Raw genomic sequence first — 66,727 nt, forward strand, 5'->3', positions numbered from 1 at the left:
ATTGTTTTTAAAGATATCTTGTTTTAATTTTCTAATTCATGCTTTTATGTTTACTTATCTGATTTAAAATTTTTTCTTAATCATTGGTAAAACATTGAAGCTTTATAAGATGGTTGGTAAGTCCACAATAGGATGTTCCACGCATAGGCTCGGTTGTTCCTGATAGGATAAAAATTTTAAATAGGATATTAAACATGGCTGCATTTCTTAGACAATTAAAATTAGGATCTAGTTCAAAACAAACTAATATAGTACAAAGTCATGAATATCATATGCCCGTAAATAATTCAGACTGGACTATTCCAGGAGAAAAGATAGAACATATTTATAGAATAGGCCCTTTAGATTTCAAAACAACTTTATCTATTAAAACTCATGAAGAGACTACTTCTATTCAAGAATAATATCAAACTATTCCATTATTGAATCATAATACAATTCAAAAGTATCTTAGTAAAGGATATAGATATATTCATATAGGTTTAATTCAAGTTGCGATTAAACCCTTATTTCATTTAGGAGTAGATGCACCTATATATCTAGCTTTAAGAGATACTAGACTCAAAAGATATAAAACTTCACTTTTATCTATGATTCAAACAAATGTATGTAATGGACCAATTTATTTTAACTGTGCTCCAAATTTTTCCGTAGATTTAACAGATCCATATGTTTTGAATTCAGTAATATTGGATATTCATTGACAAGGTGACGAATTTGAAAAACATACAAAGAATTTTGCTATAATTTATAGAATGTATTATAGACCTTTGTCTTCCCAATTAAATCCAAAATTTATAATAACTCCCACTTTAAAAGAAGAAATAACATTATTACAAGTTGATGCTGATAGACCTACTACTTATACTCCAAAAAAATTAAAATGGAATGAAATTACTATACCTAGTGAATTTATAATTCAAAATCCACAAGCACCAAGGAGTATAGAACAAATAAATCCGGAAGATATTATAGGAGAATTTGATGGAAAAGTTTTACTAAGATTTTTTTCATTTAGAGAAAAACCTTCCACTTCAAGCCATTCTTAGATACCAGCTAGAAGATCTAGTTATGAATCAATTGATACAAATTTTCCTGTAGAAAGTACTTCAACATTCAAATTTAAAACTCCTGTTCCAGAGGTAATTAATCAAAATCAATCAGATTATTCTCCAACGCACTCTCAGATGAAAGGAGAAATTAATGTAATAATTAAAGAATATAAAATAAATCATAAATATTTACAAGAAGATTTTGATGATGAAGAAAATATAGGAAAAAGAATTTGGTTTTCTCAATGATCTTCTAAATGCAAAGAAAAATAAATATTAGAATGGAAAAATGAACTAGAAATTAAAAAATTTGATTTTCCTTTCTTTACTTGGTTATCATTCTATATTGCAAAAATAGGAATAGATGATATATATAATACTCCACAAAAAAATGTTCAAACTAATTTATATAAAAAATGGATATTAAAAGACGATCAAGTAATAACGTCAATATATCTCCCATTACAAGAAGTAAAAATTAACATAGGACAAGGAGATATAATTGCATCCTCTTTTAAAAAAGGTAGAGAAGTTGAAGCAAGTAGTAGTGGTAACAATATAAATTTGGATGATATCAAAAAGTTATATCAGCAAAATAATTACACAAATCAAATTCTTCATACTATATCACAACATATAGAAATAATAAGTACTAAGATAGATAGTATTCAAAGACCAGTTACAAGATTTCCTAATAATATTTCAGCACCTCACTTTCAACCAAGAAGCTTTACTAGAGAAAGAGAACAAAAGTTATTTAAAGTGTTAATAATCAAAGAATAAATAATACAGATAATATATTAAATAGAATATCTCAAACATTGCAAAGTTTAACAACAGAAACTCAAACTCAAACTTCTAGAATAAATACATTAGATAATCTAAAAAATAATGACATATTATCAGAAGACTCAAGTTATTCAGAAAGTGATGAAGATATAATTTTACCTATTGAAGATCAATTTAAAGAGGAAGGAGATAATCAAATAAATAAAATAAGAAGAAGAAAACCTCTTAGAAGTAATAAAAAAGATTGGCAAATGATAATTACTAGAAATTATTATCCAAGACCTAGTCCCCCAGATATTCAATATGAAGAAAAATCAAAATTTCATATTACCAAATACGATGGAGATTCAATTTATGAATGGAATATAGATGGAAGAGCAGAATATAAAGTATTAAATACTCTACAAGAAATGGGAATGGCTAGATTAGCCTATAAGCTTAAAAATATTCAAGAAAGAAATGTAGCAACATTATTAGTATCAGGATTCACAAGACAATTAAAAAATTGGTGGGATAATGCTTTAACTCTTCAAGATAAATTATCTATATTAGATCATACGCAAGAAGTCGAAGATGACCAAGGAAATATTCAAGTACAATCGGATGCTACAGAATTTTTAATTGTAACAATAGTAATGTATTTTGTAGGAAATCCAAAAGAAGATCTAAATGCAAATAAAGTATTTTTAACAAATTTAAGATGTCCAACTTTGTCAGACTTTAGGTGGTACAAAGATATGTTTTTAACAAATGTATTAAAAAGTTTAGGTTTTCTGCATGGCTGGCATTCAGCCGCCTGGAGGGGGGGCTGGCCGCTCCTTTGCGGCCGTGCTCTAGGCGCAGCCTTCACCCTCATCATCTCCTTGCAAGATCAAGACTGCGGCACAATACCGTGGAGAGCCGGCCGCCCTTTTCTCGGCAGAGGATATTGCAAAGCTTTCTGCTCCTTTCACTTTTGCTGTGGTTGGAAAATTTTCCCATGGCAGGCCAAGCCTGGATGTCACTCGTAAGTCACTCCTGGCGATCGGTTTCAAGTCCACTTTCACTGTCGGTTTGCTAGATCAGAGGCATATCCTCATACGGTTTTGCTTGGAGGAAGATTTCCTTCGGTGCTGGACAAAGGGGTTCTGGAACGTTGCAGAATTCCCAATGCGTGTTTTTAAATGGAGCCCAGATTTTATAGTTTCAAGTGAATCTTCACGAGCCCCTGTCTGGATTGCGTTAGAGCATTTACCAATCCATTTTTTTGATAAGGTGTCACTTTTCTCTATTGCCAACACCATTGGCAACCCACTGCAAATTGATACCGCAACTGCATCTTTGGCGAGGCCCAGTGTGGCACGCATCTGCGTGGATCTTGATGTCTCACAGGACCTACCCGAGCGCATCTGGATTGGGACAGGCAACTCTGGCTTCTGGCAACGCCTTCACTACGAGAACCTGCCGCTGTATTGCCCTCTTTGCAATAGACAGGGGCACTCCAGTGATGGCTGTCGACAGCACAAATATCGCAGGAATGGATCCAGGCCTCTGACGGCGGCGGCGGCAGCCCAGACCCACGAAGACACGAATGGTGCAAAGCAATCCAAAGCTCCGCAACTAGCGTATCTCATCACCAGAACTGGGACACACCAGAAGCATGAAGAACGGGGGCAGCCATCACAGGTCTCTATGGCTCGACAGGCGCAGGTAGGCAGCGGTCAGGTTGAGTGCTCTAGTCGCGAGTGCCTAGATGGTAGGCAGGTTGCGGCGGCCCAGGTTGAGGATAGCGGTGCCCCCGCTCCTGTCTTGCAAGTTTCTGCAACCCCTCCAGTCTTGGGTCGTATCTGCGATGATTCGCAAATCCAGCAAGCTGCGCATGAGAAGCTGTCCCCCCAAGGCTCCCTTTCGGATGGGGAGGATTTGCCAGAGGTGGGTGCGCGTGATAGGAGGACACTGGTTGCCTCTCTTCAGCAGTTCAGCAAGGCACTGGGGCCTCGGGTTCAGCAGAAGTTTGTTGAACGGGAGGCAGATGGTTTCACCATGGTACTCTCGCGAAAGGCAAGGAAGAAGCGAGCTACCACCCCTCTGACCCGACAGGTCTTGACACGGCAAGCTGTTAAAGCCATTATGGTACCTTTTCACTCTACCTTCAATGAATAATTTGCTTATTTGGAATATAAGGGGAGCGACGAACAGACTTTCTGTAAGTCGCTTGCGTTTATTAATTCGTGTTCATCAAGTTGTTGTTTTAGTACTTTTAGAGCCTATGGCTGAAGCTTTCAATATTGAAAGCTTGCGGTTGAAGTTATCTTTTGATTTTTGTTTATTTAATCCCTCAAATAAGATCTGGGTCTTTTGGCGGTGTGGTTTTCATTTTAATGTCGTGCACAACTCAGAGCAAGTCCTCCATGTTATGGCGGGTCATGACTCTTCGACCGAGACTTTCTTTGCCTCTTTCATTTATGCTAAATGTACAAGGGTGGGAAGGCATGTTCTGTGGTCGGAACTCCGCGCTCTTGCTAGCTCGATCACAAGGCCGTGGTTGGTAGGGGGGGACTTCAATGCTATCCGTACGCTGGCAGAGTATACGGGTCGAGCACATCAAGACCTGGGAGCCATTTCTGATTTTAACGCAGCAATCTCAGACTGTCATCTTCAGGAGTTGCCTTACTCTGGAAGCTCATATACTTGGTCTGGTGTTAGGTCAGGATCTAGGATATGGAAGCGGTTGGATAGGGTCCTGGCCAACCACCAATGGCTCAGCTTCCTACCAAATACTTCGGTCCAGCATCTTAATCGGGCCACCTCTGATCATACGCCCTTATTGGTGCATCTACGGGGGGCTGATGCTAGTGCTCCCAAGCCTTTTAAGTTTCAAAATTTCTGGGTTTCTAGCTCGGAGTTTCAATCGACGGTGCAGAGCAATTGGGAACTTCCTACGCAGGGATATGGTATGTACCGGTTGGCTTTCAAGCTAAAACGCATGAAGGCATGCTTACGCCACTGGAGCAGGCAACATTTTGGCAACATATTTCAGGCTGTCCGGCAGAACGAGTTTGAGGTCCAGCAAAAGGAAATCTTGTTCGAGGCTGCCCCGACGGACGAGGCGAGAGCTGAGCTCCATCGGACCAAAGGCATCCTATTGCACAGTCTTCGGGTGGAAGAGGACTACTGGCGTCAAAAGGCCCGCCTACGGTGGTTAAAGGATGGGGATTGCAATACACGCTACTTCCATGCTTCAGTGAGGGAGAAGCGCTCGAAGCTGGCTATACATCGCATTAAGGATGCGGGGGGAGTTGGCTTGAGGATGAAGACAGCATTGGCCAGGAAGCGGTTGGTTTTTTCCAGAGTCTTCTTACAGCTGAGGAGGTTAGCGACGTGGATGATCTGCTGGTACACATTCCGCGGCTTGTGACTGAGCATCAAAACGATGTCTTATTGGGGGAGGTAACCATGGAGGAGGTCAAGAGGGTGGTTTTCGACCTCGATAAGGATAGTGCCCCGGGTGTGGATGGATTCACTGGCGTTTTTTTTCGTCATTGTTGGAATATCGTAGCTCTTGACATCTTAGCAGCGACTAAGGATTTTTTAGCTGGGACTCCGATCCCAAAAGGTATTGCTAGCACTTTGATTGTCCTAATCCCGAAGAAGCCAAACCCATCTACGTTTGCCGATTTTAGGCCCATTAGCCTGTGCACCTTTGTAAACAAGATTTTTACAAAGGTCCTTGCTAATCGTTTGCAGCCAATCCTCTCGGGCATTGTTTCTGCGGAGCAATCCGCTTTCTGCCCTGGTCGTGATATTGCTGAAAACGTGCTCTTGGCGCAAGAAATGATTGCCTCCATTGACAAGAGGGCATGGGGAAATAACTGCATCTTCAAGCTGGACATGATGAAGGCTTTTGATAGGGTGTCATGGTGGTTCCTACGGCAGCTCCTTTTCAAGTTTGGTTTTGCCTACCGGTTCATTTTGCCCATTTTAAATAATCTCTCCCACAGCTGGTTCTCTGTGTTGGTCAATGGCAGGTCCAAAGGTTTTTTCCAGGCCTCCCGTGGGATTAAGCAAGGCGATCCTCTGTCCCCTCTCCTCTTCATTCTGGCGTCTGAGGCTCTAAGTAGGGGACTGAATGCACAGGTCGAGGGGGGCAGAGTGGTTCACTATGCAACGTCACGTTGTTGCGTTCGGGTCACTCACTTGTCCTTTGCTGACGACATCATCATTTTTTCGCGCGGAGATAGAAGGTCGGTCGGGAATTTGGTTCGGTTCTTAAATTTATACCAAACTGCAACAGGCCAGCGGATTAACAATCACAAGAGTTTATTCATAGCATCGAGGCGGTATGGAACTGGCCAGATTCATAGAATTCAACAGATGACTGGATTCAGGCATGGAACTCTGCCGCTTCCTTATTTGGGATGCAACCTATATGCAGGACGTAGGAAAAAAGAATACTTCCAATTCCTAATCGATAAATTCATTGCTAAACTTGCGGGCTGGCAGAAAAAGATCCTCTCCCAGGGGGGGCGACTCATACTTATTAAACATGTGCTCTCTGCCATACCTACGCACGTGTTAGCCGTTATGGACCCGCCATCCGGGGTGCTAAAGGAGCTGGAACGCCTTATGGCCAATTTTTTCTGGGGGCAGACGGAGCTGGGCCCTAAACATCATTGGCGTTCCTGGAAAAACCTATGTTATCCAGTGGAGGAAGATGGCCTTGGCATACGTTCTTTTAAAAGCATACAAGGGGCTTTCAGCTGCAAACTGTGGTGGCAGTTCCGCCATTCTTCCTCCTTGTGGGCACTATTCATGCGATCCCGTTATAGTGAGGACAATGGGGTAGTCTGTGGAGCATCCAGAGTCTGGCGACGAATGCTGTCCGTTTCTGATATGGTGACGCAATTCACCCGCTTAATTGAGTTAGACGACAGAGCTAGACCAGCTTGGACCCTCACATCTTCTGGCGATTTCACTATTTCTTCAGCTTGGGACGCTTTGCGGCCCAAAAGAGCTTGCCTTGGATCAAGGAAGTGTGTATGGAGTGCCAGTGCTCCTTGCAAGATTGCTGTCTTTATGTGGAAGCTGCTCAATCGGTATCTCCCTTTCCCTGATGCCCTTCAGCGGTTTGGACTCCACCTCCCTTCAAAGTGCCCGTTTTGCTTGAATGGAGAGTCTCAAGATCACGTCTTATCGGAATGCGTTCTAGCATCTCAGGTTTGGAGTTTTTTCGCCAGGGCCTTGTGGGTTCCTCAGTCGCCTACGGTCGACACTATCTACCGTTTACAGCAATGGTGGCTATGTCATCCTCCAGGCTCTGCACGGGGTAAGCTGTGCAAGGTTTTGCCGTTGCTAATCTGTTGGGGGCTTTGGAAAGCTAGGAACATGGCGGTGTTTGAGGGTGTTGTTTTAACCCCAACTCAGGTTTGCTGGAATATTCAAACGCTGCTGCATCACTTGTCTCAGGTCCGGCCTTTCGCTCGAGTGACGCAGGATGACGGGGAGCTGGTCCACTCGGGCTTGTTTCTCCGACTGACATCACTTAAGCGGATGGCCCCACGCTGGGTCCTTTGGGAATCACCACCGGAGGGTTTGTAAAACTAAATGTTGATGGCTCATCTCTAGGGAATCCAGGCTCCTCTGGTGCGGGAGGTGTGTTTCGTGACTCGGGGGGTAATGTCCTCCGTGGTTTCTCCTATTTTTTGGGATCAAGGACAAACATGGAAGCGGAGGCCTCGGCATTACTGGAGGGTATGTTGCTCTCCACAGGTTACCATTCTCTGCAAGTTGAAATGGACTCTCAGGTTCTGATGGCTATGGTGAATGGCAAGGGACGAGTACCTTGGAAGCTATGGAAGACTATCTCAAGCATCCAAGCCTTAGCGCTGGGCCGCCAGGTTACCTTCTCTCATGTCTATCGGGAGGCAAACGGGGTGGCTGACGCCCTGGCAAATCTAGCAAGTTCCACGGGTGTCGGTCACAGCTTTGGGGCCTCCACCCTCCCGGACTACATACAGGGGCTAGCCCGCCTAAATAAGATGCGAATGCCTTATGTACGGTTGTCTTAGCCCTTCTGGCAAACATCTCAGAACAGACTCTTGTGTCTATTTGTGAATAAATTTGGGAGTGGCGTCCCCCCTCGTGTTCGAGGTTAGCCGAAAAAAAAAATGTATTAAGAAAATCAGATTGTAATGCGTCATTTTGGAAGGAAAGATTTATTACAGGATTACCAAGTTTATTTTCTCAAAGAATAATGGATAATTTACAAAAAGAAATGGGAACAGATGTTATTTCATTCGAAAATATTACTTTTGGACAATTATTTGCTTTTGTGAAAAAAGAAGGATTAATATTATGTTCAGAATTAAAACTTCAAATTAAATATGGTTCAAAAACAAAAGAAGTAGGATCATTTTGTGAAGCATTTGGTATAAAAAAAATTAAATCACCATCAGCATACAAAAAGAAAAATAAAAAGGACAAAAAATACCTAAGATATAAAAAATTTAATAAAGACGAAAATTATGACAAAAGGAAAAGCAAAAAATTTTATAAAAAGAAAATTGTCTGCTATAAATGTTGGAAAGTAGGACATAAAGCAAATAAATGTAAATTGAAAGAAAAAATAAATGAAATCTGTGCAGAAGAGGAAGATATAAAAAATAAATTAATAAATGAAAAAGAACAAAGCACAGAAGATGGTTATTATAATGATATAAGTAGTTCAGAAAGTGAAAAAAATTGTAATTGTCTCAACAGTCCAAAATACATAAATGTAATTACAAAAAGGGAAGATAAAGAATTTTTATTAGACATAATAGAAAAAATTGAGGATCCCTTAGCAAAAAAGGAATATTTAGAAAGATTAAAAAGTTTAATCATTCAAGAAGAAAAAATGCCAAAAATAATTGAACCCTTTAGCATTTCAGGTGGACACCAGAATTTAAGGTTACCAGCGAATCCACTCATGCGCCTGTCTGGGTTGCTCTGGAACATCTGCCCATCCATTTTTTTGACAAAGTATCGCTGTTTTCAATTGCTGCGGCCATTGGCAGTCCTTTGCAAGTTGATGCTGCGACTGCTAATTTGGTTCGGCCCAGTGTTGCACGTATTTGCATCGATCTGGACATCTCCCGGGAATTGCCGAGTCGCATCTGGATTGGGACGGGCAGCAATGGGTTTTGGCAGCGGGTAGCGTATGAAAACCTGCCCGCATACTGCTCGCTTTGCAGCCGCCAGGGTCACTGCAATACAGACTGTCGACAGAGCAGGCGTGGGAATAGGGGCAGACCAGTCGGAGAAGGGGATGCCAGGGCTATGGAGGCTCAGGCTTTGGAGGGGAGGAGCGCCGCTGCTGCCCAGCCCAGGGAGGCAGTTTTGCAACCAGCGCCCTTGCCTGGCCTCTTGCTGTCCGCAGATGCTGCGCCTGTTAGGGCTGCCATGCCTGCCTTGCTTATCCAGGAGGGGGTCGTCACGGAGAACCCTTCAGCCTTGGGACAGAGCAGGCGTGGGACTAGGGGCAGACCAGTCGGAGGAGGGGATGCCAGGGCTATGGAGGCACAGGCTCTGGAGGGGAGGAGCGCCGCTGCTGCCCAGCCCAGGGAGGCACCAGCGCCCTTGCCTGGTCTCTTGCTGACCGCAGATGCTGCGCCTGTTGGGGCTGCCATGCCTGCCTTGCATATCCAGGAGGGGGTAGTTGTCACGGAGAACCCTTCAGCCTTGGGGAAAATTTGCGATGATACACAGCTCCATTTAGTCGAGCAAGAAAAGGTTCCCTCCCAGGGCTCTCTCTCGGATGGAGAGGATCAGCCGGGAAGGACCGCACCAGACAGGGCTGCGCTGATAGCCTCCTTCCAGCAGTTCAGTTCGGCTTTGGGGTCGCGGTTGCCCACGCAAGTTGCAGACTGCGACAAGTCCGGCTTCACCATGGTGCTCCCGCGGAAGTCGAGGAAACGAAGGGTGTACCATGCTATTCCCCGGCAGATTCTTACGCGACAAGCTTCTAAAGCCATCGAGGTACCCCATCTTTCTTTTCCCAATGCATAATCTCCTCATTTGGAACATTAAAGGAGCGACGAATAAAGCATCCGTTCGTCGTCTGCGGGCTTTGCTCCGACTACATCACATTGCTGTTTTAGTTCTCTTAGAACCTATGGCAGATGCATGCAACGTCGAAACCTTGCATGTGAAGCTTTCTTTTGATTTTTGCTTGCTTAATACCTCGAATAAGATTTGGGTTTTTTGGCGTTTCGGCTTTCATTTTCATGTGCTCTGCAATTCGGAACAATCCTCCATGTTATGGTCGGCCACGATTCTTGGACTGAGACTGTGAATGCATCATTTGTTTATGCCAAGTGTACCAGGGCCGAAAGGCGTATCTTATGGTCTGAGTTGAGCTCCCTCGCTGGGTCCATCTCCCGACCTTGGCTGGTAGGGGGGATTTCAGCGTTATCAGCACCCTGGCAGAGTATGCGGGCCGATCGACCCAAGACCTTGGGGCGATTTCTGATTTTAATGGTGCAATTTCAGCCTGCCATCTCCAGGAGCTCCCCTTCTCCGGAAGTACTTACACATGGTCAGGCGTTAGAGCCGGTGCCAGGATTTGGAAGCGGCTGGATAGGGTGCTTGTCAATCAGCACTGGCTCGATTTCTTACCGAATACCTCTGTCCAACATCTCAATCGTGCCACCTCTGATCACTCGCCCTTGTTAGTGACTCTGCGGCCTGCCGCGGCTAGCTTTCCGAAGTCTTTCAAATTCCAGTCGTTTTGGGTTTCAAGCCTTGGGCTCTTGCTGCTGGTGCAAAGCAATTGGGATTTACCCACGCAGGGGTATGGTATGTACCGCTTGGCTTTCAAGCTAAAGCGGTTGAAAGCCTGTTTAAGGCAATGGAGTAGAGAGCATTTCGGCGACATATTCCAAGTCGTCCGGCAGCACGAGGTTGAGGTTCAGCAAAAGGAGGTTATATACGAAACTCACCAAACAGAAGAGACGAGGGCCGAACTACACCGCGCACAAGGCCGCCTGCTACACAGCTTACGTATTCAAGAGGACTACTGGCGACAGAAGGCGCGCCTACGCTGGGTGAGTGACGAGGATTCAAACACACAATACTTCCATGCTTTTGTTAGGGAAAAGCGGTCGAAACTTGTCATACATCGCATTCAGGATGCGGATGGGACATGGCTTGAAGGTGACGACAGTGTTGGAGAGGAGGCAGCTAGGTTCTTCCAACAACTTCTCAGATCAGGGATGTTGAGGATCTTTTGGCCCATATACCGGAGCTCGTGTCGGCGGCTCAGAATGGGGAATTAATGAGAGAAGTCACGATGGAGGAAGTAAAAGGGGTCGTGTTTGACCTGGATAAGGATAGCGCCCCGGGTGTGGATGGCTACACTGGCATTTTTTTCCGCCATTGCTGGGACACTGTGGCTCTTGATGTTTTGGCTGCGACGAGAGACTTTCTGGCTGGGACCCCGATCCCAAAGGGTATTGCTAGTACCGTCATTGTGCTGATCCCGAAGAGGCCAAATCCAGCTACATTTGCAGATTTTCGTCCCATTAGCCTATGCACTTTCGTTAACAAGGTTTTTACGAAAGTACTTGCTAATAGATTGCGGGCTTTTCTCCCAGGCTTTATTTCTCCCGAGCAATCTGCTTTTTGTCCAGGCCGCGATATCGCCGAAAATGTCCTCTTGGCCCAGGAAATGATTGCATCCATCAACAAGAAAACTCGGTGACACAATTGCATTTTCAAATTGGACATGATGAAAGCTTTTGATAGAGTATCCTGGGAGTTTTTGCAACGGCTCCTTCAGAAGTTTGGGTTTGAGTATAGGTTTATCTTGCTCATTTTGAACAACCTCTCTCAGAGTTGGTTTTCCGTGATGGTGAATGGCAGAGCTAGGCACTTTTTCCAGGCGACACGGGGTATCAAGCAAGGAGATCCTCTGTCCCCCCCTCCTTTTCATTCTCGCCGCTAAAACCCTTAGTCGGGGTTTGAATGCGCAAGTAGCGGATGGCAGGGTGGCCCCTTACTCATTGTCCAGAGGCTGTGCTGGGGTCACATACTTATCTTTTGCTGACGATATTGTGATTTTTGCCCGTGGGGACAGGCAGTCTGTGGACAGCCTGGTCCGATTTTTATCACTCTATCAGGCTGGTTCGGGCCAACGGGTTAATACCCACAAGAGTTTTTTCATAGCTTCCCGTCGGTGTGGCTCGGGCCAAATACGCCGAATTCAGCAGCTAACGGGCTTCAGACATAGCTCCTTCCCTTTCCACTATTTGGGGTGTAATCTTTATGTTGGGCGCCGGAAAAAAGAATACTTCCAGTATCTGATTGATAAGTTTGTTGCTAAGTTGGCTGGCTGGAAGAAAAAGCTGCTCTCACAGGGCGGTCATCTCATCCTCATTAAGCATGTCCTTTCTGCCATCTCTTTGCACGTACTGGCAGTAATGGATCCCCCCAAAGGAGTGCTAAGGGATCTTGAGCGCTTAATGGCGAACTTTCTCTGGGAATGCACGGAATTTGGTCCAAAGCATCATTGGTGTTCTTGGCGGAACCTATGTTATCCGGTGGAGGAGAATGGTCTTGGAATCCGAGCGTTTGAAGACACTCAGGGGGCGCTCAACTGCAAATTATGGTGGCGGTACAGCAACTCGTCCTCCTTATGGGCAACTTTTATGAGATCTCGCTATGGTGTAGGCAACGGGCCTGCACACGGGAGTTCCAGGGTCTGGGGACGGATGCTTGCTGTTCGGGATACGGTGGACCAGTTCACGCAAGCTGTCGATTTGGAGGACAGTGTTCAGCGGGCCTGGGTCCTTACACCCTCTGGCGATTTCACTATCTCCTCAGCATGGGATACTATCCGGCCTATGCAGGAGTGCCTCTGGACCAGGAAGTGCGTTTGGAGTAGCCGTGTTCCCTGCAAGATTGCTGTGTTCATGTGGAAGCTGCTCAACAACTACTTACCGTTTCCAGACACCTTGCAGCGTCTTGGTTTTCGGCTTCCCTCTAAATGCCAGTTTTGCCTGGGAGGGGAATCTCAAGATCATGTAATGTCGGAATGCACTCTTGCTACTGAGGTATGGAATTTCTTCTCCAGGGCCCTGTCAGTGCCCACCATGGGCCCGACTGGAATCTTAGGTCGCTTGCAGCAATGGTGGCTTCTCCAGCCTCCAGGCACTGCCCGGGGGATGATTTGTAGGGTGTTGCCATCGCTTATATGTTGGGGGCTGTGGAAGGCTCGGAACATGGCAATGTACGAGGGCGCTGCTGCGTCACCGGCACAGGTTTGCAGGGAGGTAAAAACTCTTTTGCTTAACATATCTCAGGTTCATCCTTTCGTCCAGGTGGCACAGGATGATGGGGAGCTGGCCCACTTGGATTTTTTGCTTCGCATGGAACTGAAGAAGTCCGTGCTTCCACGCTGGGTTGCATGGTTGCGGCCGCCTATCGGGTGTGTTAAGTTAAATATTGATGGCTCTTCTTTAGGGAATCCAGGTCTCTCTGGAGCGGGAGCGGTTTTTCGTGATTCAGGTGGTAGCATCCTTTGTGCCTTCTCGTGGTTTTTGGGATCCCGGACAAACATGGAAGCGGAGGCCATGGCATTACTGGAGGGTTTGTTACTTTCCGCTACTTTCCATTCTTTGCACGTTGAAATGGATTCTCAGGTATTGCTGAAGATGGTGAACGGCGATGGTAGAGTTCCTTGGAGGCTATGGCGTACTGTCTCGCGTATCAAAGCTTTGATGCTCGGACGCCAGATCACTTTCACTCATGTTTACAGAGAGGCAAACGCGATTGCTGATGCCCTGGCGCGCCTGGCAAGCACCACGCATGTTTCCCAGTCTTTTCCCCCCTCCCCGTTGCCTGCCCGCATACGGGGGTTAGCCCACCTGGATAGGATACAGATGCCTTATGTTCGTTTGTCTTAGCCTGACTGGCGGTTTGCCAGCATTCTTGGTGTACATTATTGATCTTTTTGAATAACATTTGGAGTGGCGCCCGCCCCCATAACGGGGGTTAGCCGGAAAAAAAATGAGAAAAGAAACTACTAAAGATCTTCAAACAGAAATTAATAATTTAAAAAATCAAGTAAAACAATTACAAAAAGAAATTATAGAATTAAAAACTAAAGATTTAGAAATAGAAGCAAAAATAACATTAATAGAAAATCAACCTTCTACTTCAAAAACATTAAGCACAGAAGAAATAATTATTAAAGGAGATCCTCCAAATAAGAAACAATATTTAAATATAATAGAAAAAATAACATTTCAAAAGTGGTATATTTTAGTCACAATAACAGTGGAAGATTTTAAAGAAACATGTATAGCTTTACTAGATAGTGGAGCAGATTCAAGTTGTATAAAAGAAGAAATAATCCCTACTAAATATTGTGATAGAACGAATGAAATTTTAATGGCAGCAAATGGAGAAAATTTACAAGTAAAATATAAATTCACAAAAGGATCAATATGTAATGATAATTATTGTATTAGACATAATTTTTTAATTGTAAAAAATATAAGCAATGATATAATATTAGGAACACCTTTTCTAATTCAAATATACCCATTTTCAGTAGGATATAAAGGAGTTTCTACTAATATTATGGGAAAAACTATTACTTTTAAATTTTTAACCCCAATAAGACAAAGAGAATTGCAAATATTACAATCATCATCTATTTACAAAACAATAAATACTATTACTAAAGTTAAACAACATATAAATTACATAAAAGAAGAAAAATCTTATTTAAAAATTGAAGAACAACTAAAAGAAATAAAAATGCAAAAAAGAATTTTAGAATTAGAAGAATTAATAAAAAGAGAGGTTTGTGCTGATATTCCGAATGCTTTTTGGGATAGAAAACAACATGTAATAAAATTACCTTATGAAAAAGATTTTAATGAGAGAAATATTCCAATAAAAGCTAGACCTATACAAATGAATGCTAAATTATTAGAATTTTGTAAGAAAGAAATAAAAACATTAATGGACAAAAGATTAATAACCCCATCAAAATCACCTTGGAGTTGCACAGCTTTTCATGTTATGAATCAAGCTGAAAAAGAAAGAGGAGTTCCAAGATTAGTTATTAATTATAAACCATTAAATAAAGTTTTACAATGGATTAGATACCCAATTCCAAATAAAAGGGATTTATTAATTAGGTTATATAATGCAAAAATATTCTCAAAATTTGATTTAAAATCAGGATATTGGCAAATAATAATAGCCCTTGAAAACAGATATAAAACAGCATTCACAACACCTTTTGGTCACTATGAATGGAAAGTAATGCCATTTGGATTAAAAAATGCACCCTCAGAATTTCAAAATATAATGAATGATATATTCAATCCCTATAGTTCATTCAGCATAGTTTATATAGATGATGTATTAATATTTTCAGAATCATTAGAACAACATTTTAAACATTTAAATATATTTTTAAAAATAATAAAGAAAAATGGATTAGTTCTATCATCATCTAAAATGAAATTATTTCAAGCTAAAATCAGATTTTTAGGACATGACATAGATAAAGGAACAATAAAACCGATAAATAGAGCTTTAGAATTTGCAAATAAATTTCTAGATGAAATAAAAGAGAAAAATCAATTGCAAAGATTTTTAGGATGCTTAAATTATATTGCAGACTTCACATCTCAGGCATGAACATGACAACATTATTACAAAACCAACAAACAATATCGTCCGAAGCTTGAAAGATCAAAGCTTCATGAAGCGGAGAATAATTCAAAGATTAATCCTCAACAGACATTGGCTCAAGGAATGGGGAACACAAACACCTGAATATGGCAAAATAATTCAGGAGACAAAACAAGAGCTATCTGCAACAATCTGCTAAAAATACAAACAAATATTCAAGCTGGCTCAATCGGAACAAAATTTAAAAAAAAATTATTTTTTATTGTAACATCGGAAGCACTATAGCAGTCCGGCAAGTCACTGTGTAAACATGGCAACAAAAAGACAAACGATGCACTGTAGCGCATTGTACCAGTAATGTAGCAAATCACTGTAGCGGGTACTATAGCAACATGAAAATTTTGCTATAAATACCCCTCAAATCCAACACAATTCACACACCATTCAGAACACAATTCAGAACATCATTCTTCAAGCTCTTCCTTCTCTCTAGATTTGAAGAAACTCTCTCTCTCTCTTTCTCTCTACAAACTAGTTTAGTTTTTAGTTTTTATTCAAACAAGGAAGCAAGCCTTGTACAAGTTTCATATTCTGTAAGTTCTTCTTATTCTCATATTCAATCTTATTTAATCAAATGGTCGGTTGAACCGCCTCATATTCATATTCATTTACTTGTTTAATTTATTTTGTTTATACTAACCATCCATGGCCGATTATACCACCTAAACTAATACTCTAATTGAGTGGCAGTCCGACTGCGACCCACTTCCTAACCTTTATGCTTTCCTTTTAATTTATTTCATTTACTTTTCTAGTTTAAAGGGCTAACCCCTTGTCCTGTCTGGTTTAGTGTTTGAAGAATAACTAGAAGAGGTAGAGTTAGTTCTAAAAAAGGAAGCCATGAGAAAAGAAAAGCAATTAAATAAATAAGCTCAAATAAATAAATAAACTTTATATTCCTCTTCCCTTTGGCACAAAATCCTTCGGGATCTATGGAGGACAATCGTATTTCTAAACTGATTATAACAAAGATAGTGAGGACATTACAAGAAAAGATCTAACCTTTTGAGAAAGATTAACTATACATGATGACCATATTTCCATCATAATAAAGATAGTGATGAACCTACAAGAAAAGATCTAATCTTTTGAGAAAGATGAACTATACATGACGACTATATTTTCAAACAAAATCATAATATTAATAGTAAAAACCCATGAAATCAGTCCGATCTTTTGACACTTCACCATCCTGAATCTTGGATCACAAGAACCTTAACAACCCTACAGGACTGCCAAATCTCATGGCTCGGCCTAGACCGAAGGTTAGCAATTACAGGCTCTATGTCCTTCGGACAGATCCAAAGTCATAAAATCAATTCTATCAATACCATAATAAGTTTGAATACATTAGATAGTAATCACGAAGTTAACCAGTCTTATTAGACAGATCTAAACTTATAAATCTACACTAACAACATCATAAATAAAGAAAGATGGTAATCACGAAATTAAGCAATCTCATCAGACAGATCTAAACTTATAGATCTACACTATCAACATCATAAAAAGTAAAGAAAGATAGCCATCACCCCACTTCCCCCTCTGGCTATCTTTCTATGATGTTGCTAGTGTAGATTTACAGAATATATACATACATATATATACACATATATATGTATGTATATGTATATATATAGGTATACATACATATGTATATATACATACACATATATTATGAAAGTGTGTATATATATATGTATATATAGACATACCTATATATAGATACATATATATATTCATATACATGCATATATACATACATATATGTATATAGACACATACATATATATACATATACATGCATATATTTTTTTTTTCAAATTTTAAACTTTTTTATTCCACCGAAACAATCAATAAGTTCCGCTTACATATGCCGAAATTTTCGAACTGAAGGCATGCCTAATCTATCTAGCCTAATTGCCCCACGGGCCAGCCTCGGGAACATACGAAAACAGTCATAGACTTTGACCTGGTGCTCAGGATGAGATATACCCACATTAGACAACGCATCCGCTACTGTGTTAGCTTCCGTATATATATATATATATGTATACATATATCTACATACATATATATATACATATATATATGTATGAATTGGGGGGAGAGATGGGTTGGGTGGTAAGGGGGCAGTAAGTGTTAGCGAGAGGTCTCAAGTTTGAATTCTTCCGCTTACAATATATATATATTATATATATGAATTAGCCACTTTTGAATTAAATTTTTTTTCTTAAAGAAAAGTTACTTATTTTTATTGTGCTAATTATTTAATTTTTTAAAAAATTAAACATATAATTTGATGATTCATAATAAATTGATCCAAAAATAATTACTTTATTGGTCCACATACAAATATCCAGTTTTGCCCAATTGATTAGATTTATTCTCACTCTTTCTGTATTAACTGCACCTACAGAACAATCATTTTCAATTATGAAGATAATCAAGACAAAGGTTCAAAACAAGTTGAAAGATAATTTCTTGAATGATTGCCTAATTGTGTATATAGAAAAGGAGGCTGCTGGCAAATTTAGTGTTGATCAATTATAGATAAATTTAGTTCTATAAAAGAACATAAAACTCAATTTACTTTTATGAAAAGAAGTTGAAATCTCAAGGTATGTTAACATAACTTTTATCCCTTTTTTAATTAAAAATAGTATTATTTATATTGCATAGTTATATATTTTTTTTCATAGGTGACATATTGGAACATCTTCTTATAATGTACAACTTGAATAGTTTGTGATGTTATAAGATATTTAATCAAAAATTATTTCTTGCCTTAATTCTGGTTATGCTATGTTGCATATTTATGAAATAAACATACCTTTATAATTAAAGTTAATATATGATATTTTTAGATGTCATATATTAAAATAGATGGAAATTATTTTGAATATAACATATTAAGATAATTTTGTTGGGAAAATTTTTGTCTCCTTCAAGAAAAAAATCCTTGCTACATCACCGCCTTAACTAATGTTATGGTTGTTTAATTTTAATCCATGATTGGATGGGATGCCTTTAATTTTCTTCATTCACCTTATTTGTTTTTGTCATTCTTTCATAGGCGGGAATTTGAAGCTGGTTATATTGGAATGATGCTAATGTCTATAGCCGGCTATGTCTCCAGATATGCTGCATTATATTGGGACAAACAATTCTTATATGAAGATCGTTTCTCAACTCACCCCCAGCAGAAATTTACCCCTATCATGATGTTGGAGCTGTGGCACTGCAACTATACCCCCAAGTAGCCTGCACTTTGTCTATATATATATATATATATATCGAGCAGTTTCTTGGCATAGTTGAGACTGATTTAAGTTGAACCTTACTTCCCTTTGCTAGGAGACTTTATACAGAGTTAATACACTTTATCCCCTTGTGGCTTAGTAATTTTTCACATAACCCCCCTATGATTTCAAGAGTTATACACAACTCCCTCATGATTTGAATTAAAGTATCAAACTGACGGAATTTGCATTTCATAACAGAATCAACTAAAATGTCAAAAGTAACCCCATATAAACATCATACAGGGGTTATATGGTAAAATATAAAATCATATAGGGTTAAAGTGTCAATCATATTAAGTTTTTATATTTTGATCACTTTATGCATATTAAGTTTATATATTTTGATCACATTAGCCATTTTAGTTTTTAAACATGGGTAATTTTGACATTTTTATGGATCCCGTTACAAATAATCATTTCCGTCATTTTGATACTTTTATCCAAAATATGAGAGAGTTATATATAGTTTTTGAAACTATTGGGAGGTTATGTGAAAAATTACTAAATTATAGGGAGGTAAAGTGTATTTTGCTCTTAAGTTTTTGTATTGGCAATTATTTTTCCCAAATGAGAAGATATATTTTTTAATTGCAAGAAGTTGTAAATAAACCACACAATGGCCATGGAATTTAATGTCTGCATGAGGTTAGCATTAAAACATTTGGATCTCTATTGCCTTCATGTATTCAATTATTTCAGTCATTTTGAATGATTGCAAGACAAAAATAGCTTATGTGAAACTTCCCTCAAGAAACAAGTAGTGTTTAGTGTGGAGCTACGAGAAGGGATTATTAGGGTGCAATAGAGTGAAGTATAAAGTGGGGAAAATCGTTCAAAACACTTCTCACATTTTGCAAAATGACTTTTTTCATCCCTTACTTTTAAAAGTGTACTTTTACATCCTTTACAAATTCGCATTGGTCAAATTTGGTTCCTACGTAAGTTTCCGACTAGTTTTTAGTCGAAATCCACCATGTACCTTGCACATTGTTATTTTTGAAGAGCAATATTGTCAAATCAAAATTTGTATAATTCGATCTACAGTTTCTCACATTTTTACAAAATGAATTGTTTCGTCCCCACATTTCACAAAATAAATTTTTTTCATCCCTCACATTTTATAAAATGAATTTTTTCATCCCTCATTGATCATGTGTACGAATAACTTTTTTTTTAAAAAACTCATATATATATATTTATTTGATTCACATAAACAATAGAAATAGCATGTAATATATCTCTATTTGATTTCACCGGAAAATACTGTTCAAGTGAAATTAAACAAATATATACAAGAGTTTAAAAAAATATTTGTTAATTTTTCACTCATGTTCATTTCCTTTGACTCGAAAATTAAAAACAAAGAAGACATTTAATCCTCAACATTATCAATTATAATCAAATTTTAAGACAATTATAAGACAAGTAATTCAACTATTGGTCTTAAAGGTGCGAGTAGAAAATTTAGATTTAAGTCACAATTTGTTAGCATGACTATAGAACTTAAATTAAGACCGATTAATTAGATAACCTTATTACACAGCTCAATAAATGAATTATTACCAAAGGACAAAAGGCCACAAATATTGAATAGTTTCACATGATGAAATCAAATATATATATATATATGTTTAAAACAAAATTATTAGTTTTAAACCCATGTATATATCTATTGAATAACATCTGTACAACTACAATTAATCTGTTTAGGTGAAATCAAATAGAAATATATTACATAATATTCATACTGTTTAGGTAAAATCAAATAGATATATACATGGATTTTATTTTTTTAAAAAAAAAAGAACTAGTAATTTACATGGTCAATGAGGGATGAAAAAATTCATTTTATAAAATCCGAGGGATGAAAAAATTTATTTTGTGAAATATGAGGGATGAAACAATTCATTTTGTGAAATGTAAGGGACTATAAATCAGATTATGTAAAATTTGATTTGACAATTTTACTCCTCAAAAATGATCACATGCAAAGCACGTGATGAATTCAGGCCAAAAATTAGTCGAAAACTTAGGCGGGATTCAAATTTGACCAATATAAATTAGTAAGTGACGTAAAATTACACTTTTAAAAATGAGAGACTAAAAAAGTTATTTTATTTGAACGATTTTTCCTATAATGTGAGACGAGGTGAGAAAGCGATAAAGCAAGAAAAAAGGAGAGAATGAAGTGTGTGAATGTGTTGGGGAAGGACCGAGAGGTGTGTGATTGTGGGTGGAGTCAAAGTAGTGTTCATTTGTTTAAGGAGACAAGGGAGCATAGGCAGGAGAAAAAGAATAAGAGGTGTGTGAGTAAGAATGGCAATGGGGTAGGGTTGGGGCGGTGAACCCCTCCCCCCCTTCCCGCTCCACTGCCAACTAATTTTCCCCGCCCTTGTCTCGTCCCCCATCCCCCACTCTATTAGCCCTACCCCGCTTCCCTCACAGGGGCATAAAAATTTGTTATATAATTTCATTGTAGTCAAATTTTAGCAAATAACCATGATGCAAATATGAAGAACCGGCTCCCTTCCAAATCTATAAAGATTATTCCAAGCTGAATTGGTGGTGTTACTTTACTACAACTTGTTGTCATTCATAAAGAGTAAAAGCAAGTTAGTTTAGTTAGTTGTTTTGTTAGTAAGTGATGTCATTTATTGGTATTGTCAAGTAAAAGGTTTAATTGTCAATTTAGTTGATGTTTTAGTGGTTTAATTATAGAGTTAATATTCGGTCAGATTAGTCTTCAAAGAGGCCGAATCTTAGTTGGATTTTTAGTCCAAATCACATTAGGGTTTGAGTCATTGTAAGGCTATAAATAGCCTAGTCTTTCCAATGTTTATTATTATTGAGAATTTTCTAAAAAAATATGTGAGTTATCACTTTTTTCTTGCTCCAAGAGAGCCCTTCTTGAATATTTGAGAGTTCTCTTGAGTTATTTAATTCAAACTTATCAATCAAATATCCGCCTTGGTTATGGCGTTCTTCTACCAATACTTTTGGTTCACTAAATCATTAGAGGGGTTGAGGTTGTTCCATCTTTGTATCCATAACCTGGTCAAGATAGATCCTTCCGCTGCCTATATAATTTGTTTCTTTGAGAGCGGAAATTTGGAGAATCGAGTTCGCATCAGTTGGTTCAAGATTAAAATATCAACACATCTCAAATCATTATTTATTGCAATTTCACAATTGAAACCCATAAAACAATCAAACAAAAATTATTTGAATACAATCCAATATGATGAAACAAATATAAATAAAGTAGAAAAGGTTTTCACCTTTGAAACAAATACAATCACTAAGTCATCTTTGTATTTTTTTTTGAGAAAAAAAGTGTTATTATGTTAAGTGTAATTAGGAATTTAATATAAATGTATTAGTAAATTTAGTATAACTAATTAATAATTTCTATTAGTAGACATGTGTAATTATTAGTATAATTGATAATATCGATTATATTACATATATTAATATACATTATATAATACTTACAACTAATAATATTATTATTATAAGTTTGTAACTAATATATATATATATATATATAATTTTTTTAACAGCCCTCGCCTCATTTCTTTATGGGGAAAAAAATTCCTCCCTATCCCGCCCCATTAGCCCCCACGGGCACCTGCTCCAATTGTTATCCTTATGTGTAAGCTGAAAATTAGATAGAAGATAAGGTTATGTAGTGATGGGTATTTCCCTTTTTATTTCCTTTTCTTTTGCTTTTAAAATTAGGCACAAGGATGACATCTAATGTGTCACAAGATCAATTTCATAACTTCCAGCATAAAAAGGAAATAAGTCTAAAATAAGTCCTTTAGTTTTAGCTTTATTTGTTTAGGAAACAAATTGTTAGCCATCGAGTCCATTTGTGTCGCAATAGTGTGAGGACTCGAAAATTTATTATTTGTAAATCCCTAATTTTAGCTTAATTAATTATTTATTTGGATTTTTGTCACGAATAATATTTTCTAGCCTTATTAGACCTAAGTACATGGTATTATAGTTTCGTTATATTTTTAAAGTATCTCGCTTCAAAAATTATTTTCTTAGAAGCTTGTTTAGTGAAAAAATGAAAATGCGTTTGGAAAATTTAACCAATTGGGAGTACATTAAGCCCGAAAAATTGGAGACATATACAATGGTCTTAAAATAGGTAAATTTAGGTTTAAGTACTCAAGTGATAGTTAGTGGTACGATCGTTATAAGAATTTCTCGAAGGTTTCACTTTATCGCGCCTAAATTGGAAATATGCGTTTTCACGCGCGCGATTAATTGAGGGACTTTAAACCATTATTTTGGGACAATTAAGGGTGAATAATATTTATATGAATATAAGTGTATTAGAGGTTTAGTGCACTAGTGAAACAAATGCAAGAGGAATCGAGCACGAAACGCGCGCGTACACGCGCGCACGAGAGAGTTGACTTTTGAGGCATTCTTAGCCACATATTCTTAAGCCTCTCACGTAAGCCTCATTATCAGCCAACAACATTCTTCTTCCTCCTCAAAGCTGCCATCCAGCACCAAGAGCAAGAACCAAACTTGCTTCATCAAATTCTACTCCAAAATCTTGCTCAAATCACTACCAAATCCTCTCAAATTTTAACTCTACTTAGCTTGACATTTGGAGAGTCCATTTAGCTACAAAAAAAAGGAGCTTTCCATGGTTTTTCTGAGCTGAGAAAAGGGCTGAAATTCTGCCTTGGCCATCAACTAAAGTAGGTAATGATCCAACACTCTAAACTTGGTTTATGGAGGTTGTTTAACACCTTTAAGCTTGGATATTCATATGGGTTGTTGTTATTGTTGGAAAATTTTGGATGTAGGCTCTATGAACTCCCACCCTTGTCTTGATGGCTGATGTGATGATTGATGATGGATTTAATGTTGGTTTAGTGCTCAAAATGGTAGATTAATGGTGTATTAGTAGTATGAACTTCAAGAAATGCATGAGAGGAAAAGTTCCAATTCTGCCCCTGCTTTGAACGTATCTATTTCTGCGGAATTTTGGGGTTGTAATAACTTATTTATGATGTTTATATGTTGTATAGATGGTGTATAAAATTTTGTTGAAAAATATTGAGGTTTGGTGGGTCAAATGAACCAATTTCACAAAGCTAGTAAATCTGGAACTGTTCCCGTAATGATCTGACCAGCTTTCGTGTTTTGGCCATACCTCTGTACTCCAACGTCAAAATCAAGTGCCATCAGTGGCATTTGAAACTAGACATTCCCACGTTTCTGACGGTATAAAATGTACGTTCTGGTTCCATGTGTGGGAGCTGAACCAACCATTTAAATTCGGCTGTCCTGTTTCTCTATTTTCCTGGAACGAAATGCTGAGGCTGCAACTTGTGGCTCGAATTCGAGCTAGTTGTGTGCCGAATTTCAAAATGATTTCTTCTGTGAAATTATAGCTCTATGAATGTGTTTTCCAACGCCATAAACCATGCCCAATTCTAAGTTAATTTGAGTGATTTGTGATCAAAATATGGAACCTGCCCTGCTCTTGAAAACCCTGACTTTTGGACAGATTTGATACAAGGCTTGGTATAGACTTGCTAACTGAATATTTTGGTGCTAAACACCTACCAAATGTACCATGAATGTTCCTTAGGCTTTGCCTACATTAATGAGCCATGTTTGAGGAATTTTTTCTTGACCAAATGTTTGAAATGGAAAACAAAAGGTTCAAGGCAGTTTTGTTTTAGTATTTTTGAAACTTTGGTTGTTTGATTGACTACCTTCCCGAAGGTATTTTTCCATGAAATTTGATAGAGGGATACTCTTTATATAGGAGTATTATACTGCCAAATTTTGTACCAATTCAAGTCCATTTCGATACCTAACTAAAGTCCCAAAGTTGGAAGCTCAAATCTGGAAATTTGTTCACCAGTTTTGAATTTTCCCTAACTTTGAGCCACCGTATCTCGGTGCTCGAAACTCCGATCTTTGATCCGCTTTTTCTGTTATAAACCTTACTTGCAACTCTAATTGAGTTACAAATTTCAGAGGCTAGCTCGCAATGTGTGAATTTTACCGAATTTCCAAAGTTAGCGAAAAATCAACCCCGGCTCAATTCTGAGTGTTCTGGAACAGAAACTTTAAACCCATTTTTGAATACCTTCCACTTAAATTCATGGAAAAGTGTCTTCTAATAACTTTTAGTACTTTCAAAGAGGTTTCCAACGGTATCAAGTTTTCCAATTTTTGACATGTAGAATGTGAGATACGATTTTTCAAAATATCGTATCAAAACTAAAAATTTTCCGAATTCAAAAGGAAGGGAGTTTTCAAGCACTCCTTATTCCTTCGTATTACTTGAACGTGTTATACTTGATTTTCCAAAATGAAAACTCGATTGCTCTTGTACTTTAAGAAACTCTAATTGAACCTCAATTTACGAGTAATTGAGGTTCGATTTCATGAAATTTTCTTAGATTGTACTAGTGTACAATCTTCCTTGATAATTGGGATATATAAGTGATGCTTCACTATTATTTGCTCAGGCGCACACGAGGACCCTCAAGAGGATCCCACGGTGGACGCTTAAACTTCGAGTGCTCTTTTCTTCTCGTTTTACTTGGTGAGTGTCAAGTGTGTGTTACTTGAACTCCTGTGAATTCGATACGTGATTACTTGTTATTGATACTTGAGATTTTGGGAAATGGAGTCGAGTGTGTACTTTATCGCACTCGTTCTCATTCGAAATGATTTAACTTATGCTCAAATTGCTTGAATATATCGATTGCTTGGATACATCGATTGCTTGTACATATTAATGCTTGATACATGATATGGTATACTATGACTGCATACGTCGTTGGAGTGAATCTCCTCGACACACAATTGCACATGGGGATGCCCACATCTCATTGGTCGACCTTGGATTCGAGTCGGCATGGGTTTGGTCGGAAACCTTGGCGAGCCATGAGATATATAAGCTTGACCTAATGAGAGGTCTTGCTTGGCATGCTCGAGTAGTATCGCCACAAACAAATGACAGGCGGGCCCGATACAAGGGTATGTAAGGTGAAAGGGGACAGGTTAAGTGGAGTTCTACGGACAAAACCTACCCGATTGACGGAGTGTCAATTCGTGGAGGTTATTGATCGTGCAAGTGGAATATAGCTCCTGAGAGCTCCTATATCCTTGAATTGTTTCCGTTTACTTTCCGGTAAATTGTTAATTATTGAAACATATTATTGCTTGACTTGTATTTGGGATTGTTAATTGAACTACGTGCTTGCATGTGTGTCTTTGGCCTCACGAGCGTTTTGCTCACCCTGTAGATTTGTTTTCCTTAATAGGATTGAACTCGGAGATGTATTGGAGAAACCCTCCTGGTGTACTTTTGTTTAGGGTTTCTATTATATTTCTGGCTATGCCTAGGTTTTGGGTTGTACTCTTGGAATTGAAATGTAACTTTTGGGGCGTGATGTATATTTGGAATTCTTGATGTACTTTGAACACCCGACGTACGGGTTGGATAATGGATGACTATTGTTAAACTTGAACGCTTCCACATTTACTGTATTTAAGTTATTTACGTGTGTTGTGTAGATCGATAATAAGCTTGAATGAAATTGCTTGAGTCCTGGCGAGAGCTAGGCAGGTGTCCCGCGAATACCCTTTGGTGCACCTTAAGGAGAAGTGGGGGCGTCACAAATAGGATTTAGTAATTTGCGTGGTCTATATAAAGACCTTATGTTTCGTTCGTCTTGAGAAAGAAAAAGTTGTCAGAAAGTTTCTTAACAATTAGTACCAAAACAATTAGTTTCCTAAACAACTAAAAGTAATACTAAAAGACTTGGTTTAGAATTCCTACCCTAAAAACAATATACTCTCTCCGTTCCATAAAATTTGCTGTTTTTGGGAGAACAAGCAATTTATATATAGTGATACTAGTGGAAAAGAGAATTTTTACTTTTCTTTTATATCTTAGAGACAGGCCATTTTTCATTTGATATATTGATAATTGTGGGGAATAAGTGATGAGACACATGAAGGATATAAAATTTTATTGAAAAAAGTGAGTTGACTTTCTAATATTACAATTAATTTGGGATAACAAAAACTGACAAATTTTACGAGACGGACGCAGTATGCATATACCATACTAGTATCTTCAAATGACAGTGATTTGGTAGCTCCGTGTGTTCAGTGGCCATGTATGTCAGGTACACTTTTCTCGTAATTGTTGTTGTGTGACAGCCCCACCTCACCCTAAGGCGAATCAAAGAGGTCGGTGAACCGCCTACCCAACTCTTGTCAAGACTCACTCACTCAAACTTCAAGACAATAAACGGATAGCATTTCCCCTTAATTTCTTCACTTTCCATCATACAATCAAACACCAAATCTCATCCCAATTCAACCACAATTTCACATACAAATCATAGGTGATAAAATACACCTTTCGGTATAACAATCACAACTGAAACTACACTTATCGGATTGAAACGAATCTTATGGCGTTTCGAAACCAAGACACATACCTACATTCCTTATGGAGACCTCCAAAGCCAAATCATGTATTTTCATGGTCAAAAATCGAAATCTCAGAGAGAACAGAAAACTGTCTGTGAAACAAGGCTTGTGGGCAGTCAAGGGTATTTCAATCATTTCACAAACTACAGTGCTCCGATTGAGCTGAAATTTTACTAGTAGCTAGATGACTCAAATATCAACAACCTTCATGTTTTGAGCAAGGGCTTATTCGGTCTCTCTCAAGGACGAATACACAGCACAAAAACAGAGCAGATTAGAAACCCTAAAACTGAAATTTAACATAACTCTAGCTCAAACCATGAAATCTTTCACAAAACAACATCTATAACAACTATAAGCCACTAATTAGCAATTAATTGAAGTAAAGAGGAAGTTCTTGATAAAATACCTTGGAAACTCAAGAAAAATGGTAGCTTAGTATCTTTCCTCCCACAATCACTCCACCAACTCCTTTAAACTTCCTAGTTGAGCACTTGTATGGTGTAGTTTCCAATTTAGTTGGCTAGAACCCAAGATTTGAGTAAGTTTGGAAGCTAAAATTGAAGAACTCTCTCTTGTTTCTCTCCTCAAGTGATTCGGCCAAGAAGCAAGAAAGATGAAGGAATTTTTAGTCAAAATTTGATTTTAGAAAAGTTAAATAAACTTGGTCAAAAGTCCAACATCCAATGAGGTAGTGACATTTGGCCTTTCTAGTGTTTAAAGCTTATTTTCTTTCTTCCAATGGTTAATCCATCTAGCTAATCTTTAATCATCTCTTAGCACCTTGTAAAATAATAACACTTAATCACCAAAATTTTATCGCACTAACGAGTCCCGTATCTATAACGCGTTTCAAATTTAACGTACACTAACTTATACTAGGAAAATGATTTAAAACTGTACTTGCTTATAAAAATGCATAGAAACTTTAATATTTTGAAGGCAAGTATAAAAATGTAAGCAAAAAAAAAATAATGCCTAGAAAATGTGAAAATTTTCGGGTTCTCACACTCTCTCCCCCTTAAGAAATTTCGTCCTCGAAATTTTTACCTTCAGATGACTCAGGAACTTGTTGGTTGTCTAAGACATGTACCTTTGCCAGTACTTTTGTTTGATTCCTTCTTTCATTCACTTGTTTCGGTTTGGTTCCATCCAGTGGTTGAGCACTATTCCCCCTGGACTGCTTCATCGGGCAACTACTAATTTGGTGATCGCTACTTCCACAAATCAAACATTTTCGCCCTTTCCTCCAACACTCATTCTCAGTATGATTTGCCTTTCTACAATATCCACAGACCAAGTGAGAAGCCAATTTTTGGCTTTCTTGAGAAATTTTCCCATGACCTATTTGATTTTCTTTGGTAGATCTTTCATCTAGTGCTCCTAATGTCCATGATGGGTAGGGTGAAGGGTTCACTTTTTGTACTTTAGAAGGTGCTATCTTTTTGCTAGATTCGTCAGATGCATTACCAGATGCACCCCTTTTCCGTGTTTGGAAGGTTTTTACCTATGCCTTTTCATCCTCAATCCTTTGGGCTTTCTCAAGGGCTTCCGTAAAGATATTAACCTGAACCGCCGCTAAATCTTCCTGGATTTTCAAATTCAATCCTTGTATGAACGTCTCACTCTTCTCCGCTCCGTGGCCACCAATTCAGAAGCAAACTTGGACAGTTTAGTAAATTTAGTCTCATATTCGGTCACACTCTGGGTTCCCTGACGTAACCCAATAAACTCATCCTCTCTCCTTTCTTGGACTAAAGGTGGGAAATACTTCTCGTTAAATTCCCTCACAAAGTTCGCCCACATCCATACCGTCTGTTCTCTTTTCCACTCGGCCTTAATTACATTCCACCACGCTCGGACCAGTCCTTCGAACTAAAACACAGCAAAGTTCACTTGTCTTTGCTCCGTTTAGTTCAAAACCTCGAAGATGTTAATTATTGCCTCCAACCACTCTTCAGCTATATCCGAATTAGGCCCTCCGTGAAATTTCGGAGGTAGAAACTTTTGAAATCACTCAAGAGGCCTATCCTCTCCTATCTCAAGATTCCGGGGTTGATTAACTAGCATTTAGCCTTGTTGATCTATCAGTCGTGCTAGGATATTTGTCATTTGTTATATCGCCGTCGCCATTTGATCTTCTGCCTCAACCCTCAATCCATGTTCTTACTCGACCACTATTTCTCTTTCTTCTCTTGGTTTTTGAGCTCGTTTAGCCCCACGGCCACGACCACGTCAGCGACTACGTCTCCCGTCCATACTCTTTTCTCTTTTCTTTTTCCTTTCATTTTTTTTTCCAAAAGGTGATTTAATATATAACGAAGTAAATTGACTAAAATAACAAGATATAACACATCAAATACACAAGGAGACATATACACAATATAACGCACCATACACACAAAGAGACATTTCAAGTTCGATAAATAGTCAAAGGCAGCAAGTACTATACATGTACGTATTAACATACCACAGACAAAAGACATATAGGAACAATGCAAGGGCAAAACGACAGAAAATGTGTGGCGCCCCTACTTCTCCCTAAGGCGAACCAGAGGGTTTCTGCGGGACGTCTACCCAGCTCTCGCCAGGACTCAAGCAGCATCCATTCAAGTTTAAAGCAAAACCATTCAATAACACTAGATAAGTAAGAAAGTGCGGAAACTTCCAAACTTAATAATATACATAACGCTTATCCAATCATTACATTAAATTCTCAAAAAGTACATCAATACCCAAAATATACTACATCCGGGTACATCAAATATTCAAACCATATATTAGGTTTCCGAAGTACAACCAGTAAGAGGTCTAGCTCAAAATATATTAAAACCCTAAGCCAGAAGTGTATCAAAAGAGTTCCTCCAAGTACCATTCCATGCCAAATCCTGTTAAGGAAAACAAATCTACAGGGTGAGCAAAACGCTCGTGAGGCCAAGGACACACATGCAATCACATAGTCCAAATAACAAGCCCAATTAACAGGTCAAATAATAAAATACAAGTAATTGCCAATTCAAATGGAATGTAACCAGAAACAATTCAAGGATATGGTAGCTCTCAGGAGCTAAGTTCCACTTGCATTGCCAGGGTCATTCGTATACCTTCCCGCGATGACTCTCCGTCAACCGGGTTGGTATTTCCAATTCGTAGTTCTCCACTTACTTCCCTCCATCCATCATTTCACCCCCTCGGATCCGTAACCAACAGGCATGTAAAGGCGATACTATACCAGTATGCCAAGCAAGATCTCAAAAGATCAAGCTTCAGGTCCCAAGATTTATCAAGTTTTCCCGACCAAGACCTCACAATTGGCTGCGAGATTACTCGGTATAACCATTGGGTTTTGGGCGTCCCCACAGGTCAGGTTTTCAAAACAAATCAAGTTTTAGTCGATGGGATTTTCTCTGCATTCGACTTTTGGTCATGTACATGTAAAATCCATCAATTTCATGTAATTCATGTAGCAAGTCATGTATTGATCCAAGTAAAGGAGATAAAGTGCGGTAAAATACACACTTTCCCCAACAAGTACAGTTCAAATAACAACAGGTTCAAGTAGAGTTCATGTAGGCAGCAAATCTCAAGCGAAGTGCAAGTAAACATGCACTTGACACTCACCCAGTCAATCAAGGAGAAATGTTACTTGAAATTCAAGCGTCTACCGTAGGATCCTCTTGAAGGTTCTCATGCGAGCCTGAGCAATTAATAGTGAAAATCACTTAGAAACCCCATTTATCAAGGAAGTTTGCACCCTTGTGCAATTCTAGAAAATTTTACTAAAAATGAGCCTAAATTACTCACAAATTAAGGCTCAAATGTGGAGTTTTAAAGTGCAAGAGAAATCAAGTTTTCATCTTTAAAATCAAGTATAAAACGTTCAGGTAATATCAAAGGAATAAGGAGTACTTTTAAAAACTCCATTTCCTTGGAATTTTGAAAAATTTCAGTTTTGATATGATACATTAGAAAAATCGTATCTCACATTTTACAAGTCAAAAATTGAAAAACTTGGTACCGTTGGAAACCTCTTCCAAGGTACTAAAAGTTTCTAGAATACATGTTTCTAAGATTCCAAATGGAAAACATTCAAAAATAAGCTCAAATTTTCTGTTTTGGTTTCTAAGGCAATTTAGGTTGGTTTTTGGCCAACTTTGAAAATTTGGTAAAATTCACTTGATTGGAACTAACTCTTGAAATTTGGAATTCTTTTAGAGTCACAATCCAAGTTTACAACAAAACAAGCGGAATGGGAAACGGAGTTTTGAGTACTAAGATATGGCAACTCAAAGTTACCAAAATTTCCTTGTGAAACATGGGTTTTTCAAACTCAAGTCATGAACTTTGGTAATTTATTTGAACCATGAAACGGCCTCGAAATAACACCATAATTAGCAGTATAATACTACCATATAAGGGTTGTCCCTCTACCAAATTTCATGGAGAAATAACTTCGGAATGGTCGTCAACCAAACAACCAAAGTTTCGAAAATCCTAAGGCAAAACTGTCTTGAGCTTTTGTTTTCCATTCCAACCATTTGGCCAAGGAAAATCCTTCAAACATGGTTCATTTGTATAGGAAAAGCCTAAGGAACATTCATGGTACATTTGATAGATGTTTTAACTCCAAAAACTCAATTGGCAAGTCCATACCAAGTCTACCATTAATTCTGTCCAAGATTAAGGGTTTTCAAAGACAGAGCAGGTTTCGTATTTTTATCACAAATCACACAATTCAACTCAGAATTGAGCATGGTTGGTGGCGTTGGAAAATAAATTCATAAATCTATAATTTCACAGAAGAAATCATTTTGAAATTCAGCACACAACTAGCTCAAATTCGAGCCTGAAGTTGTAGCTTCTGAACTTCGTTCTAGGAAAACAGAGAAACAGGACAGTCATCTTTAAACGGTTGGTACGGGGTACTCGGGTGGAATTAGCGGTTGAATTTTATACCAAATGAAAGCTGGGAATGTCTAGTTTCCAGTGCCACAAACGGCACTCGATTCCGACATCGGAGCGATGAATTATAGCCGAAACAAACTGGCTGTCTAGTAGTGACGGGAATCATTTTCCAGTTTTGGCAGATTCTAAAACTCAACATGCACTCACTCAAATCACGTAAAATTTTGAGGAAACCTTAAACACAACCTATATTTCATATTTTCATCAGAATCAAGTCAATTGGACTTCAAGAAAATACACTAAAATGCATGAAATTAGCAGGGCAGAATCGGCAACATCACATGCAGCTCCTCATTTGATTTCCTTTTCATTTTTGCCACTTAATTCTACTAAATTAGCACTTAATCAACACAATCAGCATCCAATCCTTGCTAATCAGATCATCCAAGTCATTGTGGGATTTCATAGAGCCCACTCACCAATTTCTCAACAATTTAAAGCTGCCCATGAGAATTCAAGAGCTCATGAGTGTAATTTAGCTTCCATAAACCAAGAATTAAGTAGTGGATCATTACTTACTTTCTTAGAGAGCCAAGACAGAGATTTTCGGTCACTTTGAGCTGGAGAAAAACCGTGTGAGTTAGCTCTATTCCTAGCTTATCTTGATCACCAAATGATTTGAGGGTTGCATGTGAAATTTGGAGGAAATTGAGCAAGGAATTGAGGAGAGAGGGTGGAGGAATTTTCTGGTTTAGCTTTCCCTTGGCTGCTCGGCTGTTTGTGCGTAGGAGAGGAATGAAATGCAGATGATATGAGCTTCTAATGGTAAGCTTATACGTGTGGCTCAATTGCACTTAAGGTGTCCACTAACTTAGTGCACATCCGCGTGTGTTTCGGCTCGATTCCTCGCGAGTTTATTGCACTAGTGCACTAAACTTCTAATGCACTTGCATTCATATTATTATTATTCACTCTTAATAGTCCCAAAATAATGGCCTACGGTTCCTCAATTACTTGCTTGCGTAAAACGTGTATTTCCAATTTAAGCGCGAGATAGTGAAATTTCTAAGAAGTTCTTATGACGGTAATATAACTAATTAACCTTTGAACACTTAAATGTAAAAATACCTATTTTGAGACTAATGTTTAAGTCTCCAATTTTTCAAACTTATTGTATTTCCAAATCAGCTAAAATCCCCAATCGCATAATCACTATTTTCATTTAACGAGCTTCCAAAAATTAAATTTTGACACAAGTCGCTTTAAAAATATAACGAAACTATAGACCCATGTAATTAGGTCTAAAGAGGTTAGAAAATAATATTCAGAATAAATGGGCAATTAAATATTCAAATGAGCTCGAAATAGGAATTTAAAATAATAAATTTTGCGAGTCCTCACAGGAGTCTAGTATTAATTCCTCGATTAACCTTTCTTAATCTACTATTGATCATTTTTAATTCTCCAATATTAATACACTCCTGATTCAAGTATAGCCTCGAAAACCTGTACTTGTTATTCCGAACTAAACGAATTTTTGAAAAGTGAATTTTCCAACAAAACGTTTTAAAATATAAAAGAGGCGTTGTTCCATATAAATGGATTTTTAAATGGTCGAAATGAATAATTCGGAGAAAATGAGTAAAAAAATATTTAAGTAAACTTGTAATATCCGATAAATAAGAAAATTTTTTGGTCCTCACAAAACGCGACTTGTCATCCCACACTCAGTTAAAATCACCCCTGTCCGGTTTCTTACTTCACTTTCTATCTGAGTTAGGCGCCCGTTGATCTCGTGTACTCACTCTAGCCAAATATTAGCCCGTTCATGTTCCCAAAAATGAAAATCTCAAATACTTAGTATCGCCCTCAACTCTGGAGTACTCAGGTGCAAGAATCCGAAATAAAATAATTCACATCTCGAGCTGACCAGTCCCAAGAGTAAATTACCTACAATCGAGATTCCTACCTGACGTACATATCTATTGTCCTCAAATATCATGATAACGATTTAAGGACTATAACAATTCATGATTCATAACTTATACTCAAAAAAGCATTTAATCATTCATACTTATTCATAAAATCAGGACCATAACACCACTTGGTCCAAGCTCACTCCGCGCAGAGACCACGTAAAGTGGCTCTGATACCACCTGTGACAGCCCCATCTCACCCTAAGGCGAATCAAAGGGGTCGGCGGACCGCCTGCCCAACCCTCGCCAGGACTCACTCATTCAAACTTCAAGACAATAAACGGACAGCATTTCCCCTTAATTTCTTCACTTTCCATCCTACAATCAAATACCAAATCTCATCCCAATTCAACCACAATTTCACATACAAATCATAGGCGATAAAATACACCTTTCGGTATAACAACCACAACTAAAGCTACACTTATCGGATTGAAACTAATCTTATGGTGTTTCAAAGCCAAAACATATATCTACATTCCTTATGAAGACCTCTAAAGCCAAATCATGCATTGTCATGGTCAAAAATCGAAATCTCAGAGAGGATAGAAAACTGTCCGTGAAACAAGGCTTGTGGGCAGTCAAGGGTATTTCGGTTATTTCACAAGGTACAGTGCTCCAATTCAGCTGAAATTTTACCAGTAGCTAGCTAACTCAAATACCAACAACTTTCATGTTTTGAGCAAGGGCTGATTCAGTCTCTCTCAAGGACGAATACACAGTTGAAAAACTGGGCAGATTAGAAACCCTAAAACTGAAATTTAACATAACTCTATCGCAAACCATGAAATCTTCCACAAAACAACATCTATAACAACTATAAGCCACTAATTAGCAATTAATTGAAGTAAAGAGGAAGTTCTTGGCAAACTACCTTGGAAACTCAAGAAAAATGGTAGTTTAGTATCTTTCCTCCCACAATCACTCCACCAACTCCTTTAAACTTCCTAGTTGAGTACTTGTATGGTGTAGTTTCCAATTTAGTTGGCTAGAACTCAAAATTTGAGTAAGTTTGGAAGCTAAAATTGAAGAACTCTCTCTTGTTTCTCTCCTCAAGTGGTTCGGCCAAGAAACAAGAAAAATGAAGGAATTTTTTGTCAAAATTTGATTTTAGGAAAGTTAAATAAGCTTGGTCAAAAGTCCAACATCCAATGAGGTAGTGACACTTGGCCTTTCTAGTGTTTAAAGCTTATTTTCTTTCTTCCAATGGTTAATCCATCTAGTTAACCTCTAATCATCTCCTAGCACCTTGTAAAATAATAACACTTAGCACAAAAATCACTTAATCACCAAAATTTTATCGCACTAGCGGGTCCCACGTCTATAACGCATCTCAAATTTAACGTATACTAACTTATACTAGAAAAATGATTTAAAACTGTACTTGCTTATAAAAATGCATAGAAACTTTAATATTTTAAAGACAAGTATAAAAATGTAGGCAAAAATAAAATAATGTCTAGAAAATGTAAAAATTTTCGGGTTCTCACATGTTGTAACGCAGTATTGTGTATTGGGAGCAAGAGATGACAACGTATTCTAGGGTGTAATGTGCATGTTTTTACTGTGAAAGAAAACCAAGAGGTGAGATGAATGATGGCCAAAGTGGTTTTAAAGTAGTGTTCAGTTTTTGTGTGTACCAGTAGTTTGTATATTTTGTGCTCGACATGGGGATTAAGGAGGTAAAGAGGGAGTGAAGCATCTGTTGGCGTGTAGTGTAAACTGTAAACTTAAGTTGAGACGAGAAAGTGAAGAGCTAAGAAAGACATAGAGACTAAAATGTATGACTGTGTTTGGGGAGGACGGACCCATGGGTGTGTGATTTATGGCTGCAGTAAGAGCAGCCTGTGTTTCTGTGAGGAGACACAGGATTTTTGTTCGAGAAAAGGCACAAGGTATGTGAGGTGAAAATTTTAGAGGGTACACGAGGATGATGTTGGATAATCATGGGGAATTTGTGTAGGATCGGTACTTCTACATTCTAGCAGTGTATACAATGGTGGATTCGGATGAATGACAATTAATCTCACTTTGAACTTGAAATCCAAGTTTTGCATACGGCCATACATCCAGTCTATAGCATACACTCTCCGTATAGGAAAAATAAATCCCCTTCTTGTTGTCTTTGCTTTCTTTTCTAAATTTGGGCACCAATAATGGCATCTGGGGTTCATGCGAACAATTTTATAAGTTTGTGCACAAAATGAAAATAGAAAACCTCTGTAGTAGCTTCAATATGACAATTAGCTCTGGACTTCTCTGACTCCAGCGCTTGTGTTCTGTGGTAGTGTTTTAGGCTAAGCTTTGCGTGTGGGCTGTAGTACAGAAGTGACACGTGCTAGTATGCGCCTGTTTAGGCCGAGAGATTGGGAGAAAGAGAGAGCAATTAATGTGTGCTGGTCTGTGATGAAGTGTGCAGTTTTTTAGTGTAATAGTAAAGTGTAGTGTGAGAGCTAGGAGAGGGGATTAGGAAGGAAAAGAGTGAGCGAAGTGGGCGTAGTGTAAAGTGACTATAGAGGGGATTTGCAAGGAGCCTGCCTGTTTTCTTTACATAGAACAAGAAATTATGATAAGGAGACTCTTTACATATGCTTTTACCACCATTAGACAGAGAATACTTGGCTTGAGCATTCGTTACATGTTCCCAATTTGAGAAGCATTTGGAACTCAGATCGACTGGCCCTTACCTGTCTTATTACATTCCATTCCATTCTATCTCACGCAATCTCTCTTTTTATTTTTTTTTTATTTCCAGAGCTTTTGATTTCAAGATAGATATCATGAACTCAAATGGAGATACTATTTGGGACCCCTTGTCCAGTTACTCCTGATTCTGAATATGGTTTCAAGAGTGTATATGGCACCAGTCCAGCTCCAAATCTGTTCTTCAGTTTCTCATCAGAATTTCTTTCATCAATAATTCCTTCGAGCTGCTTCAGTCGCCCGGCAAATTCTTCATATTTACCTTTTATGATGGGATCCTCTGCCCAAAATGGCTCTATCTGTCCTCCTATATACTCCTCATCAGGGGAATGATTAGACAAAACGTCGAGGATTGCCATAACAGTTGTTGCTTGAACCTGCGATGGGAAGCAAGCCATCAGCTCAACCTCAGGTCGCACTAAGAACCTTTCCCACCTTTCATCGCTTGGCTCTTCGCAAGGCATAGTGACTCTAGCAGTAGTTGGCCTATTTGGAAAATATCCAGCAAAATCATATTGGCCAAAGTTTACAGCAGCATGGTGTCCTGAGGTAACCCATATGATAGTAGTTATGATTCCAACTAGATCATCAGGGGTTTTCAGCACAGGCCACCAGGGCTCATCTTTCTTATCTCCATGACCTATTGTTCGGATTTCCGTCCACCATGCTTGCAACTCATCATCAGATTGTATAGCTTTGGCATCACGATAGTAGTGATTCACATAATCTGCAACCCACTGTTTGAGGATATCCCAGAGGATCAATCCATCATTGGCAAAAGGATAATCTTCAATTGCTAGCTTCAAGCCATGTGGTGCACTTGGATCCTCCACAGCCATTCCTCTGTAGACACCAACCAAATTTGATCATTAACGATTGGAACGATGGAAAATGAAAGTTTTTGGTAAAGGACAAGAAAGGATATCATCGATGAAACATAAAATCTTAAAGTAACCAAAGCTTGTATTATCAATTTTGTTTCAAAAGACATACGAGCAGTGCAGTGTAAAGGGAGGACTATACCTAAATTAAAGCAGTTCTCGGCTGCATTTAATATGAGAATTCATATTGTGAGTCTAATCAACATTAGTGAAAGTTTAAAGAGTTGTAAGATGATTTACCTGCTAATTAGGTCCCCTGGCAATGCTTGATGATCGAACCGCCATTCTTGGTTATAAATTACAGAACTTAGTTGAATGGAAATATTTCCAGGGGAGAATGAGTTCTCAATGATCCCATTTGCATTGATAAGGAATCCACGAGCCAAAGCATTGATCTCCATTGTGTATCGAAAATGAGGGTGTAACAGTCTGTAAATTGGATGCAGTCCGCTAAGTTGCCTATTGGTTGCAATTATGTAGGGCTCTGTGCAAGCATGAGTTCTTAGCCTGCGAACGTATAACATACAAAAAAACTGCCTGTATTAGCATATGTAAATAAGGAAGGGACATAAGATATATGTAATAGTGGCAAAGTGTCAGAGTCTGAAGAAAGATCAATGCAATGAATTCCTCAAAATACAACTACCCGCTTAATTGCATACACTTCTTTGTCAAACTATAAGCATTGAATTTGCATTTTCTATGTATTTTTAGAGTATTTTTTAAAAAATCAAATAGAATCTACGTGATATAAAAAAGATGATTGATGAACGTGATTAAAAGAATGACTAATTGGTGATTACCGTGGTCATGAACAAGGATGAAGCCGAGACTTACCAATGACTGACCAATTGGTGATAACCAGAGTCATGAGCAAGAACGTGAGCTTTAGCAAGCTTCCAAAGCCAGGCACCGGTGGAATTCCAAGAAGGCCGAAAAACTTCCCTCCATTGAGGCTTATCACCTATTTTTGGTCGGGTTAGCTCAATAGCCAGGGGCATCAACGTGCTATCAGGGGACAACAAAAACAACGTCCTTGACGCATAAAGGGTTGTCCCCTCTTGCTTTCTAACCGCCTCAACATATGGTAAGAAAAGGTCATGGTAGTCTAGAATGAACAATTTCTTTTGCTCTATTGCCTACATCAATTCAACCCAAAATTTATTCAAATTAATTATAATCTATGAGTGTTGATATAGGATACCGAATTAAATAAATTGTTGTTAATATGTGGCTAATGTCACCTCTTCGACTGTCATGAAACCTTTGATTTCTTGCTCAATGAGTTCTGTTGTTATAGCTGACTCTGCTGGTCCGTACACTTTAGGGTCTAGTTTACTCTTCAGTGGCCACTCCTGAGGCATTATGTGGCAATATTAAAAGTAATCCTATGAGCCTTGATACAACCAAAAAATGGAGAAAACAATGAAGCTATACTCCTTTATTTTCTTTTTTTTTTTTTGTTAAGATTTTTGCAAAGATAAAAATGAATACTTTGTCTAACAAGTGTTGTTAATACACCTCTTAAGTGCAATTTCTATGAAAACTCAAGTTAATTGAAAAGATAAATAGATTTAAGGGGGATTATCGTAGTGGACAAAAAGGCAAGGTGAAAACAAGAATTGGTGCAAACATGGGGATCAAAATTTTAAATAGCACTTGTGGGATAGTTCCATAAAAATAATAAAGAACTAAATAATTAACACTAACCATGGGAATGCAAATGTGTTATCTAACAAATTCCTATGAGTCAAAGACAAAAAGTAAAAATTAGAAAAAAAAACTGTTTACATACCGTAACCAGCTTGATACTGCATGGATTTAGACCAGCTAAGGTTTGGCGACCAAATTCCACATCCCTCATCCAACCAAATTTATCCCCTGAGAAACGAAAATGTAAATTTATGCCTCTTATTTAAAAAAATTGAAATCATTTGTTACTGCTATAAAAGTATCGAATTTTCTTCCCTCCTTGATTTGATCCCATAATTTCCCACCTTTTTCCCTAGTAACATGATAGTAATACTAATCATAATAATACTATTGATAATTCTGCTAATAATAATTATAACAACTAGTAATCAAATGCACACTCGGTGTGCAACGAATTACCTAATGTATCTAGAGTCTTAAGATGAAAAAACTTAGCAAATCAACTACTCAAATTAATGTAATATCTAAAGAAGAAAAATGAAAAAATGAAAAAAAAAAAAAAAAGAAAGGCATACCTTATCGTTGGCAATGGAAATCTACAATCAACCATAGGATTATTGTGTTCAACAATAAAAGTATGAAAATTTTATAGCAAGAGAAGTTTTTATTGAAATGAAGGAGATGGAGGAGAAAGAATTTTAAAGGATTAGTAATTTGTAAGTCAATGAAATAAACGTGATGTATATGTGATATTAGGAGTGGAGTTTGTATGATGGACGTGATTGCCTGACATTAGTAGTGGAGTTTACATGACATTAAATAGTTAATCAGAAGGGTAAACATGAAATAATAAAGTAACACTAGATGGTTTATCCCAACTACCCCTTGACATTATATATTGTATAGATAACAACAATAAGAATAATAATTATAAAACATGAAAGGATAAAGAGATTACTGTCCACAAATGTTGGAGTTTCAAATTGCAAGAGCTGATTTCCTGTATCAGTGACAGCTTTAATAAGCCTTGGTAAAACTGCTCCAAGACTAAATCCCTCCTTATGAGTTGGTATATTAATCCCTTCATTGAAAAGTGAATCTATGGCTGTGAAGTATGGAAATGCCCTGTCTCTGTCTTGAACAGCACCCTGTAAAGCTGGTACTAAAGCATGCACAACTGAATAGACTGTTTTTGCTGAGAATGTCAAATTCTTTACTTCGGAGAAAGCTTCATCTCTTGGCACATACACATCGCCATTCGTTGACTCTGACAATGGATCTGCATTTGTAAACATGTAGCAATTTTCATGTAACAGCACTTTCGAAGAATAGAAAAAATCATATGATAAGAGAGTTAAATAGACAAATTCAAGAAATTAATTTTGCCTTGATGACAATAACGTTTAAAGCATTACTAGCAGATTTTTTTTTTCTAATCACAATATAGTCATAAAGGGGGTAATTAGTAGGGTTTTTGAATCACAAGAGTATAGTTTGACTATTTTACTTTTCTTGGGCTAATAAGGATAGTATTTTGTTTATTGAATATATTTTTGTGAAATTAGTGGGAAACAAAATATTCTCAAATGTTGAACAAAACTTACGGGCCACATTTTTTATTTGTCCTCAGTCGATATCTATGAAAATGGCCTTCCCTCTTTTTTTTTTTTTTAATCTACATAAAAGCAATCTGTATTTCTTTCTTTCTTTCTTCTTTTTTTTTTTGGTTTTGAGCACCCAATATCCCCATTTTCAGTGAGACTAACCCGGATTTGGCCAGGGGAGTGCTAACAAAATCCGAGTCATCTTAGTCGGGGGTATTTTTCTCTCTTTCTATTTGCAAAATGTTCTTACTAAATATGTGACATATTATGTGCAAATCTGGATTTCAACCACATCCTTAATATTTGACTTCTTAGAATTTTTTAAACAATAAAATTTGTTCATGATTTTGTTTTTTTTTTTTTTTTTTGTTGAGAAGCTTGATTATGGTTAAACATCAAAACACCTAAAGTTGTTATTTTACATTTTTATCTTTTGTTCTTTCATGATTCATCTAAAGATCAAAACCCAAAAAGATAATATTTATTAATTGTTGACAACTATTTCAAGGTATCTTCATCTTAAGTCCTTTATTTTCATTCTTCTTCACTTAGGTCATAATCAATCACCACCTTAAAATTCAGACTCTTTAAATATTGGGATAATTTCAAAAACCTCAATGAGATTTCTGACTATTTCATTGGTCTCCCTTTAAGTTTCAAAAATTATACTAACCTCTCTTGAGATTTATTATCTCATAACAACTAGGTCCAAAAAGCAATTAAAAAGTGATATTGTGAGAGAGAAAATAACATGATTTCACTATTGCCCCTCATCTATTATATTATTTAATTAATCTAATACCAGCCTACATATTAAAGAAAAACACTAGAATTTACTGTTTATTATCAGAGATCAAATCACATATAGTATCAAAAAATAGTATATTATTCTGTATTTTTCACTTAGTGTAAGATCTAAATTATTCCTTTCAGTTATAAACTTATTGTCAAACATGATCAACAATAAATAATAAAAAAATTTGCAATCAAAATATTACAAAGAGCAAATTTTAATACCATAAAAATTTCAACAACTAATCTTAATATATTGACAAGGATATTTACGAGTTAAAGTTCACTTTCTATAATGTTTCAATTGCAAAATTTTTTTACTATTTGTTGTTAGTCATGTCTAACAATAGGTATATAACTGAAAAGAATAATTTGAGTTTTGCGTTAAGTGCAAATATAGAATGATATATTATTTTTTTTGATGCTATATGTGGTTTTTTCCTTAATGATAAATAGCAAATTTTGGTTTTTTTTATTAATGAGTGCATTAGTATTCAATTAACTAAATAATATAATAGATGAAGGGCAACAGTGGTATCATGTTATCTTCTCTCTTCTAATATCACTTTTTAATTACTGGTTAGGTCTTAATGCTACAAGATAATTAACCTTAAGGAGATTAGTGTAATTTTTTAAACTTGGAGAGAGGCCGGTGAAATAGTTAGAAATTTCAAGGAAGGTTTCTGAAATTATCCCTTAAATATTTCATTTAATCAGTGTTTGACTCTTGCTGTATTGTCTTGGTCATAATCAATCACCATCTATTACCCAGATACTTTTTCTTTTAATAGACTATTGCTTTACTATTGCTGTGATAGACTGCGCAATCTCAAAGTAATCGATTACCAAAAAGTCTCCCGGCATTGAATACTCCTCAGACTTTTTTCTCACAACCTTCAAGAAAGTCCATATTATAGGGACATCACAGTGTACTAATAGTCCAATACCTTATCTTGTTGCATTGGCATCGTATGGCCCCGTTTGAAACTCGGAATGGGACCATGAAAAGACCTATTTGTACTGGCAATTGTCGAATGTGTATAAGAATGAAATGTTTTGATTCTGAGTGTGTGTGTGTGTGTGTGTGTTTTTCTGTTTAAAAATCCAAGCAGGCATACAAGAACATATTATTGTTCATGCCATTGCTACAATAAAATACTACGAAAAATTCGTTGTTGTTCAATAGGAAAATTCTGTAGTGTAGTTGAAAATGAAATTAGGAAAATACTTCACAAATAACATTAATAATTATAATAACAAGGAACAAAAATGAAATCCTTAAAATATGAAAGCCCTTATTATCATGTTGTGGTCCATAATTTGGCTTTTGTTGCAATAAATACCCTGTTCCGAAAGAGTACAAGCTAGATAAGATCTTATCCATGAAACCATAAATGTTGCATTAAAATCAATTTTTCAAAACTATCTTACAGATTGAATATGTTTGGTTCACTTAAAAATCTTGTAAAGAGTTTCTATACTTTCTGAATTATAAAAGTATCAATGAACCACTGGATTTGTAACTATAATGTCTAGCATTAGATTTGCATAGAACGAATTCATATTTCAAAAAGGAAAAAAAAAAAAGAAAGTTTATCAACATATTTGTTGATCAGAATGGTGATAAGAGCTTATGTAAATTGACTGTAAACAGATAATCTTACCTTTCTTGGTTCTGGGGCGGCCAGTTCTGCAGCGCCTAGGATATGGATTCTCTTTACCACCAAGAACTGGCCTGGCCAAATCGTCACTCGAATCAGGATCCCCTAAATCATTATACACATCGTAGTCATAGATCCTGTCGTATTTCTGGCGCTCTCCTGTTCCATCTCCTCGGACAACTGCGAGCTCTTTTTCCCTATATTTCTTGAGCCCACTTGGAGTGTCCGATGGTAAATAGGACTAATCAAAAGCATATACTCTATGTCAAAAACCATTTAATGCATCGTGTATAAATCATACTATAACAAGGTTCAACCGGCATACAAGAAGACTTGGATAGATTTTCTTGAGATGACTATTTTCTTGCTCATTTGGGATTTTGCACTTTTTGGTACATTGAGAAAGAAATTATTTAGGTCATGGCCCAAGCTTCCCCAAGACTAATTTTGCACTTGCATGACAATATTGCTTTATGCCAAGTTATTTCTGCTCTTATTGTCTTCTAAGATGCAATTATACGCGATTTCTTTGATGCTAGATATTTACAGCAATAGTGCCTACATTTATTACCTAATTGTCAAATATATATATATATATATATATACACACATATACATACATACATGTATATAAGTGTGTTTGTATATGTAAGAATTACTCATCGAAGGTAAGAATTTGCGAATGATCGATTAGCCATAATGCTCAGTGCTCACCCTTGGAAAACAATTACATTTTAATTTGAAGGTCTATGAAATTTTCAAGCAAGTCCATGGTTAAAGTGGTGCTAGTTAGCCTAATGTTCCTTCCAGTTTTGACCATCACAACGGCATTTACTTAGAATTATTTGTTTTTCCCATTTTAGCTGAAAACTGAAAACTATATGAGAAATCTTATTTGTACATGCTCTAACGTCCAACACCTAATTCTTAAAGTACTAGAATAACAACCAAGAAATATCTTTTTTGCATTGATACTTAAACTTTTTTCTATTTTTGTTCCTTTTTGTTACCACTTACCATGGGATTGGCAAGTCAATTAAATGGGATAAATTTGTCCTAGCACTGGTAGTCTGGTACTACATGGACCACTAAAATAAATAGCAAAATTTGGCCCACCAAGTGTGGTGAAAAGTCTAATCTTGTGCGAAATGGTACCACACGTGAAACAGCTGTGGTGCTACTGCGCCTTTGGTCCAGTTGTCATCCCGAGCCTTCCCAGGTTCGGTGGTGCGAGAAGTCAAGAGTTCGAACATTATCTCTCACAAAAATTATCATAATATGTGACGATTTTCATTGGCCATTTTCGATAGAGTTTCTATTCACATCGAGTCTCCTCTCCCTCCCCCTAGAATAGACTAATTTAGGCTATAAAAATCCTATCGTTGCGACAAAAAAAAAAAAAATAGTCGTAGTTTAGAGGTACTTGTGCATCATCATCATAATTGAGTTTGATAATGCAAAAAAAAAAAAAAAAAAACATGCGAGATTGCCTTTTTTCAATCTCATTTACATGTTTTATGTAGTGCAAAACTTGTATACGAATATTGGTCTTGAAAAAAAAAAAATATCATTTCATCTTTGAAATGTACGCCAATGGTGTCTTTTCATGTCTTGTCTTACCTTCTATGACAAGCTTTTCAGGAATGACGCTCAAATCTAAGGGTTCGCTTGGGAGTGGATAATTTGGAGAGAAAAGAAAAGAAAAGAAAAGAAAAAAAAAGAAGAGAAAGTGAACATTTCCTTCGTTTGTTAGTTTTAATTAAGAAAGAAAAAAAGAGAAATGGGAGGATTTAAGAGAATAAATAGTAAGTAAAAATTTTCCTCCCAAATTGAAGAGAAATGGAGAGAAAGTTGAAAGAAACTTATGAAAGTTTTTTAAAATATCTATTTTATCCTTAAAAGTGTCTTAAATAAATATTTAATAACTTTTATATTCAAAATTATTTCACTACTTCTCAAAACTCCCAATTAACATAACAATCCCTTCTCTTCTCTTTTTTTCTCTCATAACTTAAGTTTTCCCGCCTTCTCTTTTCTATCCTAAACTCCCAAACTTAGCCTAAGCGCCATATGTGAAACTAAAGAGTTTGATATAACTAGAAAAGTTATAACTGAATAGAGGGATTTTAGAATTTTGTTGGCTGTCAAATTCAGAGATTAAATCATGTGTTTGTAGTTGGGGATAAGAAGAACGTGGAGAAAGATGAAGCTGTTAAAAACAAAGAGAGAGAGAGAGAGAGGAAATAGGTGTCGCATATTGCTACACAGTATTACGTTAGACGCCTATATTTGGTATGTTTATTACCTAGTATGATACACTTATATGAAATAAAGCCAAAAAAGATTTCTGACCTTTCTTATGTGCAAATTCACCTTCTTTTTTTTTTTTTTTTTTCTTTTTTGACTTAGATCTTTTAGCAGGACAGGAGTGAGAATGGACAAGGGAAAAAGAAAAAAAAATGGATTTTAATTTCTACTACTGTGCTTTCTTTGCAGTCTTTTTTAATGCATATGAGGTAGAAGAAAAGTAAGAAGGAATTGCATATGTCAATTATACTGACCTTGCTGGTGAAGAAAATTCTCTTCTCATCAGTGTCATTTTTGGCAGGAACCCAAGAATTACAAGTGAAATTTACAGGTCCACCATCAAAGCCATCTATGACTATTTTATTTAAAAACATCTCCTTGTGGTGCTCATTTTCCACCAATATTGCTCCTATCGTCCCAAAACCTGGATATAATTCGAAATCACACTCATACTCTGTCGCTTCCCCAAGTAGATTTGCCTTGTGTGCATAAGCCTTGACAGTCGGCTTTTCAAGTCCGGTCTCTTCATCAAGAGAAAGAAAAACTTTAGCATGGCCAACTAAACAAAATTATAAACAAAAAGTTTCAAAAAATGGACACAATAAATAGAAATTGACCTTATTAAAGGGCTAAAAGATAAAAACTTTTTTAGTAATTTTACTAGTAGCATTTTGGCAGCATACAAGAGATCCATGCAGGTTTCTATAACACTTTCTCAAGAACTTAATAAATTTGGAAAATTTTCTTGTAGGCTCTAATATTCTGATTAATTAAGGAGGAATAGCCAACGAAAAGTTATTCTGAAGGGAAAAGCTTAATCCCTTTCCAAATCTTTCTTATTCATCTAAGTTAAAACGACGAAGCACCTTGAGTATTATGGAAAAGTTTAACAGATCAATGAAAACTAAGGGGAGATGCAAAAGTCTGTGTTCAAAACTGATCGAATATATGACGAGTCAAACTTATTGAGTATTATGGCACTATTTGGCGGCACGTTGCAACTTGCAAGAACTCCTCTGCAACATATATAGAATCTTTGAGATACTCCTGGTTAGGCAGATTAGAAAGCAGGAATTGGCAACCAAACAAGGGAACCTATTGTCTTTAGTAGTGCTATGCCTTTTCTGCTCGCGACAATAAAAATTTAAAGAATGCTGTACTGAGACAAAAATGTACCCTTTTGCCCGATCAGAACTTATGGATATACACCTTTTGTTTCTAATTAGGATTTTTTTCACTAAAATTTTTTTTTAGAAAATTAGTAGCATAAAACCTTTTTTAAATGAAGTTTCTTTTATTATGTGGCTTATGGACACATGATAAACAATGTTTTTAAACTCGAATTGAAGAATGAACTGGATGAGTTTTTGGTTTTGCAGTAGTTCAAATATTTAGTAGTTCAAAAATGAACTAGAATATTTTTTATTTATTTTAGTATTATAAATTTGAATACAATTGATATATTTTTTAGAAAAAAGTTTAGTAAATTCCAGCTGAATCTCCACGATTTTTACCATTCCAACCGATTCTTAATCAAATTTGACCAGCTTACCTTAATTTTTGGATTAACTATTGAGCCAAACTCAAGGTATGATTAGTTTGGTTTGACTGGTCAAATCGGACGGTCCAATCTAATTCTCAAAATACTGATGATAAGAGGTGAGACTGGTGTATAATTGCCCGTAAAAGTTTTAAAAATATAGGCAAAAAGTTTACAAATTTCAGCGAATGGATAATAATATTTGAAATTTATAGCGGATCCGCCTCTTCTATTTTGTATGCTTAGGGCACAAAATAGAAAAAGGTGTCCTGTAATAAACACACACGTTAGTTGACAATTGAAAAATGGTGTTTCAAATTTTCCAAACGCATTCTACTGTTTCTGGTGTTGACAGCTCCTCGCATAAGTGAATATCAAACTGTAGGTCGCACCTCTGTGAAGAAAATAGAATTCTTCCAGAAGAAATTAAGCTAAAAAATTTTTTTTTTTTTTTTTTTTTAAAATCAAGTTTGAAATTATACTACTGAGATAGCCATAACCATTGATCACTTACTGGGGTCAAGTTCTGCCGGAACAAACTCCAGTAGGAGGGTTTTTCCGAACACATCGGTTATATCATCAAGGCCTCTGCTCAACCCTAAATGTGTAAGAATTCCTCCCACCGTTGGTTGCACAGTGACAACTGCTTTAACTCTAGTAATTTTATCAGTGTTGGTGGCTATAGCCTTAGTGCTGCTAGCAGCATGGCGAACTCGGACATTCTTTTTGGCCTTTCCCAACACGGGTGGTTTGTGAAAATTTGGGAAAGAAACATTGCCATCACCTGATACAAATGGTTTCTTCCATGGAAGTAGGGTTCGTGTAGTTTGTGAGCTATGCAAGACATGAGGCTTCAACATTTTGTCAAGAATGAGTATCTAACTAGCAAGATGATCAAAGGAACCTTTTTTTTTGCTTTTTTTTTTTGGGTAAGATTGCTTGAGCTGGGACTATGGCTGGGTGTGTGAGAATTGTTGAGAAAGAGTAGTATAAATAGAGCCAAGGGAGGGGAATGGGAGATTTGCAGTGGATTTGTTTGCCGATTTAATTCTTGGAGTCACGACAATTACCAAATAGTGAACTCGTTGATTGATGGTTGGAGCTTGGAAACCTTCACCTACTTTTTTTTTTGTTACTTCTTGTTTGTTTTTTGGGCTGAATAAAAAGTCAATTATGATGGTATTTTCATTTAATTAGTTCACATTGTTTTAGATCTTGATTTTGGAAAATTAGTTTAGTGAAGACGATGTTCCAATTGCTTTTCTTTCTAAACTTCAGAATTTTCAACAAGCAAAAACAAGTTTTAATGGAGAACCTATCTAATAGTACTAACTTTTGTTGATTCTAATTAATATTCCTTTCGTCCCATATATTTAGTCATGTTCGGAAATATGTACTCCCTCCGTCCCATATATTTAGTCATATTTGAGAATTATGTACTTTTTATACATAGTACACACAACCAAAAAAATTTTGCTTTTTTTTCCACTTTTGCCCTTAATCATGTGTTGGTCAAAATAAAAAATATGAAGTAATTAGCAATTCCATCACATTTGTTTTTATGCATCATTAATGAAGGGCATAAGGGAAATTTTAAAGTATAAAGTAATTATAAATGTCAAACATGACAAATATTTTGGAATAACCAAAAAGAAAAGTACAGCACTTTCAATGGGACGGATAAAGTACTTTTTATGCATAGTATACTCCATCAAAAAGTTTTTCTTTTCGTTTCACTTTTATCCTTAATAATTTGTTGGTCAAAATAAAGAGTAAAAAGCAATTCCATCACATTTATTTTTATGCATCATTAATGAAAAATATAAAGGAAATTTCAGAGTATAAAATAATTAAAAATATTAAATATGATAAATATTTTGAATAAAAAAAAAATACGACCCTTTTAATAAGAAAGAAATTTTTTTTTTTTTTGCACCAAAATTGGAGCAAACCGAAAAAGCCACCATCGCTTTCACGAGAGATCGCAGAAAACAGTCATAGGCTGTTCACCGAGCGGATGGGACCAACCTTAGCTGAACAAATTAAAATATCCAATATGCTACTTACTCCATTCATCAATGACGTGACCAATCAAAGATAATAATCTCGGCTCTGTTTGGCTTGACTTGAAGCCAAGCTTACCATGACTGAGGGGAAGGAAAACGATCACATTGCTATTGTTCGTCCTTTATGGCAATTTCATAGCTTCAACCAAGAGCTTTTTCATTCCGTGGAAAGGAGCAGATGCAGCCAGGAAACCTTCGGTCTTTGGCCCCCACAATAGTCATTTCATTTCTGAATTTAGGGACAATTTCAGAAACCTCCCTTGAGGTTTTCAATAATTGCACTAACCTCCCTTGAGATTTGTAAAATTACACTAACCTCTCCTAAGGTTAAGATTTTGGTAACAAAATTAGTCCAAATCAGAAAAAATACCATTAGAAAAGTACTTTGAAAAAAGAGATAAAATTTTTATTCCACAAATGCTCTTTATGCTTATGTACAAGTTGTATTGTAAAGAAATGAAAAATATATTGATAAAAGTGTGGGAAGGTAAGTGCAAATAGCAAAAAACAAGAAATTAGTAGCAACTGACTTTCACTACAAAGTTGGACCAACGGTTAATGCATTGGATTACAACGGATATTTTTTTAGGTCTTTACCATTTTGCATATAAAATACAACAAGAAACATAAAGATGGATATCACTTTCACTTGAAGCAGCAAAAGTTGATGTGAAAAATAATGATTTTGTGGGGATTTGGCAAGCTGAAGGTGAAGCATATGTGTAAAAACTATGACCCTGTCAATCTATAGGAGGAAATCGTAAAATCCACCCACATCCTTTAACACAAAGAATAAATATTGCAAGTGCAATTGCAAAACAATTGTGAAGATTTTTGAAAGTACAAAAATCCAGACAAATTATTGTTTGATGTATCAATTTGGTGTATCAATTTTTTAGAGTGAACAAATATTTGGTACATCAATGGGTAGCATTTTGTAATTGCATGTTACTGTTCATCATTAAAAAAATCTCCAATAGTTATTTTTGCTAATTAGTTACTAATAGTTAATTAGTGCCCTAATTACTTAATTTTCAAATGTTATTTTCAATGAGTCATAATATCATAGGGTATATGGGTAATTTTTCCCCAATAAGACACTACAGGATAGGTTAGTGTTATTTTGTAAATCTCAGGGAAGGCGAATGAAAATGTCAAAAATCTTAGGGGACGTTTATTGTGAATTTATCATAACCAAAGGGACAGGAATAATTATCAGTGCAAATATTTCAAATAGTAAAGTAATGATTTGACTTAAAAGTTGAATGTTGAAAAGGGTTAATAACACTTTGCCCCCCCTAAAAGGGAGACCTAGCCGTCTTCCAAAAAGAGCTGCATCGAGAGGTGTTTCGGCTTATATTCCTACTGATGTAATTTCCATTACTAATGTACAAATTGTCCTATTTGCCGATCTATTCAATAGTATGACGAGCAGTGTGTACAAGACTTGGGAACGGATTCAGTGTGGTATGGTTGCCCGCGATTACTATTGAATAGTTATTCCAGATGCTCTCCAAATCTAGAAAAAAAAAAAAAGAAGTTATTTGTATTCCATTTGGAGTTTGTGTCAAGTATTTTATTTGAAAAACGAAAAATAGACTACTTGAATATGTTGACAATTCCTTCCTTTTGTTGTAAGTTTATCTTTAATCAAATTGATCCTATTGAAGTAAAAGTTACAACTTACAACAACAGGTATTTAACAAATTAATCCATAAAATGTATTAGAAAATATACACAATATATATCAATATATAAAATTTGATAATTCAGTTGTCAAGAATTCAATACTTTACATCCCACATCGGTTCTTGGGGGGGTTTGGGTTTGGGTTTATAAGTCCCTGGGAGGACCTCAAAAGTTGCCGGCTTTTGAGGTTACTTCTGAGATTAGGTTTATAAAAGCCGAATTTCGGACTTTCTGTTCGAAAAGGTCAAGAATTCAATACTTTACTTTTAATGTCCATTCTCAAACTGTTTTATCAAATTTTAATTAGAAATTCAATAGTCGAATTTGAATATCTATTCCAGAACTGTTTTACCAAACTTTAAAGTTTGGATATCAATCAATTTTATCGATTTTTGTTTGACTTACATCTACTATCTAATCTAAATTGGATCTATCGATTTTTCAACTTATTTTTAAGTATAAACACTCCTAACTGTGTGTTGTTTTTAAAGAAAGCCCCTAAAACTAAATGTGACTTCTACTCCTCAATAGATGTACTTTACAAATTATTATTATTTATCAACAGCATAGGAATATCAGTTTATCAACAACATAAGGGTAGAATTGTCAACATTTTTAAGCAGTCCATTTTCCTAGATTTCTATTTTTGGGAATCATTTAGATTGCCATTTTTGAGAATTTTTATAAAAAAATATTATAATAATTTGATATATATAAATTAAAAGAATAATTAAAAAATATGTTTACAGAAAATATAAAAATTATTTTACAAAAAATCATAATCCAGAGACAAGACCAGGTAGTGAAAATCACTTTTCACTCTACAGTTTGGTTCACGTGCAATAGCAAAATAAAATAAGGGGACACAAGCACCCAAGGGTTTCACAGCAGATAACCTATTGCTGTCTTGCCTGCGCTGCCGGAGGATATTGTACAAAGTAATTTACAATAATAATTAATAAGGTAAAGTGTATCACCGGTCATCAAACCTTTTCAAAATCTAACTCATTGTACTATTTTTTGCGTTAATTGATCAACTAAATTTTTAAAAATAATCAATTGGCTCATTCTATTTATTTGCTGTATCAAAATATATCACGACATGAAACACGATATATAGAGGTGTTCTTGTCAGTCCATAGATGAAAAATACTATTATTGACTAAATGAGACATTAAAAAACTTTAGTGACCATTGGTGCACTTTTCTTGAATAATGTTTTTAAAAGTAAAGAGGAATAAGGAAAAAACAATTATTAGCAACATTTATAATGAACCCGAATGATCCTTGCACTTATAAATCTTTTGAGAAAGTAATAAAAGTATTTTGGTAACAAATTGGATTTATATTTTGAAAAACTACAAAGAAAAGCAACTAAGATGAAATCATTCAGGAAATATATTGTATTGGGAAATCGGTAATGAAAAAAAAAATTATATTGAACAAATTCCGTCTATTTTAATTGAACAATTTAGCAGAATGGTCTAACTAATCACTTTTAAGAGTTTAGTCGGTCAATTAACATAAAAAATAGTATAACGAGTTAGATGAGACATTGCCCTTTGGGCTCAGATCGGCTGGCTATGGGATAATCTCATTGGGTTCCAAATTGTGTGGTCGACTCTAGCTCTACTACCGTCTCGTGTATCTTTGGGGGATGGGGTGCACGGACGCAGGAAGATTAGTCTGACAAAAAGTTAGGACACTCCCTATGTTGACAAAAAAAAAAAAAAAAAGAGTTAGATGAGACATTTAAAAAAAAAAATTTACTGCCTCATAGTTACATAAAGATGTATGATTTACAATATGTTAAGAACTTTTTACAACGTTTTGGGTCGGTTACAACCGACAACCCACCTGGCGACCCCGCACTTGCCCAAAATCTTCTTTAATCTGCACAATATCTTCTTTAATCAAATTTATGGGTCCTCACTCTCCGGACAACATCATCATTTGCCACCAGGCCAGGTTTGGATTGGAGGTCAAGCTTCAAGGATCGTACGATTCTATGCGACCTACCGATCCTATCTCGATCCTACGTAGATTCAAGAAATTTGCATTTCTCAGTACGATTTGGATCGATCTTACCTTTTTGGATCGTACGATCGTACGATCCTACGATTCGGATCGTGATTTTAACAATCATGACTTTTATATTCTACTAATTTATTATTATATATGACTATTTTTAGTAATTTTCTTCGATGGAGTTTCTACTTTTATCGGCTCCTTCTCTTCCTAAATTAGTATATATTATGTTATAGAAATATTATTGTAGCGACGAAAAAAAAAGACGACTTCATCGTCTATTGTAGAAATCTTGGACGCATTCCAGTAACGGAGCCTTCTTGTCTTCATTAATTATTCTGCTGGCTTATTAATTTCTTTTATATTTAAACCTCCAACACCAAATTGCCTATTTGCCTCTTTCTTCTCCATCCAAATAGATCCTGGTGCAACTAGATAGCTTTATTAATCTTTTTTTATATATAATAAAAAGTTTGAATGGATTCGACTGTGATTACAATCACGCTGCAATTAAATAGTTTTATTATTCTTTTTTTCGATAATAAAAAGTCTGAGTAGGTTCGGCTTTAATTACTATTACGGGTCAGGGCATGTTTTCAGTACTATAAGTCATTTATAAAGATTGTTACAGATATTCCAACAACACAACTCTCATATTGAGAGCGAAATTCGAACACGTGATTTTTTACGAGGAAGTTGCCCGTCGTTGTCAATTGAGTCAACTTGCGTTGACAACTAGATAGTTTTATATAAAAGAATTTCCTATTTTTCTAAATTATAGGAATTGTAATATGAACTACAAGAAAATGCATGTATCCAATCTTTTTAGATGCCAAGTCTGACATGGTTGGAATCATATTATCCATCTTGACGCTGTAATCTGAACTACGTAGAAAATGCATGTATCTAATCCTTTTAGATACCAAGTTTGACAAAGTTTAAATCATATTATCCATCTTGACGCTAAATGCGCGAAAGAAATGATGAGGCACTAGATGAATAGAAGTTCCAATTAAGTCTTCTAATTCATCATTAAATATAAAAATTATCAGTAAAAGAATTCTTTTTCTAGAATTTTCTTCACCTGATTCTCGTATGGAGTGTCTTGAAGCAAGTATTATTGGTAAACAATAAATATGTTACTGTACTTGTTATTCATTTCTATAGCGGCACCTTTTTCTCATTTTTTTTGTCATAAAGTGAATTATTTACCAAAATTTATTTGCTTATATCAACATATTTTTTAATCACTTTTTTTTATCTCATATACAACATATCAAAAAAATCTTACACAATTTTTTTTTTTCAAAAAAAACTATTCCAAATAATCTACTATTCTAACACACTCAATGTGGGACTCTTTATTTTGCTTGGAAATTGCAAAGAAATGAAGTATGCGTTCGTCACCTTCATTTTACGTATCACGTTAATTTCTATGTTTATCACGAAATGTTTGTACTGATAAAAGTACATAAAGATCCCTTTCAGACAAATTCCAAATAAAAAAATGTTGAAGTCCTAAATAATTACTTAACATTAAAATGGTGTCATGTGTAAAAACTATAAAATTTGTGCTGATTTTTTGTAGTTAAAATTCAGTTTTTTCAATTAGATGCCCTAGACTATTAAACAAAAATGGGAAAAGAATAATTAATAGCCAAAAGAATTCATCATAATCTTTAATTTTTTTTATGACCTGAGCACGTGCAGGTAAAAATAAATAAAAACGTTTGCACAAATAGTGTAAGACTTGACAACCTCCATTTTTACTTTCTCAGGATCGTTTATATTCTACGGAAATAATGTGCTGTAAATTTCTAACCATCATGCAAAAAAACATGTTCTAATAGTCACCATCTACTCTATTGTCAAGGGAACCAGTGGCAGTATATTACTATATTATCAAGCGGACCATTGCTGTAAATTTCTAACCAAAATGCCAAAAACATGTTCTACTAGTCACCATCTACTCTTTTGTCAAGCGGGGACCATTGGCAGTATATTATCAATGTCACCATCTACTCTAATATTACTCCTACTCCTACTCTAATTTATGGGTGATCCAACTAGATCAAGAGATATCAATCTTTACTATCTACTAACCTATTCTATCTTAATCTACAGGGAAAAGAGAATTTAAGGAAACTTATGCATTAAGGACTAGTAGATATGCAAATCTAACTAAATCAAAAAGGTGCTTTGTCACCACTCTTAACTTTTTTTTTTTGCTATAAATGAGATTTGAATTCTCACTTACAGTCCAAGGAGGGACTTAAGTCCCTCCGTGGCGGCCGCTGAGTGAAGCTCAATGGTTTAGTGGTAGTTGGTTCATTGACAGTAGTACTTTCTTAATGATATAAAATTAAGACAATTGGCAGTACTTTCCTGCTGAGTACAAAGTTAGGAAAATATCTTGTGACACTGAGGATGTCCTTTATTGGAGCTTGATAACAAGTGCATTGACCTTCTATCTCCAACTTTCTCTTATATTTGCTCCTGTGCCATTGAATACGTGGGTACAACGTAAATTCCTACATTTACTTAATATAACATTGCGTAATTGCTTAGCGTCATTATCCACATGGTACAAATTCATTGGGATGGTTTTCTGTCATCAACGTTAAATCATTTATCATTCTTAATTGCAGAATGATCTTCACACGCAATGGTATGATTAATGGTATGGTTCTTGATTCTACAATTTTTCTTTGCGATCACATTATGATTTGGACTATGCACACAGAATCATCGCATTTGGGGAGTCTGAATCAGTGTTATCTTTTCATGCCTCACTTTAACAGCTATCAAAGTACCAATAGGGATTTTTGAAGCTTTTTAAGAACTTTTGGTTTTGGTAACAAATTATGACATGGAGTACTGCATAAAAGTGAGTCGTGAATAAATTTCTCATCCAATTTTTGGAGGCAAGCAACGATCAAGTCTTTTTGAACTTGAATAAACCACCACGATGAAACTTATGCTTGAAAAGGAACTCCCAAGAACTGAAAAATTCGTTCGATGTTTATTTCTATTTGCAATAAGATATTAGGTCTACTAGTAGAACAAATCAATATATCGTGTAAAGTATACATAGTTACATGGATTCATGCATGCATGCATACATACATAAAGTCCGTGATTGGATAGAATCATGAACTATAGCGTGTAAATGGTTGTTTTTCTAGGTTGCTTGTTTGTCAAAGTGGAAATTGGATTTTTTTTTTTAATTTTAACCTTTCAAGCCTTCCCCCAACGATAGATTCAAGATTCAAATATTAAATTTGACAGCAGGAAAAACTAAGTGCACTTTCTTGACCACGAGGCCAACCCCAGTGATAATTGAAGATTATTTACAAGAATTTGATAATATTAAATGATTTTCTCAATCAGTTAAATAAAACGGTCTTATTGTAGTTTTCCCACGAGACAAAATAACACGCATCAAGAAGCATATATATAAATCCCACTCCCACTCCCACATAAAAATACATTTTATCATCTTTCTTACATGATATATGTAAATAAAAAGGTTGATGGAAATTGTATCAAGAAAATATTCTCGCAATTTTTTGTTTTGACGGAAGAAAGGAGAATGAGATATAGTTTCTTACGCATTTCCGAATAGTAATACTTCGTTTACATGAAAACACCTTCACCAACCTATTTTAGTGCAAAGTTAATCACCAGAATTAAGAGAGTGAATATAATTGGTGTTTTGGGGGTTACTTTGAAAAAAATGGATAAAAAAAGGTGTTTAAATGTAGAAAGGAAAAGTAAATGCGTGTGTTTATATCCAAAAGATAAATTAAATGTAAATTAAGTGTACTAGTCGGCCATGTTTTATCATCCATTTACAAAATACTCTTAACAATTCTATAAACTTATTCTCATTTCAAAGGAGAGTGACCAAATGGTTTGAAGTGATTGGGACAATTCAAACAAGAACGTGTCTTTCACGGGAACTTGTGGTCCAAACTCTTATTTGTAGTTAGCTAAAAGTCCGACACTAAAATACAAAACAGGCCCATGCTTATAGATTCTAAAATGAGGAAAATGGTTTGCATGCCATGGAATAGCTTTCCTCGGATTTATCAGATGCTATCATATCCACCCCTCATTTAGATATTTTGATAAGAAGAGCATCTAGTTTCCGCCAAGAAAACGAAATTTATTATTTGAATTGTTGAAAATACCAAATTTCTCAGAATTCATCAATTGGATTCTTCTAAAAATTGACACAGGAAAGGAAATTTATCTAGTGTTGGATTATCTGCTAAAATTTAAATGTTTCATGCTAAAGTCTAAATAATTCAGAACTTCGTGTGGTGGACCTCACATTTTGTGGTGTATTTGTTTGGTTCCTTTAAAGCATATGATAGAAAACCTTTGTTAAGTATAAAAAGGGAACAAAAACTGGGCAAACGCTTCATGAATTATTGCCTCCTGAAAAAAATCTGCTGATGAGATATCGTCTCAGCAATCCTGACTTGCCAATCCACATGTTTTCCGACAATTTGATGGTCCTAATTAATTCATCTCCATGCTTTGTCGGGCTTTGATATTTCGAGCAAATAATAAAGGGATAATTTCAGAAACCTCCCCTAAGGTTTCTGACTATTTCACTAGCCTTTCTCCAAATTTTGTAAATTACACTAACCTCCCTTAAGGTTTATTATCTTATAACATTTAGATCCAACCAATAGTTTAAAATGTGATATTAGGCAAGAGAAGATAATATGATTCCATCATTATCCCTCATCTACTAAATTATTTAATTAATCTAGTACCAGCCCAAATATTAAAGAAAACACTAGAATTTACTATTTATCATCAAAAATCAAATCACATATGGCATCAAAAATAGTATATCATTCTATATAAGATTTAAATTGCTCTTTTCAAATATAAATCCATTGTCAAATATGATCATCGAAATATTATAAAGAGCGGACTTTAATACTATAAAAATCTCAACAACAAACCTTAATATGTTGATAAGAATATTTATGATGTTAAAGTTTGTTCTTTGTAATATTTTGATTGCAAATTTTTTGATTGTTTGTTGCTGACTATGTTTGACAATGGGTATGTAATTTAAAAGAATAATTTGGGTTTTATGCTAATTGAAAAATATAAAATGATATGCTATTTTTTGATATTATATGTGATTTGATTCCTAACGATAAATAGCAAATTTTAGTATTTTTCTTTAATGTGTGGGTTGGCATCAAATAAATTAAATAATATAGTAGATGAGGGACAATAATGAAATCATATTATCTTTTCTCTCCTAATATCACTTTTTAAATATTGATTGGATGTAAATATTACAAGATAATTAACCTTAGAGGAGATTAGTGTAATTTTGAAAACCTGAAGGAAGGCCAGTGAAACAGTTAGAAACCTCAGGGGAGGTTTCTGAAATAATCCCAATAATAAATTGTTCCTTGACTGTGTATCCAGATTTGGATCTAATTTCATTGATGGAATGATTAAGGAATGCCACGAAGCATTTCAGTTAGCAAAAGGTACTGTAATTGTGAAGGACTTGCAGACCATAAGTCTGGAATTCATTACTCATAAAAAAGGGGAAAAAAATGAAGTCCACGTATTCTCCAAAAATGAAATTAGTAGCAATAAATATGCATTTAAAAATGAAAAAGAAACAACATAGAAAGTAGAGAAACAAATTGCAGGCATTTTTCTCCTATTTCATAATTTCTCCTTCCATCCTTGCTCTTCAAAACTAGAAATAGTAGAACGGAATTTGAAACAGATGGCACTAGGGTTGACCACCTACTTGCATCTGACTTGCTGTCAAGTCTCTCCAGTTTTTTTTTTTTTTTTTTTTTGTTGCTTAAGCAATTCCCGTTTTCTTCTTGTTATTCCTATCCGTTTCTGTTTTAAACGCTTTGTGCCTATAAATAAGCTTTGTTAGGGATTTGTTTGCTGGTTTTCATCAATTTTAATACAACTTTGGTTGGAATTTACGACTTTTCTTGAATGCTCTCAAGGTTTCTTTAATTTCTTTGAAACTTGTTAGGAAGCAGAATGTGTTTCCCTTTGTCTGGATTGGCTTATGTATCAATTACTATTGGGATAATTTCACAGACCTCCCCTAAGGTTTCTCACAATTACAAAGAGCTCCTCTCAGATTTTAAAAATTATATATACCTCCCCTACTTTTACTATTTAGAAAAAATGTAGGTCCAAGAATTTAGATTTTCTTTCAAAAATCTTAATTGCCCTTTTGTAGAAAACTAAGAAAAAAAATACAGTATACTTAATCATTTTCTTTCACATTTTATATAAATCAACAAACCAAATCCCTAAAAACCATCCAAGTATAAGTTCTAAAATCAAGTAGTCATCCAAAAATCCCAAATTGCATATACAGTATCAATACTTGCTGTGATAAAAAAAACACGTACAAAACCCATTGACAACCAATTTTATACCCCAAATTAAATATCAATGCTCAAATACCTTTTCAATATAAGTTTATTTGGCTTAGAACCAATATTACAACTCTCCTATGGTTTTAAAAATATTAATATTTCAAAATTAGAGAATAAATTCTACCTTCACAATAAATTTATAATAAAAATTTTCTAATCCAATGAAAGAAATCATTATGTAATTATTGACATTTTATAAAATTTTTTCTTAACAACAAACAAAATATGACAAATTTCACATCTTTAGTTCTTCTTCCTATTTCAATCATCAATTTCATTAGTTATTTTTCTACCATTGTGAGTCTCTTCATTTTCTTCTAGTTTGACACCTAATTTACTCCTTTTGTAGATTTTGTAATTTCAATTTGCTAATATCCCCAAAACTGAAGATAATAAAAAAGAGATTATATTAACTAGTAAATAGACAAGAGACAGAAAAATAGATTTTTTTTTAGGCTTTGCAAATTTATTGCCTTAAATTTAAAATTATCTACTAAGTGGAGGGCATTATAGGTATTTTACTATATCAAGAGAGGTAAGTCTAATTTCTTAAACCCGAGGGGAGCTGAGTGAAATTGTCAGAAACCTCAAGGGAGGTGTCGCGCCCCATTTTTTCGCGATGGCGAAATAGAATAAAGGTGTTTATAAAAGATGTGATTTTATTTAAAAATAAGTGAAAAAGGACCTAGAATGGGACTTCAAAAAATGCGACAATTAAGGTTCAAAAATTTAGTCTAAAAAGGGTTTTTTAAGAAAAAGAGGAGTCGCCACTTGGTATTGAGTTTGGGTGTACCAAGTCACCCCAAAAATATTTTTGATAAAAATAAGATAAAATAAAAACCCTTTTGACAACTCCAAATCTTCAAAAAAACAAGAGAAAATGGGTTCGAGAGTCACGATTGAAGAAAGGAAAGGCAAAGGTTCGATTAAATCAAATTTAAGGCACCCTTTCAACCTAATCTAAGCTAGTTGCGAGATTTAGTCAAAATTTTCCTAATCTAACCCTTAATTTTATCACGTTTGAATGTTTACTACATGGATGCAAATCTAAATTTATAAAAATATCGAAAGGGACAAAATATTCATTCAAGGGTTTAATTGAACCAATCGCATTAATTGCGAAGGCTAAAATAATTCCTTGAAGGTGTCACGAGTATGCAAATGATGAAATTAAAAGTAAAGGAAAGAAATTAAATTATATACATAGATGTAAGTGATCAAAGAAAAAGGGAATGCAACATAAAGGGCACGGGAGGCAAAAACTCGTGACATAATTTTCTTATACAGGGATTAATGGGATATTTAAACTAAAAAACTATAATCACCCATTTTCCATGTTTGAAAAATAATTATCCTAACATGAACAAGCAAATGAACTAGCTTAAATGAGATGCAATTCTAAATGACATGATTAGTACCTATAGCGGGTAGGGGATAATATAATAGGGAATATGAGAAAAGATCCTAAAAATGAAAATATGCATGAAAATGTAGTGAATAGTACACAAAGATAAATCTAGCGCAAGACGACCTAAAGGGTCTAGCGTTGGACTAGCCCATTTCTAAAAATCTTTACTAGCGTTGGACTAGCAAGTAAGCAGAGGGAGAAGCCACAACTAGCGTTGGACTAGTGTGGTGACGTCATGCATTAACAATTCATAGTGAAACAAATAAAGCATAAATTAAAACAAATAAACACATAAGAGCACGTAGCACATAACACGTAAACATAATATCTAGATGCCAAAATCCTAAGAAAAGCGGATAAAACACATAACACATAAGCCACATAAACACGCAACCTATCTATTACATCAGAGAGCGCCTAACTACAATCTAAAAGGGAAAAATATAATAAAACAAATATAATTATCCTATCTATTACATTTTTGAGGTATTTAAATGCCTCTCGAATCATTATAAAAATTAACTAAAACATATATAAGAAAATTTGAATGAATATTTAAATCAAATAAATAAAGCATATAAAAATATATAAACACATAGGAACACATAGGAGCACATAAGAGCATGTAATTGACATTGAAATAATAATAGGGGTACCTCCCTTTTGAAGTGGTGACTAAATGGAGTCAAATTGCCCTATTTATACTCAAAATGAACAAAAGAATCATGGCACCAATTTAATTGAAAAATAATAATAAAAAAAATTCATCTTAATATGTCAAATGCATAGAAATTTAAGAACATCTAAAATTTACAATTTAAATATATTCAAAAGTGACATAATTAGCTATTAAAGAAAAGAAACAATCATAATAAAGAGAGACAAAACTCACCAGGGACTGAATTGCAGAAATCGAAAAACTTTTGGAGACAAAAATTATATTTTTCCAAAGTTCAGAGGTCAAAATTAATTGAAAGATAAAGTTCAAGGACCAAAGTGCAATTAATTTAAGGACCTAGGTGAAAGGAATTCAAAATGTTCTGGGCCACAATAAAACTACTCCAAAGATTAGGAGAAAAAGTGCAAATTTCGGCTTCTGATTTGGGCAAGAAAAAGGCCATCGGGCCATCATTTTATTTCTTTGGGCCAAACACTATCTAAGCCCAGCTGAAAGTCCAAGAGAAACGAGCAGGTCAGCCCATCTTTTTATCACTCAATCCCAATCAAAAAAATACATGAGCTCCTACCTCTTAGCCCAACCGAATTAAAGAAAAAACCCATCAAAAAAATAAACCTCAACCCAATTCCTTTTTCTTTCTTTTCTTTCTCTTCTTCTTTCTACTTCTGCCCATCCGTCTCTGCCGAGGAGCTGAAGCTCCCTTCTGGCTGGCGGCTATGGCGATTGCCGGCGGCGCCACCGTCGGACCGCCAGTCGCCAGCGATCTCTCCGGTTGCCAAAATTTCTCAAAATACTCTCCATCACTCGATTTTTCGCGTAGATTCCGTTTCCGGGCTTAGTTTTAATAAAAATTGACCCTAAAGTGGCCAAAATGCCAAAATATAGTCCAATTTTTTTTTTAAACACTCAAATCTTCACCCAAAAATCATAAAATTTATGCCAAAACACTCCTTATAATCTCCACATTTACAACTATAATCTTAGCTAACAAGAAAACAACAACAAAAGACTACATTAAAGCAAAACAATCCCTAAAATTCATTTTTTTCATTTTGGCATTTTTTCAAACAATTAACATGCATTCACAAGAAACATTTCCTTTTCCTAAATCTGGTTTATGACCTTCCCAAAATTTCACCGATACAATAACAACAAAACCAGCAAAATAAAACAACACACAAGCAATCACACATACATTTAATCTAGTTAAATAAAAAAAGAAAAGCTGGAAAAAAAGGACAAGAAATACCTCAATGAAGACCTTGGTCCCTTGGCCAAAGTTTTTGATGAGATTGCCAAGCTCCAATAGCCCAACCAGTCGCTGCCTCCCTTTTGTTGTGTGCAAGGGTGCTGTGGAAATATTGGGAGAGAGGAGGTCCGAGAGATGTATTGAGAGGGGAAAAAAATTGGAGTCTTGGTTTTGTTGAGAGCAAAAGAAAAGGCCGAGAGAGTGTCCCCCTTTTTTTTTTCTTCCTCCCATCCGTTTTGAGTCAGCCGAGAGAGGGAGGGAAAAATTTTCTTTTGTGGCTTCTCCGTTGAGTCCAGGAAAGGAGCCCAGTGAAGAGTCCGGGAGATTGAGTGTTAGGTTGGTAAAAAATCATGATTTTACCAAATGACAAGAAAGATGAAGAAAATTGAGTGTAGGAATGGGTTAAGTGTATTTGGTGGAAAAAAATGATTAGGATGATTTGATTTCTTGATTTTCTCTTTTTTTTTGTTTTTTTTAAACAAACTTGCAAAAATAAGAAAAATGCACATTAAAATGTAAGAAAATAAATAAATTACTAAATAGAAAAAATTCAAGAAAACATTAAAATTTTGACAAAAATTTGGTGTCTACAGGAGGTTTATGAAATTATCCCGTTACTATTTGAGTAGGTTTCTCCTGGTCTAATGACCACCCAACATGAGGATAATCCTAACCCTAATGACAGACTCAAGAAGATTATCATGAGAGACAATTGCAGTCAACCAACCATCAAAAAGATGCTAGAATTGTAGGCCTTAACCGGGGTCATAAAGATGGAGGTGATGAAGTGTCAAGAGAATTGTTCACGATCGCAATGTTAGTGTGAAGACTCACAAAATTTATCTATTTTAAACTCCTAATTCTAGTTCATTTAATTATTTATTTGGCCAATTGCCCGAATATTATTTTCTAACATTTTTAGACCTAATTATATGGATCTATAGTTTATTTATATTTTTAAAGTGACTTGTTTAAAATTTTAATTTTTGAAAATTCGTTAAGTGAAAATAGTGAATACGCATTTGGAGTCAATAATCGATTCGAGAATACAATAACCTTGGAAAATTGGAGACTTGTACATTAGTCTTGAAATAGGTATTTTTATGTTTAAGTGCTCAATTATTAGTTAGTGATACTATCGTTATAAGAATTTCTTGAAAATTCCACTTTATCGCGCACAAATCGGAAGTACGCGTTTTTACGCGTGCGATTAATTGAGGGACTTAAGACCATTATTTTTAAACCATTGAGAGTGAATAATAATAATAGTATGAAAATAAGTGCATAAGAGGTATAGTGCACAAGTGAAATAAACTGGAGAGAAATCGAGCACGAAACCCGCGCTCGCGTGTGCGGGGAGAGGGTTGACTTTTGAACGAATCGTAGCCACACATTAAAGCTTCTTTTGGAAGCTTCATTTCAGACCAAAACCTCTCTCTCTCTCGCTCTCTTCTGGCCGGCCACCCTCAAGAAGAAAACAACCAAGTTCTTCAACTTTTCCTTCATCAAATCTTTACCATTTCATCTGAAATTTCACCTATACTTAGCTAACCACTTGGAACCACCTCAACCTAGGAAGAGAGCTTGCTTTCCACGGTTTTGTTGAGTTTCAAGAGGCCGAAAATATCTGCTTTGTTCATCAAGAGAGGTAAACCACGATCAACTACAAGAATCTTAGTTTATGAAGACTATCTTGCACTTATAAGCTTATATAATCATGTGAGTAGTTTTATTTATGTTGGAAAGTTGGTGTGTGGGCTCTATGAACTCCCACTATGGCTTGATGGACTGATTTGTTGTGTTTTGATGTTATTAATGTAGGATTAGTGTTTAATCTAGTGGAAATAGGTTGTATTGTTGAAGGAAAACTCAAAGGAAGTGATGAGAGAAATTTTTCATTTCTGCCCCTGTACATGCCATGGCCCTTAGAGCACTTTTTTGTAGTTCTATTGACTTTTTTATGATGTATACATGTTGTGTGGGTTGTGTAGAAAGTTTCATCAAAATATTTCGGGATTTGGATGGGTAGATGTTGAGTTTTCGAAAGTCTAGTAAAACTGGAATTTTCCCCGAAACTGCTCCGGCAGTGGTTTTCAAATGGCTATAACTTTTTACTCCGATGTCGAAATTGAGTGAAGTTTGTGACACTAGAAACTAGACATTCTCAACTTTCCAACGGTATAAAATGCATATTCTGATTCCACCTGAGTACTCCATACCAATCATTTGAACATGACTGTCCTGTTTCGCGTCTACATTGGGAGCTCTGTTTTGAGCAGCGAATTGATGCTTAAATATGAGTTAGCTGTGGACAGATTTTGAAAATGATTTATTCTAAGAAATTGTAACTTTATGAATTTAGTTTTCAATTCCACTAATCACCCTCGATTCCAAATTGAATTGAGTGAGTTGTGGCCGAAATCCGAAACTGACTCAATGATTTGAAACCCTCTTTTGGCTAGTAAATGTCTAAATTTTGATTGGGACTTGTTGTTTCGAAATTCTTGGTGTTAATCACCTACCAAATGCATCTTGGGTGTTTCTTAGACATTACCTACACAAAGGGACCGTGTTTGAGACATTTTTGTTGGCCAAATGTTTTGAAAACAGAAAACTCATGTACAAGGCATATTTGCCTTGGAAATTTGGAAACTTTGGTGTTCTAGTTAACCAACTTTCCGTATGTATTTTTCCATGAAAATTGATAGAGAAATAGCTCTCATATGGTAGTATAATACCGCCAAATTTGGTGCCATTCCAAGTTCATTTTGATGCTCAAACAAAATCCCAAAGTTTGTAAATTGAACCTGGAAATTTGCCTAACCGTCTCAATTTTTTAGCAACTTTGAGCCACTATATCTTGGTGTTGAAAACTTCAATTTTTGTTCCACTTATTTTTTTTTAAACTTTGATTGCAACTCTAATTGGGTTTCAAATCTGAGAGGCTAGTTCAAATTCTGTGAATTTTGCCGAATTTTCAAAATTGGCGAAAAATCAACCTCAAAATTGTCCCGCAAGCCTAAAACAGTAACTTTGAACCAGTTTTTGAATGCCTTCCGTTGGGAATCATGGAAAAGTATACTCTAAGAACTTTTAGTACTTTGGAAGAAGTTTCCAACGGTACCAAGTTTTCTAATTTTGGACTTATAAAGAGTGAGATAAAATTTTTTCAAAGATCTCGTATCAAAGTTAAAATTTTCGAAACTTTAGGAAATGGAATTTTTCGAATTCTCCTTTTCCCCTCGATATCACTTGAACGTTCACACTTGATTTCAAAGATGAAAACTCGATTTCTCTTGTGCTTTAAAAACCTAACTTTTGAGCCTTGATTCGCGAGTAATTTAGGCTCACTTTCGTAAAATTGTTTTAGATTGTACAAGTGTACAATCATTCGTGATAATTAGGGTTTATACATGATAGTTCACTACTAATTACTTAGATTCGCACGAGAACCTTCAAGAGGATCTCACGGTGAACGCCTGAATTTCAAGTGACATTTCTTCCTTGTTTACTTGGTGAGTGTCAAGTGTATGTAAATCTGATATGTGCTTAATTATTATTAGTGATTGGAGATTTTGAGAATGCTGAGTCGAGTGTGTACTTTACCGCACTCGGTCTCATTTAAATGAATCATGAATGACTTGATTGAAATAAAATGAATGAATCATGAATGATTTGATTGAATTGAAATGATTGAATCATGAATGACTTGATTGAAATGAAATGAATGATTGAATGAAATAATAAATTATACTATG

At 35.9% G+C, this 66,727-nt stretch overlaps 3 protein-coding genes and 1 long non-coding RNA gene across 4 annotated transcripts; 2 read left to right on the plus strand and 2 right to left on the minus strand.

Moving 5' to 3' along the window:
• Positions 1 to 4,089: 4,089 nt before the first annotated feature.
• On the plus strand, positions 4,090 to 5,238 carry LOC140038952 (uncharacterized). Its single transcript, XM_072084646.1, has one exon. It carries the CDS (start codon positions 4,090 to 4,092, stop codon positions 5,236 to 5,238), a length of 1,149 nt encoding a protein of 382 aa, XP_071940747.1.
• A 2,302-nt stretch (positions 5,239 to 7,540) lies between these two features.
• On the plus strand, positions 7,541 to 11,134 carry LOC140038953 (uncharacterized). The gene is made up of 3 exons (XM_072084655.1): positions 7,541 to 7,878; positions 8,750 to 9,836; positions 10,364 to 11,134. The coding sequence occupies exons 1-3, from the start codon at positions 7,541 to 7,543 to the stop codon at positions 11,132 to 11,134; spliced, it is 2,196 nt and encodes a 731-aa protein (XP_071940756.1).
• An 18,898-nt stretch (positions 11,135 to 30,032) lies between these two features.
• On the minus strand, positions 30,033 to 33,083 carry LOC113697380 (uncharacterized). The gene is made up of 2 exons (XR_011813940.1): positions 32,855 to 33,083; positions 30,033 to 30,258 (listed from the first exon to the last, which is right to left on the minus strand). It is a non-coding gene; the product is annotated as an uncharacterized lncRNA (long non-coding RNA).
• Positions 33,084 to 36,773: 3,690 nt separating this feature from the next.
• LOC113714586 (linoleate 13S-lipoxygenase 2-1, chloroplastic-like) lies at positions 36,774 to 48,367 on the minus strand. The gene is made up of 9 exons (XM_027238534.2): positions 47,907 to 48,367; positions 46,107 to 46,375; positions 43,549 to 43,786; positions 40,447 to 40,767; positions 39,631 to 39,716; positions 39,080 to 39,190; positions 38,673 to 38,974; positions 38,076 to 38,342; positions 36,774 to 37,797 (listed from the first exon to the last, which is right to left on the minus strand). Exons 1-9 carry the CDS (start codon positions 48,250 to 48,252, stop codon positions 37,038 to 37,040), a joined length of 2,700 nt encoding a protein of 899 aa, XP_027094335.2. The 5' UTR covers positions 48,253 to 48,367; the 3' UTR covers positions 36,774 to 37,037.
• Between the last annotated feature and the right edge of the window lie 18,360 nt (positions 48,368 to 66,727).

Source organism: Coffea arabica, chromosome 1c (assembly GCF_036785885.1).
Source record: "Coffea arabica cultivar ET-39 chromosome 1c, Coffea Arabica ET-39 HiFi, whole genome shotgun sequence".
Classification (NCBI taxonomy): domain Eukaryota; kingdom Viridiplantae; phylum Streptophyta; class Magnoliopsida; order Gentianales; family Rubiaceae; genus Coffea; species Coffea arabica.

What these genes read in the sequence shown, in the direction of transcription:
- LOC113714586 (XM_027238534.2), bottom strand. Translation starts at nt 48,252, where the DNA reads ATGTTGAAGCCTCATGTCTTGCATAGCTCACAAACTACACGAACCCTA. An exon ending in TCCGGCAGAACTTGACCCCA is followed by an intron (nt 46,376 to 47,906) that starts GTAAGTGATCAA and finishes CTCTTGATGAAG; the next exon opens with AGACCGGACTTGAAAAGCCG. An exon ending in CCAGGGGACCTAATTAGCAG is followed by an intron (nt 37,798 to 38,075) that starts GTAAATCATCTT and finishes TGGTGTCTACAG; the next exon opens with AGGAATGGCTGTGGAGGATC.
- LOC140038952 (XM_072084646.1), top strand. Translation starts at nt 4,090, where the DNA reads ATGGCTGAAGCTTTCAATATTGAAAGCTTGCGGTTGAAGTTATCTTTT.
- LOC140038953 (XM_072084655.1), top strand. Translation starts at nt 7,541, where the DNA reads ATGGAAGCGGAGGCCTCGGCATTACTGGAGGGTATGTTGCTCTCCACA. An exon ending in ATGCGAATGCCTTATGTACG is followed by an intron (nt 7,879 to 8,749) that starts GTTGTCTTAGCC and finishes TTAGCATTTCAG; the next exon opens with GTGGACACCAGAATTTAAGG. An exon ending in AAGCTTCTAAAGCCATCGAG is followed by an intron (nt 9,837 to 10,363) that starts GTACCCCATCTT and finishes TGCCATCTCCAG; the next exon opens with GAGCTCCCCTTCTCCGGAAG.